Genomic DNA, 58,541 nt, shown 5'->3' with positions numbered 1-58,541 from the left:
TCTTTTTTTTTTTTTTCTTTTTTTTCTTTGGTTTTACGAGACAGGGTTTCTCTGTATTGTTTTGGAGGCTGTTGGTCCAGCGTGGCCTGGAACTCACAGAGATCCGCCTGCCTCTGCCTCCCAAGTGCTGGGATTAAAGGCATGCACCACCACTGCCCGGCTCTGTTCTTTTTGCTTTAGTATTTTTGGCCTGTGTCCTATGCTGGTCCAAACTAAGACTGTGCAATCTTTTACCAGAGTTCTGGTGCTGGCCCACGTACACTCCAACTGAAAGTATAGCTCTTGCTGGTTCCATCCCCTTCTTCCTCTTGAAAAGGGATGATAATTGCCTTTGTGTTTATGGTTTTCTAAGTCCTTTACTGCCTTATCCTTCCAATGAATAGACTTTCCCTGGCAACCAAAGTGAGTTAACTGGCAACTTTACTGAACACAGCAACAAAGTACATGTACATTTGAGGGGTGTGTGTGTGTGTGTGTGTGTGTGTGTACAATGTTTGTGCTACATAAAAAATACTATGTAAAGGAAAGATATGTAGTCATGTCAGTCTCAGGGTGTTAGAAACACAGCTCAGAGTTGATGGGGGATGACCTTTTGTATGCTGTGAATATATGCTTCCCTTATTGGTTGATGAATAATAAATCTGTTTCAGCCAGTAGGCAGGCAGGATTTAGCCAGGCAGGAAATCCAAACAGGGATAGAGGAAGATAGTAGGCAGCGTCAGAGAGATGCCATGTAGCTACTGGGAAGGTAAGATGCCCAGGCATTCTCTGGTAAGCCAGGACCTCATGGACATACATAGATTAATAGAAATGGGTTAATAACTAATAAAGAGCTAGGCAATAAGAAGCCTGAGCCATAGCCCAAACAATTTATAATTAATATTAGTCTCTGTGTGTTTGTTTGAAACTAAACTGCTAAAAGGGACCAGGCAAGACAGAAACTTCCATCTACACAAAGTGGGTTAGGCAAAAAAGGAAAACTAAATTGGCCTTTGTTGCTAAAAGGATAGTGACATCATGGCCTCAGGCTTAGATGGTTCTAGTGACTTAAACTCAGGCTCCTTACCCATCATCTCACATTCTCATGGCCTCTGAGATACGTCTATTTGTATTCTTCTGAGTCCCTCCATGGGTCAGGGTTATGGCTACCATCCTCTGTTTGATGTCAGTTAATCATTTGTCATCACAAACATTTGCCTCGGGCACAGACAGCAGGACTTTCTATTCATCCGTGAAGAACCTTAACTTTGGCACAGCTTCTTCAGGGCTGTGTCAGTGTCTTAAGGTACTCTTCTGTTGCTGTAGGAATACACCTTGGCCCAGCTTCCTCACAACTGTATCAGTGTCGGAGTTACTCCTCTGATTTTGGAGGGATACACCCTGACAAAAGCAACACACGAGAGAAGGGGTTATTCTGGAGTAGGGTTCCAGAGGGTTATCGCTCATCCTGGTAGAGAAGACACGGCAGCAGGCGGGGAAACGCAGCAGGAGGCAGAGTGAACAGGAAGTGGAGGCTGCTGTAAAGTCTCTGGACCCGCCCCCAGACTTCCTCCAGAGAGGCTCCACCTCCTCTGGGTTCCACACCCTTCCCCAACAGCACCACCCTCTGGAGACCAAGCGTTCAAAAGGGATGACTTCAGGCCACAATTGAGATAGTGCGGGAGGGGGCGGGTGTAGCCAGTAAATGGGTTATCCAGGAGTCAAACAGCCCTGCTTGTGAGAACCTTTCCACTGGCCACGGGCTGCTTTAGGAAGTTGTTAAATGTCATCACCACAGATGTGGTTTAGCACTCAACTAGTTTCTGTTCGCTTAGACAAATTGCCATAAACAAAGCTAATCAAAGCTGCTGTTTTTATTACATGTTTTAGAAGTTTGCAGCCAGCAAGTCTGAACCTGTCTGTTAAATACAGATTTGTAGAGTGAACTGGTAGTTCTATTTATGGTGTATGAAAACAGTTACTGACATGATCCAGACGTGTATGGTTCACTTGGATTCCACCTGTCTCGCTGGTATCCCAGCTACATATCTACCCCTGGGTTTCTACAGGATGCTAATTAGCAATGTCCAAAGGACAGAAGTGTTTCGGGACCACTGGCTTCAATGGTTGTGAATCTGACAGAAGCAATACTATGACCCTGTGTGCTGTAAACACTAAGAAAGGCCTAAAAGCCTCCCGGGCCGTGCAACGCATCAGAGGACCTCACAACACCATCCCACGAGACTCGCTTTCAGGTCCTGCCATCCGGTTGGCCTGTTATTTGGAATCTGGTTAATACTGAGAATTTTAAGTACAGGAGCCAGGACTTCAGCCTCGCTGTGTAATGATGAGGCTTTTGAAGATTCCCGTTTCAGGATGAAAATGGCACAGTATCAGTACTGACCACAAAATAGCAAGGTCTGTGACTGCAGGGTAAATTGTATCTGAACTTCGAAAAGGACACATGCAGGCAGCCTGTGAGGACTCTAGCGGGGACTGGCCCTGTGCTCATGAGCGATTCCAGATACAGCCTTCCACTAGGAAGTCCAAAGACCAGAATTCTGGCATTCTCAAAACCTGCCGATTTTACTCATGCAGTACTTACTGAGGCAGGGTGTGCTCCATTCCAAGGTGTACCTGAAAGTAGTTTTACTTGGTGAACAACAAAAATTCTCAGTTCAGTTTCAGCTTTAGTCTGCTTTTCTCCATTGGCAGAGAAAGAACTATTTATTTCACTTCAACTAAATTATCATTGCAGGGGCTGGAGCAATGTCTCAGGAGTTAGGAGCACTGGCTGCTCTTCCAGGGGTCCTAAGTTCAATTCTTAGCACCCACATGGTAGCGCACAACCATCTATAACTATAGTCTGAAGGATCCTATGACCTCTTCTAATGTGCCCATGTACATGCAGACCAAACACCCCCACACACAAAACATATAAATGATTTTAATTAGTTAAATCTTGTTTAAAGGAATTTTTTAAATAATTTCCAGTAGATATCTCATATGTGCTATAGCATTTTTAAGCAATAGCAGCAAAGAAATGCATCACATTAAAAGTGATTAATGAAAGTCAACTCCTAGAAAATTCATTTGATCCATTTATATTAAGAATTTTTCCAAGAACCACCATCAAATACTATATAGCATTTTTCATACATTCTATCAATTAAAAGCCTAATCCCTACAGTTTGTTTTTTTTTTCTGAAAATAAGTTATATTGCTGGTTAATTTCTCTGGACGTAAGAACAAGTGGGAAGTGGGGTGTGATCCTACGTCATTCTGTTGACCGCCATGGTTGATTTGGGTGGTCCATTGTGCACTGGGTAGTCCTGGGATGGTCTTCAGATGTTATGTGAAAAGTATTATGTGGTCAAAGACCTCTGTGGCTTTGCTTAGGCCATTGATGGTACTAATGATTTACACCTAACTTTTAGGAAGGTGTTTAAATCACTGCACCGCCTGCCTCCAAATCAGTGCAGTTCCTACCCTGAACTGAACAGAGTCCCTTAGTATAACAACACTGGGGCACTTGTGTCTTGATCTGAGGAACTCCATACTAAGCTCTCTGAAGCATTTGTAAACTTCAACAAGAGATATCGGAATGCCATTTGAATATATAATCTTTAAAAAGAAAGGGCAAACATCTGACAGAGGGCTGATCTTCAAAATATACTAAGAACTCAAAGTAGACATTAAACTATCAAATAATTCAGTTAAAAATGGGGTACAGATCTAAATAGAATTGTCAACAGAACAATCTCAATGGCAGAAAGATACTTAGGGAAATGCTCAACATCCTTAGTCATCAGGTAAATGCAAAGCAAAACAACTCTAAGATTCCATCTTACACTGATCAGAATGGTTAAGATCAAAAACACCAATGATAGCTTATGCTGGAGAGGATGTGGAGAAAGGGGAACACTCCTCCATTGCTGGTGGGAGTGTAAACTTGTACAGCTGCTGTGGAAATCAACATGGCAACTTATCAGAAAATTAGGGATCAATCTACCTGCAATACCACTTTTGGGCATATACCCAAAGGAGGCACACTGACACCACAAAGACATTTGCTCAACTGTGTTCATAGTAACATTCATAATAGCCAGATCTTGGAAACAACCTAGATGCCCTCAACTAAAGAAAATATAAAGAAAATGTGGTACATTTACACAATGGAGTACTACTCAGTGGTAAGAAACAATGACATCCTAAAATTCTCCGGCAAATAGAACTAGAAAAAAATATCCTGAGTGAGGTAACCCAGATCCAGAAAGACAAATATAGTATGTGCTCATTCAAGTGGATACCAGTCATAAAGCAAAAGATATCTACAACCAACAACCCCAGAGAAGCTAGAACCCTCTTCCAGAAACAGATGGAGTCAGATGCAGTAATCCACGGCTAATCAATGGGCCAAGCTTCTGGAGTATAATCGAAATAAGGGAGGAGCAATAATATGAACAAAGGAGTCAAGACCAGGATGGTCTGACAAATGGGGAACCTGCATAAGACCAAACTAAACTCCCTTAATATAGGTGACAATGGTGTGGCTGGGACAGTATATGAGGTCACTGGCAGTTGGTTCAAGATCTAACACTAATGTACAAACTGACTTAGTGGGGGCACATTCTATATGGAGAGATACCTTGCTCAGCCTAGACATGGGTGGAGGTGGGGAGGTGCCCTGGTCCTGCCTCAATGAGATGATGGGAGAGACTTAGTAGACTTCCTGGGGAGAACTTACCCTCTCTGAGGAGCAGATGGGGGTGGGGTAAGTGGGAGGAGAGGAGGGGGAATGGGGATTGGAATGTAAAAATTAAATTAATAAAGATAAATATTATTTTTTTAAAAGGCAAGCCTTTCATCATAGCACTAGAGGGGCAGAGATGGGCAGATCTCTGAGATCAAGACCAGCCTGGTCTACATATCTAGTTTCAGGTCTACAGAGGGGTCCTGTCTCAAGGGGAAAGAGAAAGGGTATTGGGGAGGGGGAGACAGGGACATGATTTGAGATGTCTAATCAAGGAGGGGAAATTGCCCAAGTTAAAAGGATCTTAGAGTAAGATGTATAGTAAATGAACAGTATAAAATACCTTCTCAGCAAGCATGGCTGTCTGCTATAGTGTTTTAAATTTTAAAGGCATATGTCACTTTAATATATACATGTGAGCATATTGAACCTTGCAATCACTATGTCCACAAAAACCAATGGGAAAAGACTGGAAAGAAACAGAAACCAATAGGATCCAAAGGAGTGTGACAGAGCCAAAAGTAGGAAAAGAGTCCAATGCAAGAACTGGAAGAGCGCCGGGTGGTGGTGGTGGTGGTGGTGGTGCACGCCTTTAATTCCAGCACTCAGGAGGCAGAGGCAGGTGGATCTCTGTGAGTTCGAGGCCAGGCTGGACCGACAGCCTCCAAAACAATACAGAGAAACCCTTTCTCGTAAAACCAAAAAAAAAAAAAAAAAAAAAAAAAAAAAGACCTGGAAGAGCCTGGTGGCCTTTAAGGGCAAAGTCAGCTTGTGGCAGGTTGAGCAGTCCGGATGTATTGAGTGACTGTGTGTTCATTGGCAGGCAATCCTGAAAAGCATAAAAGGGACTTTTTTTTAATCCCCCCCCCACTGCCAAGTGCTCTGAGTTATTGGCGAATAAGGTATTCAGTGCTCCAGTTCATGCAAACGCGCTTCGTGGGGATAAGAACTGCTCGGAACAAACATGTCAGGTTATCTGGCATTCCGACACAGTGTAAGCTTGTGTGACAAAGGACTGGTTCATTGTTTCTTCACTCCAAGCCATCCTTCCCTGTACTCAGGAGCCCCAAGGTCAGTTAGACATTTCTGCAGGGTCAAACTGTATTCTTTCAAAATGGAAGTCCTTCCACTTTGAGTGCCGGTTCTGAGCTCCACTTGCAATATCTTCCACCACAAAGCTTTCAATTTTTATGACTGGAATCTCGAACATCTTGTATTTCACTTGAATTCCCCAGTCGTGGCAGCAGTTCTGGATGGCACAGAATATTTTTGCATCCTTCTTGAAGCCATCATAGACCTTTGGTTTAGGGTGTGGCTTAGACACAAAGCGCTCCTTAAAAGCCTTTCCAACGACGGTGTAGTGGGATTTCTGCGAGGAAGACATTGAACGCAAAACAATGTTAGAAGCAGTCTGGAAAGGGCTTAAAAACTGCTCACCAGCCAGGGAGGATGAGTGAGTGGGATCTCTGTTATTGTACAGATGGAAACAGGAGAGGCTGGACAGTCTCCTGCAGGTCGGAGAAGGGCCCATTTACTGCAGGTCGGAGAAGGGCCCATTTACTGCAGGTCGGAGAAGAGAAGGGCCCATTTACTGCAGGTCGGAGAAGAGAAGGGCCCATTTACTGCAGGTCGGAGAAGAGAAGGGCCCATTTACTGCAGGTCGGAGAAGAGAAGGGCCCATTTACTGCAGGTCGGAGAAGAGAAGGGCCCATTTACTGCAGGTCGGAGAAGAGAAGGGCCCATTTACTGCAGGTCGGAGAAGGGCCCATTTACTGCAGGTCGGAGAAGGGCCCATTTACTGGGCCTCATGGGCTGGAGGAAATACAAGTGCAGTGTGCAGAGCCCCTAAGAAGACGGTACTAGTTCACCAGAGGCCAGAAAGGCACAAGCCAAAGCACAGGGATGAACTCCAAGGGTCAGTGTGTGTGAAGAGGCTCAGGAGCTGGGCTGTAGCTGACTTAACAGTGTACCCTGCAGAAGCCGGGCGGTGGTGGCGCACGCCTTTAATCCCAGCACTCGGGAGGCAGAGGCAGGCGGATCTCTGTGATTTCAAGGCCGGGGTGGACCCATAGCCTCCAAAACAATACAGAGAAACCCTGTCTCGTAAAAAAAAAAAAAAAAAAGGAAAAAAAAAAAAAAAAGAGTGTACCCTGCAGAAACAAGCACAGACCCAGATCCCATCCTCCAGGGAAATGGACTAACGTGGCCACTGTCAACAAGAAGCCTTTGAAATTGGAGCTGAAAGGACCTTTTCCACCTAAAGAATCAGATTCAGAAAACAGAGGTCACTCCTAATAAGTAACATGCTTCTTGACCAAATGGTCCCATCCCCTAGGTAGTCCATCCGTCTACCACCCATCACTGGTAGCAAGAATTACACCAGCATTCATATTTAATTAAAAGTTTTAAGGGGCCAGACGTGGTGGTACACGCCTTTAATCCCAGCACTCAGGAGTCAGCAACAAGTGGGTCTCTGTGAGATCAAGGGCAGCCTGGTCTACAGAGTGAGTTTCAGGACAGCCATGCCTGTGTAGAGACCCTATTTCAAAAAAAAAAAAATTTAAGATTTATTTATTTATTACATATACAGTGTTCTGCCAGAAGAGGACACCAGATTGAATTGTAGACGGTTGTGAGATACCATGTGGTTGCTGGGAATTGAACTCAGGACCCCTGGAAGATCAGTCAGTGCTCTTAAGCTCTGAGCCATCTCTCCAGCCCCCCCAAAAAATTTTTAAGGGGGGAAAAAGTAGAAAGCAACTTGCAAATGCTACCTTTTTTTTTTTTTTCCTTTTCTCTTTTTGGTTTTTTTAAGACAGGGTTTCTCTCTGTGTAACCCAGGATATCCTGGCACTCTGTAGACCAGGGTGGCCTCTAACTCAGAGACCCACCTGCCCCTGCCTCCCAGATGCTGGAATTAAAGGTGTGTGCACCACCACTGCCCTCAGCTGTGTTACACTTTTTAAATAAGGGGTTTTGCTTTCATTACAAATGTGATCTCTGGAGCTAGGCAGAGACAGTTCAAGGCCAGTGAGGTCCACAAAGTGAGACTTCCAAAAGAACCTTTTTTTTTTTTTTTTTTTTGGTTTTTTGAGACAGAGTTTCTCTGTAGCTTTGGAGGCTGTCCTGGAACTCACTTTGTAGACCAGGCTGGCCCCGAACTCACAGAGATCCGCCCGCCTCTGCCTCCCGAGTGCTGGGATTAAAGGCGTGCGCCACCAACGCCCGGCTCAAAAGAACCTTATTTTTTTATCAAATTGGCACACAACTGTCCGTGCATATAATGTTCAGTATGATAATTAACCTAAGCACGGAATGATCCCATCAGAGTAATTAGCATTCCATGTCATCTCTTCATGTTATGAAGCTTTGACTTTCCCTCATCTGCTTTTTTTTTTTTTTTTTTTTTGTAGAAGTTGTAATGAACTGGAAACTGTAAGCGGAACTGGCCTGCTGTGTGGTGGAACCCTGACTCTCAACCACCCTGCCTGACTGGGGCAGCTGTAGTTAGGCCTCCCTCTCCTCCCTGGCCTCTAGCACCCTGCCTGACTGGGGCGGCTGTAGTTAGTCCTCCCTCTTCTCCCTGGCCTCTAGCACCCTGCCTGACTGGGGCAGCTGTAGTTACGCCTCCCTCTCCTCCCTGGCCTCTAGCACCACTACTCTATCGTGTGCTTCCAGAACATCAGCTTTTCAGGCGCCCGCATATAAGCACGATTGTGTTTCTTACTACAAGGACCATGGCCAACAGTCACAACACAAGTAATAGCGTCCTTGCAGCAAACATTTCTCCGGGAGATGACGAGCTTTAGCGGGAACTGCAGACTGCCAGGGCCACTCACCTCAACCACCCGGATGTCAGCTGTGTAGCACGCAAAGGCCTTGCACTTCCCACACAGCAGTTTCTTATTCTCCTTATCAGGGGCAGGTTGTGGTTTGTGCTGGCTGTCTCTGATGAACTTTTCATCCAACTGTATCTGGTGAATCTACATGCCAAAAGAAAACTCTCTTGAATGACCATAACTAGCACACAAAGATAAATAAATGCACATGGTCACAACGTGTACACATGTGTGCACATGCACATACACACACACACTCACACACACACTCAAATATAACATGAGCATACAGTACCTATTTGTATTGCTTTGTTTATAATATAAAGTCAACCTCAATTTCTTTGGTCCTTTTTTGTTTGTTTATTCTTCTTTCTTTTTTATTTATTTTTTATTAATTTATTTTTTACATTCCAATCCCCGCTCCCCCTCCCTCCTTTCCTCCCACTCCCTCCACTCCCCCCTCCTCCCATCTGCTCCTCTCAAAGGGTAAGGCCTCCTATAGGAAGTCTACTAAGTCTGTCCCATCATCTAGTTGAGGCAGGACTCCTTTGGTCCTTTTAACTCTTCAGCAGTCAGTGTTTAAATACATCCTCCATTAATCTTTCAGTAACTTCCATAAACATGCCTGGCAAATCCATGCTTTCTACTTCAGTGGTTTGCAAAACTTTAGGAAACCTTCTCAAATCGACCTAACATTTGGATGCTTCAGGCATGAGTCAAAGGAATGGATCAAGAGGAGAATAGCCCTCTATCTGAAACCTCCCCTCAAGCACAAAATATAGCACTGAATTCCAGCGGTACAGTGTAATGCCTGCATAGTGCAGCTGTATTCTAACTCAGAATGTGGACTCTGGCCGAGAACAGAAAGAACTGGGCTTTATGACAAACCAAATGACAGGTTATGAAGAGTGAGGAAAGGGCAGACCGGCCAGAAACACTGGGGTCCTGGGAACAACGTGATGGTAGGTCCCTCCCTGGATTTTCTGTTCGTCTATATGTGCAGACTTGAAACTGAAGCAGCTGGCATCAGAAGTGCTCAGAGGGAGAAACAAAAAGTCCCAAGGAAAACCTGCTGTCCCCCAGGAAAGAAATGGAAAAGATCAACCTCGAAGACAAAAATCTTTAGAGCCTAAAGTTTAGACAATATAACTGATTTCCTCCCTGGGAGAGGGCACTGTAGCCCAACCCCTCCCTACCTGTGCCAGCACCAAGGGGAAACTAAGATCTCTACTTTACAAAGCTATAATTAGGCCCCAATTATCAGGATGGAGCAGGGTCTTCATCCCCATTGATGGAAAGCATAGACCCCATTCACCCCTCCCTTCTTACACACAGTCCAGTAAGACCCTATGAGGAAACAGAATTCCCCCTCCACCCAGCAGTACCAAGTGTGCCCCTCCCCTTGCTACCATCAGAGGCTGGACATCTGCTCCCACAGAAGGTGATGAAGCAGTGGCCTACCTCCTAACCAGAGCCCAGCCAGAAGCCAGTGAACAAAGGATTGCTACGGTTCAGAGTCTCAGGAACAGCAAATGAAAATGCCTAAGTTTCAAACGCCTCTGTTTGTATCACAAAAAAGGATGAACTATACTGAATGGAAAGGTGACAAGCAATGATCCTGATGCCAAAATGACAAGAATTATGTGGTAAAGAATTTAACAGCCAGGATAAAAATGCTTCCATGAACAGTCACACACATTTGATTATGGGGAAATACACAGGTTCATAACAGCCCAAACTAAAAGCTCAGCAGATGGACTGGACTGGAGGGGACCAAGGAGCAATTGTGAACTAAACACTAGAATAAGTGCTGAGAGATGGCTCAGCAGCCCATAACAAGCACTGGCTGCTCTTCCCGAGGGCCTGGGTCAGTTCCCAGCATCCACAGAGCAGCCGACAACTCTCTGTAGCTCAGTTCCAGGAGAGCTGATGCCCTTCTCTGGCCTCCTTGAGCACCAGGACGAGAACTTGGTACAGACAACACATAAATGCATACTATATTATATATAATATACATTTAAACTAGAACAAATGAAATTACCCCCAATCAACACAAAGAAAATAGACTAAAGAAAAAACAAACAAACCAAAAACACTCTTTGGGACATACACAGCTACTGAAGATTTTTTTTTTTACACATGACATCTATGTCATTAGAGTCCAGAAACAAAGCAAGATTTGGAAAGTCATAGAAATAATGGCCAAACAATTCTGAAATGTGAAGAGCAGCAAGGCCGAAGGAAGTGTCATAGTTATTTTTCAAATACTAAAAGAATTATCACTCTCGCCCATCAAATCCCCATTCCAAAAATGAAGGGGAAAATCAAGGTATTCTCAGAAGAAACAAAACTAAGAATTTACCACTGTCACACCTACAATGTATAATGAGCTATATGTATGATATTCCCAGGCTGCAACCTTCATACTATCACACCAAAGATTTTTCTTTTTCTTATTTTCTCACTGTGTACCCTGGCTGATTTGGAGCTTGCTATGTAGACCAGGCTGGCCTCAAACTCAGAGATCTGCCTGCCTCTGCAGGTCTGGAATTAAAGGCATTTCCTACCAAGCCCATCCTTGTAAGGTGAGGTCTACATACCCATAGCGCTGACCATGCCCGTTTGGGTGTGCTCACATGCACGTACCCTGAAACCAGTTTGGGACTACATCGCTCCATACAACTCCAGGCTAATTAACTGATATGGTGCACCTTCTACACTCTGGTCAAAGCCTTGGACAAGAACTTCAATCAGAATTAGAACTTCAGTCAAGCATCTCCCGCCAACAGGGTACAAATACTGTAGCCAGTCCACTTAAGACTTTCACTACACTAACATCTTCCTACAGGATCCCATGAGGTTATCGTCATCCCATTTCAGCAGGAAGTAATTCAGAGAATACTACGCCCTCTTCCCTTACTGTTGACATTACACCTGTTAGAGTTAGTTTTCAATTGTTTAGGGTTGGGATTGGAAGATGTTCAGACTTGGGCATCTCTTTCAGATATGTTTAGGGTTGAGATGGGATAGATATGCTTAGGATAGGATATACGTAGATTATAATTTGTTTATGAGCTACTATGTATATACGCTTTATATATGTTTGAGACATTGTATATTGACACAATTTAGTTTTGTTTTAAGTCTAAATCTTTTCTTTAGACTAAAAGGGAAATTGTAGGGAGAGGTCTATGTACCCATAGCACTGACCACGACCATTTGGGTGTGTTCACAGGGGGGGATAAAAAGAGCGAGGGGGAGGAGACACTCTCTCTTTGGGTTCCAGTTGTGGCCTAGAGAGCAGCATGTGGACCTTTGATTCTCGACTTTCTTGGCTTTTGGTTCTCACCTTTCTTGGCTTCTCACATAAGTGACTTCTCTCTCAATAAAGTATCATAGGACATCCCTGTTTTGTGTATGTTAACATTTCCACATTACATCCTCTTAGATTTTCTCGGTTTTGTAAATAAAACAGAGAGGAGTGGAACTGGGTGAGGTGGACAAAGCATCTGGATCTGGAAGCAGGAAGATCAAAACTTCAAGGTCATCCTTAGCTGCATAGTGAATTTACAGCCACCTGGGCTAAGTAACGCCTCTATCTTAAAAAAAAAAAAAAAGAAAAGTGGGCTGTCTTAGTTAGGGTTTCTATTGTTGTGAAGAGACACCATGGCAAGTCTTATACATTAAAACATTTAATTGAGTGACTTGCTTATGGTTTCAGAGATTCAGTTTATTGTCATCATGGTGGGAAGCATGTCAGCATGCAGGCAGACATGGTGCTGGAGAAGCAGCTGAGAGAACAACATCTTGCAGACAACAGGAAGTCTCCTGAGACACTGGGCAGTATCTTGAGCCCAGTGACACACTTCCTCCAACAAGGCTATATCTACTTCGACAAAGCCACACCTCCTAATAGCGTCATTTTCTATGAACTTATGGAGGCCAATTACATTCAAATTACTACATAAGGGTTATGTTCCTGTTTTCAAAAAAAAAAACAAGTTTTCACTACTGTGAAACCACTTATGACATGTACTTACTCTTTATAATAATTAGGGTTACATGATTTACACATTCCTTTATGAGTAATTGATCTAATTTGGTTTGGTTTGGTTTGGTTTTTCGAAACAGTTTCTCTATATAACAGCCCTAGCTGTCCTGGAATTAGCTATGTAGACCAGGCTGGCCTTGAACTCAGAGAGATCTGCCTGCCTCCACCTCCCAGCTGCTGAGATTAAAGGTGTGTGCCACCATGCCCAGATTTTAACTTCCTTTTTTAAGATACAGATCAAGGTGAATGGAGAGACAGCTCAGTGGTTAAGAGCATTACATGTTCTTCCCAGATTTGATTCCCAGCACCTACATCGAAGCTCCATTCCCAGTTGATCTGACACACTCTTCTTGCCTGTCAGAGCACGAGTTAAGAACAGGGGTCACGTACATACATGTGGGCAAAACACCCATACATATAAAAAATAAAATAAAAGATTAAGAGCTGCGACAGCTAGCCAGACGGGGTCCCTGTCACGGGTGGATGAAGAATCTTTAACCCTTGCTTTTGCATTTTAATGGGTCTGTCTTCCTGGTGGTCTCTGAGGACTTTGCAACTTGGGCACAACAACCCCAAGAACCACAATAGCTTTTCTGTTTTTCTTTTATGGCATTTTCACACAGATCTGTTATGCCGTTCAGTTATCATTGCCCTCTCCCCTCCCCACACTGAGTCCCCCCCACCTCTAGCTGGTCCCCCCCATATGTCCTCCGTTTCATGTCTCATGAATTCCATCACTCGGTTTTATCTCTCATTCCAACACTTGAGAGGTAGAGACAGGAGGATGTGAGGTTCAAGATCACCCTCAGCTCCATAGCAAGTTTAAGTTCAAAGCTAGCCTGAACTACTTGGGACCCTCTTAAAAAAAAAAAACAACACACACACACAAAAACACACACACACTCATAAACCACACACATATACTCACACACACTCGGCACCAACTATGTTCTTTGTTATTTCTAGTCAGATTCCAACAGAGTAGCACAAAACAAATAAACAGAAAGACTTACCTTTTTTTTCAAATTGCATTTCATCCCATGCCTGAAGTCTTGAAATGGATTCATTCATTATTTTTTCCTTGAACATGTTCGCCTTTTCTTTTTCAATCACGTCAGCACTGCTCGTCAGGAGGAAGCACTTACTATCTCTTGCTCTTCCTCTGCCTGTCAGAAAACATTTTATTTGGACTTTTGTTGTGTGAAAATAGATACAAAAACCGTGAGGTGTATCCCTAGAATTCGACTCTGCTTCACTGCATCCTCTTTCTAGGGAAGCTGAACCGAGAAGGAGACTCAAGAGCAGGTTCCAGGCCGCATGGCAAACATACAGATAAACCGGGGTCCACCTGCAGCTAGTGTTCTTAGGGTCTCCAGGGATGCAATGTGATTCCACAGCCATATCATCAGAGACACTGACTTAAAGACAGGCCGGCAGGAGCCCCCAGTAATGGCTCCATGAGCAACTCCCTCCTGAACCCTCTTGCAATGTGGAGAGAGGTTTATATCCCCTGGAACACAGGTGAGAGATCGCCAGTGCTCTTGCAGAGACAGATATAAAGGGGCATGGGCGTTTGAATGAGAGAGTATTCCGGCTGGGAGAATTGGCCTATGTGTAATGAGGACAGAAAAGGACATAAAATGCAGTAAACAGAGAAGAAGGAGACATAGCTGGGGATGATGAGTGACAGGGAGACATTATTCAGGAAGGGTAAAGTGGGGGCTGTTCTTGGGAAACAGAGAAAGGAGGGAAGACTCTGGCCTGGCTGAGATGGAAGGAGCCTGAAGTGCAGGAGCTACTCACCACATCCATGAAAGGTCTACTCGTTGGCTGGCAAAGCCTCAGGTCTACTGGGTAGTATACTTTCATAAATATGCCAGTGAAATCCTGGCCACTAAGCAGTCTATTGTGAAGAGTCACAACTAAGTATTGTGGGTAAAACCACAACCACCCAATCCTGACCAGGGACATCAGCTTTTAGACTAATAGTACCAGAGTCAAGTATGCCATCAGTACACAATACAGCTCAGTAAAGAAGAAAGGACAAAGGACAAACACCCACAAGCCAGACAAAGCGGGAGCCAGGTACAATGGCGTCAGCTGCTCTCACCTCTGGTTTGGATCATTTTGACGACATTGCCCACATATTCATAAAGAATGACCAGGTTGCACTGAGCAATGTCAATGCCTTCATCAGCGACCGAGGTAGCAATCAGAATGTTGTTATCCCCACTGGTTCTGAATGCTTCTAACACACACTTCTGTGCTGGGAGTGTCATTCCTGTGTTGGATAAAGAGGTCACTGGACAACTCATTCATGAAAGAGAAAACCAGCTGCTAATTAGGAACCATTTAAAAGTTGAAGTTATTTTTATTGTGTAAAACATAAAAGCACACAGTACATCAGATTTCACCTAACTCAGATTTTACTGTTCACATTAACCCTATGAGTTGGGTACAATTATTTTTCCACTTGACAGATGAAGAAAGTAAGGCACAGACATTATAACATGTTTCACAGCCTGTGAAATAAAATGCTACAGATGAGGGCATTTGAAAATGTTCAGATAGCAAAAAACCTGTAGCTTTTTATGAAAGTTCATATTTTTTTTCTTGGTTAGCTATTAAACAAGAAGGAACCATCCAACTGGGCAGTGGTGGCTCACACCTTTAATCCCAGCACTCTGGAGGCCTCATATACTCACGTGCAATCTCCTAGTAGCGTTATCTCTCTAGTTGAATTCTGACTGATATAAGCACAAAATAATGAAACATGGATTACACTTTATATAATACTATCCTAAATCTAATTCACTATACATAAATACCTGTTGTCTGGTTTGTTTTGCCACGTCCAGTCAATATGCCAGGTTTTAGAAAGCCCAGTGCAGGATTTTCTTCAATCCATTTCTTTAAAGCCTAAAAGTGAGAAGCAATGACCATTTGAACACTACTTGTAAACATTAAACCTTGCATTAATTCAATATTGAGTATTAGATACATACATATATACATACATGATACATAGAATATAAAAACAAAAGATATGCCGGGCTGTGGTGGCGCACGCCTTTAATCCCAGCACTCTGGAGGCAGAGGCAGGCAGATCTCTGTGAGTTCGAGACCAGCCTGGTCTACAAGAGCTAGTTCCAGAACAGCCTCCAAAGCCACAGAGAAACCCTGTCTCGAAAAACCAAAAAAGAAAAAAGAAAAAACAAACAAACAACAACAACAACAAAAACAAAACAAAACGAAGATACTGACAAACCCTAAATTCCAAAAAGCAATACATCCTAGTGGTCTAGAACTCTGTGGTTCATTGTGACTTATAATTTGTGAGATGTTTTAAGTGATTAAAAAAAGACAAAGTTCAGAACAATGGGTACACAGAATAAGTAAATTTAGCAAGACTTTGAGATGCAAGATCAATATGTGTAATTACATGGTGACATGTCAGCAACAGACAACTGCAATTTGAAAATCTGTGTGTGATGTGTGCATGTACATGGCTGACCATGTGTTGGGGGGGTGAGCATATGTGTGTACATGCATGTGGAGGCCTGGGGTCAACCTCAGGTGTCATTCCTTAAGAGCCACCCGCCTTAGTTCTTTTTGAGACCGAGCATCTCCTTGGGGATTGCCAAGTAGACTAAACTAGCTGGCCAGAGAGCTCCAGGGCTCTGTTTATCTCTGCCTCTCCAGAGCTGGGATTAGAAGGATGCACTACTGTGCTCAGCTTTTTTGTGTGGTGTTGGGAACTTAAAATCCAGGTTCTGATGCCTGCACTTCAAATATTTACTAACTGAGCCATCTCCCCAGTCCACAATGTGAATTATTTTAAAGTGCAATTTCACAGTGAGACCTCGAACAACAGCACCCAGTTTTTTCCAGATGCTGACTCATGTTGGTAATTTTCTGGCTCTATCTTTGTAGGAAATTGGCTATTAAGCAGAAATAATACAGAAACTCTACATAAATGGAGATACACTATGGCTCCTGGCTTGAAGACTCAATATAGTTAAGATGTCTTTCTTACCATATCTACCCAAAAATTGAATGCTACTTCAAAAAAGATCCTGGGGGATAGTTTTCATAGATGTGTGTTGGGCCCCAGCCCCATGGGGTCTCTGTGAGTTGCTGGTCAGCCTACAAGTGCAACTTGTTTTCCAGTCCAAGTGCTTTCTGTTTTCTAGTCCTGGCTTACTGCCCTGGCTTTGACCCTCTGACATCAACATCTAGCAGGAGGAAAACAACAATCTCTCCTACCTGGGGTTTTTCCACTGTGCTGTAAACATATATATAAAGCTCCTCCCTCTTACAAGAGGGAGACCTCTTAGCACTTGTAATGAAGACACACACACGCATTCTCCTGGCAATAAAGGCAGCCCATGCATTCTCTTAGGACAAACAAATGGACGTCTGTCTCTCTTTTCCTGATACCCTGGCGCTGGTGCAGCATTTGGCGGTCCCACTGAGATCCAGAGAGACTTGGAAAGACTGGGAAAGATCGACCAGAAAGAAGACTCAGGGAAGGAGAGACTTGAGAAAGAAAAGAATTAAACAGGTACCTCAACTTCTAACAGTAAAATTGAATGGTCAAATCTCCAGGCTTTGCTTGAGAGATTGCCCTAGGTTGGAGGGTGGATTGTATTAAATCTCCAGGCCATCGCCTGACAAAGGTCAGAAAAGTAAGGGGACCCTGAGAAATTGCCCTCAGTTGGGGGGTGGATTGGATTAAATCTCCAGGCCTTCGCCTGACACCAAGGTCAGGAAAGAAAGGGGAACCTGAGAGATCGCCTCAGCTGGAGGGTGGATTGGATTAAATCTCCAGGCCTTCGCCTGACACCAAGGTCAGGAAAGAAAGGGGAACCTGAGAGATCACCCTAGGTTGGAGGGTGGATTGGATTAAATCTCCAGGCCTTCACCTGACACCAAGGTCGGGAAAGAAAGGGGAACCTGAGAGATCGCCCTAGGTTGGAGGGTGGATTAAAAGTGGGTGAATTAAAAATTGGTAACAGTTAATAAAGGAGGTATTGGTATTAAGTAAAAGAAAAGGAAAAGATAAAAGTATATAGAATGGAAAATACACAGAGTGTCTGGATACTGTGTACAGTTGTGTTGTCTTTAAATTGTTTAATTGCTAAGAAAGGAACAAAAACTGCTAAAAGACATTTGATTATTAATGTTGCTAAATTAATCCAACTTACATGTTTTGAAAAGGCTTTAACTTCTAAATTTAAATATAAGGACAGGTTACTTGGGAGAAAGGACAGGTTACTTGGGAGAGGAATTTCTGCTTTTGTTTCCACAGAACATAAAAAGCTGTGGGTTCCTTCCAGACTAGTATGGTTTGATAAAGCAAGACCACCTGAAGCAGTGGCCCAGGTGATCCAACACCTAAAACAGCTGAGATGATGCAGCCTTACAGACCACAAAAACAAGAACGTCAACAGGTTTCTGGGGTTTGTTTTTTTGTCATGATCCCCATGGTATTTCAGCGCCCCTTAACAGCAGGAAGTAGTTTGGAAAGAACGATGCCCACATCCCCAAATATTGTTTATAAATGTTTGTTTTTATATACTAAGATTAACATTAACGTCCTAGTCACCTGAGATAGGTGCTAATTTATATATAAAGAAGGGGGGAGATGTTGGGCCCCAACCCCACGGGGTCTCTGTGAGTTGCTGGTCAGCCTACAAGTGCAACTTGTTTTCCAGTCCAAGTGCTTTCTGTTTTCTAGTCCTGGCTTACTGCCCTGGCTTTGACCCTCTGACATCAACATCTAGCAGGAGGAAAACAACAATCTCTCCTACCTGGGGTTTTTCCACTGTGCTGTAAACATATATATAAAGCTCCTCCCTCTTACAAGAGGGAGACCTCTTAGCACTTGTAATGAAGACACACACACGCATTCTCCTGGCAATAAAGGCAGCCCATGCATTCTCTTAGGACAAACAAATGGACGTCTGTCTCTCTTTTCCTGATACCCTGGCGCTGGTGCAGCAGATGTGGACAACCTAATTCCAAAATGTACACAGTAGAAATGGAATGTGGATTTAAAAACTTAGAAGAGTTAAAGCATTCACATTGCCCCTTTACAAAGCTTATTAGAAAGCTACAGTACTCAAGCTACAGGATGGATTCACAAACTGATGTTTATATCATGGCAACGGATGTATAAATCAATAAGAAAGAGAAATCAATCCATCCAAATATAGTCAAGTAAATTTCTTTAAGTTACAAAGTAATTCAATAAAGAATTATCTTGTCAACAGACAACGGGGGGGGAGACACGCATTCAACCATATCTCACACTATATATAAAAATTCAAAAAATTCTAGACCACAACAGAAAAAAATCTTGTGACCTTAATTAAACACCATCTAAAGCCAGGAAAAAAAAACACACTAGAAACATTCTGTGTGCAGAAATATGTTTAGATTACTAAACCAAACTAGCAGGTGGTGGTGCATGCCTTTAATCCCAGCACTTAGAAGGCAGAAGCAGGCAGATCTCTGTGAGTTCAAGGCCAACCTGGGCCAACCTGGTCTATAGAGCAAGTTCTAGAATAGTTAGGGCTACACAGAGAAACCCTATCTTGAAAAACCAAAAAGAAAATAAAAGATAACTAAAAATCAGGCTGCACGGCAGCTCAAAACACTTCATACCCCTGTATCCTACAAAAAGAATCTTAAACTTAACAATAAGATGGTATCCAATTTTTTTTTCCAGAACTGGGGATTAAACGACTCATACATGCTAGGCTAGTGCTCAGCCACTCAGCTGTAGCTCCAGCCCGAAAGCTCAACTTTGAGATAGGTTTTAAAATCTGACTAAACGAACTTTTTTTTAATATCATTTTTATTTTAATTTTAAATAGCTTGTTTTACATGTCAATCCCAGTTCCCTCTCCCTCCCCTCCTCCCGCACTCCCCTTCCCCCCCACCCTCCCACCCTATTGCCAAATCCTTCCACATAGGGGATATCTAGAGTCTGTCATTTTACTCTGGGTAGGGTCTAAACGAACTTTTTAAAGATGATCTCAAGACAAACTTCTAAACATCTAAGATGTCCAAGAATATTAGTTACTAATCACATGTAAATCAACACCTCCGGGATGGCTGGAAGTGAAAATCTTAACAGAAAGTCTTAAAAAGGAGGAGTGTTTACTCCATAGTGCCAAGACTTATAACTGTGGGTAAGTCCAACAATGAGGTATTAATGTAAGGATAAACAGTTAGCACAGACCCATGCATGCATGGATACCTGATTACAGGGCAGTGAAGAAAGGGCAACCTGTTCAATAAGGTAGAGCCAATCAATCTATTGTGCATGCACAGGGGCAAACACACACACACACACACACACATACACTTACATCCACAAGGGCTCTGGTTTTCACGAAGAGAATGGTTTTGGTCTCCGGCTTTAAGTGGTACTCCTCTTGTAAGATCAAGTAGAGGTCTCTGAGTTTAGGGTTCTCATTGCTGGGATCCATGGAAACTTTTTCTAGTTCTTCCAGCTTCTCTGCAAAGGGGGAACATTTTGCAAAAGGTTTACCAGTGTTAAAGCTTTAGGACTGTGGCTTTCTATTTCAAACGGCCAACCTCTCCATTGTTAGCCAGAAATCTGAGAAGTGAACACTAATGTCCAACTGGTGTACCCCTTTAGAGAAGCAGTTTAGCAATCTACTGCTAGGACTCTGACTCACAGTTCTGTTTAGAAAACCGTGGAGAACATTCCTAGGACAGTCATTGAGATGTTGAGACTATGAAACACTGAGTAACTGAGAAACTTCACAGATCTTAGGCTACCCAGATGATGGAAATTCAATGTTGTTGTTAAGAGTTATAACCCTCCTGATACAGAAAGATCAAAAAGATACATATTGTTTATTTGGTTTTTGAGACAGGTGTTTTTTGTTTTTTTGTTTTTTTATGTAGCCCTAGCTGTCATGGGCTCTGTAGACAAGGCTGGCTTAGAACTCACAGAGACACACACACACACACCCCCCCCCCCGCCTCTACCTCCCGAGTGCTGGGATTAAAGGTGTGCTTTCAAAATGACACTTTAAGTCAAAAACTGAATCACAAAACATCTTATCTTTAAAACAATGTGTGGTATGCTAGAACCAGATCAAACCACACTATGATGGTCAGTTGTTAAGTTCTTGAGACTTGTGGGATGAGACCTTATTTTAAATATAACCTTAAAAACTCTATTCTATATCCTTGCAGTTCAATGACTTATACAAAAAGCAAATATAACAAATAGCCATGCTCATTAATTTCCTAATTCATTTTATCACATTTTACTATAAGCTGTGCTTTTGAGTTGTGTATGCATATATGTGCATATCTATAGGTATGTATGTCAGAAACGTCAGTCTGTATTCAATTTTACACAAATTCAATGAAATACTGGTGGTTAGAAATTGATTATAGTAGGGGGTGGAACGATGGCTCAGTGGCTAAGAGCACTGACTGTTCTTCCAGAGGACCTGGGTTCGATTCCCAGCACCCACATGGCAGCTAACAACTGTCTGTTACAAGTCTGATACCCTCAGACATACATGCCTGAAAAAGACCAATGCAAATAAAATAAAAATAAATTATTTAAGAAAAAAAGAAATTGATTATAGTAGAAATACCTATACATGGAAATGAAGATAACACTTGCTTCATCCTTTTTTGGCGGTCCAAACTTTGTAAAATGCTAAGTATATAATGCAGATTAGATTAAGCTGTTATTATGAACCATGTAAAAATGTAGAAATGTCCTCCCTGTGTTTGAAAACTACTACCTAGTTCAGAAAAAAAAAGTGCTTACTTCACTGAAAAATCAGCCAAGTTCCAACGTGTCTCTTTTGTTTCCTTTTGTTCTTACTCCTAGCATTAATAGAATATAGACCCGGCATCCATATCAGAACTGCATTTATTTGGCAATTTCAATCTTTACTTGGTTATGGGTATAAGGGTCCTGCCAAGACCACCAAAAGCATTCTGTGGACCACAAATGGCTAAAAGTAATTATAGTGAAGAATTTCGTGTTTGTTATTTGTGAGTTGGGTGCTACATTATCCCCCATATCAGTAAAACTTAAAATACAAAAATGCAATTTGTATATACACTTCCCCCAGACATCTAACTGTATGTCTATCAACATATATATACATATATATGTTAAATAATTTGGTAAGTAATTTGGTTAAATAATTTATCAACATATATATATGTTCAATAATTTGGTATAGACAAAAAAGTTATTAGTAGTAATTGCTTCTAGGAAAAGTAATTTGAAAGGAGAAAGAAAACATGTTCTTCCATTTACTGCTTCCCAGGTTTGGAATATAATGTAAGGGCAGGAGGGGCATTTTTCTCATTATTAGAATATACAGAAGCCAGACAGTGGTGCACGCCTTTAATCCCAACACTTTGGAGGCAGAGGCAGGGAGATCTCTGTGAGTTTGAGGTCAGAGTGGTCTACAGAATGAGTTCCAGGACAGCCTGGACTACACAGAGAAACTCGGTCTTGAAAAAAGAAACAAAAAAAAGGAGCATTCATAAAGTGTAGTTTTCTTAACATCATTAAACACATGTTGGTGTTATTAGACCTTTTGAATTACTGAGGTAAACAGAATGTTACCACTTTTAACTGAGGAGAGCAACTTTTCAAATCCCAATGTTTTCCCTTCTGAAGCCGAACCCTGAGTTTTTTTGTTTGTTTGTTTGTTTGTTTGTTTGGTTGGTTGGTTGGTTGGTTGGTTGGTTGGTTGGTTGGCTGGCTGGTTAGTTGGCTGGTTGGTTGGTTGACTTTAAGGCTTTTGCTTTGTTTTATCTGTAGTCTCTGTAGTTTCAGCCATGCTAAGGCCACGCTCCATCACAGCCCCTAAACTGTCTCATCATAAACCCAGCACAACAGCATAAGCAAATAAATATATGCTAAATGATGTACACACCACCCATCAAGTCACCAGACTCCAGTGACTTCCGAGTCACCCTCACCTTCAAAGTTCCGCGTAAGATCTTGCTCGGTCTCATCAAATGCTGCTTCTCGGACATCGTGGAAGAAGGCTTTAAGGTAATTAAGAGCATCTTTCATCTGTGCGTCCTCACTGATGATGAGAGCATCGTTGTATTTCTGTTTCAAACGAAAGGTGAGTCTCAATACATTTCCAAGTTCGCACATCCACTACACCCAAGTTCAACCGGCTATACTTAGCACAAAACCAGTTTCAAGAAAAGCTTTCTCAAATTGCACAGCTGAGGTTTTAGAGGCGAATGCCCTTAGCGGATTTATAATTAAAAACCTCTGAACCAAAAGCTTGTTTCCCTTTGTTTCAGTTAGCTAGAAATATTAGTTAAGTAGAGTCACTTCGTATTGTAAAATTCCACCTTGGGAGAGAAGGAAAAACAGTGAATCATAAGAAACAATAGTAAAAGCAAGTCAGCTTTGACATCACACTGCATTGTGGTGCTGACATTCCCCTTAAATTCCAGCGTCATAACTAAAGCGTGTGTGGGCATTTCAGAATGGTGGCCCTTACCACCTATGGTGAAAGTCCATTAAGCAGTAAAATTCCGCAAACACATGCTATGTATGGAACAAGCCTTTAAATATTTCTCACAGCATAGCAACAGAGTGACGGATGTGACTGCTGTCCCATTCTTCTCTGTTAACCAGAGCCCCCAGGGATCTACGTATGTGACTTTTACAAAGTAAAGACCACACAGACTTCAGGATGTGGCAACAGGAACCACGACTTGAAGTCAGAGATGGTGGTTCCCAATCACGTGTTTCATCATCGCCCAATTTTCCCTAACCACGTCAATAAGGCAGAGCTAGAGGCTTGACATAGACCTCTGGGCCTCTGTTCCAGTCTTGTAGACCTGCAGTTAAGTTTCAGAAAGCAAAGAAGGTTGGTGATGGCTTTCTGGAAAGCTCCTAATTAAGCTCTTGGCTAGGATGAGAAGCCAATGTCCTCTCAGCTGCCACAGTGCAGACCCCAGGAGATGCAGTGACCAAAGCATGCCGTGTGGAGCAGCAGCAGTGTACCCGTAAGTGTGACGTGTACAGAAAGAGCGCTCTGCAAATCCTGCTCTCCTCCTCCTTGTCTGGCATCTGGAACACCATGCACGCTTTGTGGACTGCGACAATCCACTGTTCGTATTTCTGGGTGCCGAACTCCCTATTTTGAATTTGAAATAACTTTCCTAGAGGGTAAAACAAATAGATAAATAAATAAACAAACAAACAAACAAATACAATTGGTCTTGACATGCCTCACCCTGTAATTTTCTTTCTTATCATTATAAGTAGGATATTTACCCTGAAGTAGACTGAGTTTTCAGCTGTGTGTGTGTGTGTTGTAAGTAAAATGATTATTTACTAAATGACCTAAAGTCAAAGTGCTTTACATTCATACCTGCATTTAATTTTTTCTAATTTCCTGAGGTTAATATTTTCAAAAGAGGAAACAGGTTCAGAAGGACTGAGTAAGGGGTTGGGGAGATGGCTCAGCAGTTAGGCTCTTGCAGAGGACCCAAGTTCAGTTCCCAGCACTCAGGTTGGGTAACTTCCAACCACCTGTATATCCAGTTCCAGGGGATTCAACGCCCTCTTCTGGCCCCTGGAAGCAACAGCACTCATCCCACATGGTCATGTGTACATTCACATAATTTTTTAAATAAATCTTTTATCAGAGGAAAACTAAGTAATTTACCCAAAGTTACACAGCTCCCATTGTGTGGGTATAGCAAGAATTCAAACCCAGCTATGTAGTGTCAGCTTAAGCGGCTGACAGTCAAAGTAATTCAGAAATTAAAAAAAAAAAAAAAGAACACAACTTTGCCTTTAAAAACAAAGACACCATTGCCTCAAGAGCTTCATCGGAGACAGGTATATAAAAATGGGAGCAGCAGTACCCGACACAGCCTTTCTGTTTTCCCGTGAGGTCAGCACCAACCACTCAGCAGAGCACACAGATGTTTGTTCTAGATGCACCTGTGTGCACAGCTGGAGCTAACTCTGGCTGCTTGGTTCAAATATGCAGGGTGCACAGTGGCCCAGACTCGGAGGAGACGCCAGCGTGGGCAGAAGGTGATGGAAACGGCCACAGTGGCTTGGTCTACAGTTTAGTCTCCTGGACTTCTTGAGACAAGCGCAGTACAGCAAAATTCAGAGACCAGAAATGCATTTATGCGTTACACGCCTCCCCTCACCCACTCACTTTCATAATATAGAACAAAGGACCGGCACCCAACGGGTAATGGTGGCGAGCTTTTCCCCTGCCTCCACCCCACAGACAGGGTCTCAGCATGTAGTCCCGTTCCGGAACAAATGAGGTGGTTATCAACAGTTACTCAATGTGAGAAGCTGGGAAAGTATTCTGTGCTATAGGAAATGGGTTACTGACAGGACTTGGACGGGAGGAAGTGTGGATGTTAGTTACAGTGAGGAATAATAAAGTAAAAGTGGCACAATCCCATCCCCGTCCGTCATTCATCACTTTAGTCAGACCATGTCACCCTGCTCCTAGGTGACCCACGCACCTCCTAACTACCACCTGCCTTTTCTCTCCAGTCCATTCCCTGCCAAGCAGCTACAGAGAAGTTTCCAAAACTGTACAGGAGAGAGCATGCTACCCACAACTTCAGGGCCCCTAATAGATTCATTGCCACAACTCGTCTCCCAGTGCTGTCCTTTGTTTAAGTGTCTTCCGGATGCTCATGTGGTGAAGGGCTAGTCCCCAGAGTCGTGAGGTTCAGAGATGGTGACACTGTCCAGAGCTGAGGTCAGTGAGAGGATGTTAGGTAACTGGGGACATTGCTCTTGGATGGGATCAATGCAGATCTAATGGAGTCCCAGTGGTGATGAGCATCTTGGGTGGGGGGTGGGGGTGGGGGCTGGGGTTCCCGCTCAAGGTTAGCCTGCACTGTATATAGAGATTCTGTCTCAAAAGAAAAAAGAAGAAAGAAAGTAAATTTAGAAGATGATTTAAAGAGACCATTTTTCAGGTATGTATGTCCAGGTGAACCTGCTTTGGGTTTAAAAAGAAAATAAAGCAAAAGAGAATGAAAAAATTCCTTACAAGGTGCCTAAATAATCAGGAATTAAGAAAGTTTACATACAAGCCAGATATGGTGGTTCATGCTAGCAATGCCAGGACTCAGAAGGCTGAAGCAAGAGGACTCTGCAGGTTCAAAGCCAGCCTAGTCACATAGCAAGTTTCAGGCCAACCAGGGATACAGAAAGAGACCTTGTCTCAGGAACTGGGAGCCAGAGAGACAGCTTAATGGCTAAGAGCATCCACTATTCTTCCAGAGAATGTGGGTTCAATTCCCAGCAGATGTGTAACTCACAACTGTCTGTAACTCTAGTTCCCACGTAACTTACACTCCCTTCACATATGTGGTGCACTTACATACATGCAGACAAAAACACCTACACACAGAAAATAAAAATAAATCTTGTTAAGACGGACTAGAGAAAATACAGAAGGTGGAAAGGGGGATGAAGAGATAAAGAAGATATAGAGAGAGGGGAGAAATATGTGTGAATAAATGAGAATAAATCAGTCCACGTCTGGATATAATCTCACCATTGAACTGAAAAGACGCTAACGAGCAATATATGACTGTCCCCAAGTGGAAGGGACACAAAACGATGAGATTTATCTCACCATGATTTAGCACAGACTTACCAAGTTCCTCCGAGACATTCTTTGCCAGTTTCTCTGTCTCCCTCATCAGCTGAGATATGATGGACTTAAATGTGTTTGCAGTCCGCGATTCCACTTTCCTAAAGACTGGGGTCGAAGGAACGTAAGTAGTTTGAAGGACGCACAGGTCAAACGCTGCCATTTCCAAACCCTTCTCTGCCCTCTGAAAAGCCACAGGCTCCAAATCACAGCAAATGCTTAAAAGCCTCGAATCGGCTTCCTGCCTGCGTCTAATGTCCCTCCTGGCCTAGGCGTAGTCCAGCCGTCAGTCTAGCTTTCCTGGTGCCTCTACTCTGACAGGTCTGGCAGCCCCCTGGTTTCTGCAAACGCCACATTCCAGCTCCGTCTCCCTCTTTCCTTTCCTCCTTCTCCACACCTTGTAGCCCCAAGAGTGTTCCTATTGGCCTTACTATCACATTTGTGTACTTTGGGCAGAAAAAGAACCGCCTGCCACGTGCCATGCTCTGGCAATAGAGAGCTGACAAGAACTTCCCGATGCTGCACGGAAGACTGATTCTTGGATGAAAGAAAGGTGTGCTCCTAAACTCACCACCACCACCCCCAGGCTCCTGCAATGCAGGTGCGGGCAAGGCCTTATGTTGCAAGGGGAGGGAAAGCGGTCTCTCCGGGGAGGCTGCTGGAAGATAGGCACGGGAAGGAGAAAGGCGGGAACAAGGAGCAGCCTTACACGAAGTACGGCTGGGACACGGGACACATGGAGGGTCTGCAGAATCCGGGAAAGCAGCGTAGGCTTTACAAGACTTGGAAGTAGGAGAAACTCAAAGGGCTTAAATTATAGAGAAATCCACGAGCACTGAAAAGGGTGGGGGGAGACTTCTTCACACTGTCCACGGGGGACTCTCCGGAGTGAACAGGGCTGGGCCCCCCATTCCACTGCACCCCCACTGGGTCACTGACTCAGGGCTCAGGCCAGGATGAGGCCTCCTGTAACTACTGTACCCCCCTGCTTCCAAGGCTAGTTAGTCAATAATAATCTGCTAGGGAATCTCATTTTGTAAACCTGTTCTGGTCTTTTGGTGATAGCTATTATGATTCAGATCACTGCAAATGCAATTCTCAGATACACACAGGACCAAGATGATCCCATAGTACCTGTCTAGGGCATGGAGCACAGAGGCCTGACCCAGGCCGCTGGCTATCAACGTGCTTAAATTTTCTCTTTAACTCCTTTGCTCTCTTGCTGGTGCTTGTTGAAAGGGTTTTAGAGACAAAGAGCAGGAAAGTTTGTCCCTTTAAGGCTCATGCATCACTCAAGAGAAGAAGTCAATGAGGGAGAAAGAGCAAATGTGACTATTGGTGAAGTGTGGAGTGAAAATACCTTTGCCAAACAAATGCAACATCAGAGTTCACCGCTGTCTCTGACGTGGGAGGAGCAGGGAGTTACAAACCCCCGAGGGGCGCGCTGCTGAGTCCCACTTACCCTTCTGGGGCTTATAAACAACCTGCTCCAGTTCTTCCGCGTTGTCCCTGACCGTGGCTATCACGGACACATCCAGGGCGGCGCAGAGTCTGCAGATGTGGAACATGGCTTCATCTACGGTTTTGGCGTCTCCAACACCAACGGAGGCAGTCAGCCCAATGACCTGTAAGGAGCATCCCCCAAACTGACTCTCAGACGTTCTCCAGGATGTCGTGAGCAGAAAGAGCCCCCCATCCCCAAAGTGAAGCACTAAATAAATCTTCTCACCCAGACACTGGCCTGAGTAGGGACGGAGAGGAAATCTTTTCCAGACAGACCTAAGAGCTATCCTTTCCTTTATCCCCGTGTCTCCTACTAAGGAGGAAAACATCATAACGGTAACAAAAAGGAATGGCATGTCCATTCCAGTCCCATCCATGTCCCATCATCTTGTGAGATCTGACAAGTACCTTCAACAATCAGTGAAGGGGAAACGGCTACTTAAAATGAGAGCCGTGCAGATTCAGTGAGGTAACTTCCTCCAGTAATAACTCGACAATTATAAATGACTAACTCACCAGTAAGAAATCTGTCTGCCACCAACACTACTTGAAAAGAACCAGCTGTGGGTACTACACCAGCTGTCCTTTAACCTGTACTTCGGAAATGGGCAACTCTTAGAGCTAAAGAATTGTGTTCAATTGATGGTTTACAGCCCTATTTGGGCCCCTCATATAACAGCATCAATCTTTATAGTATCCATCTCAGTTCTCATCCACTGTTTCAAATCTTCATGCTCTCCAACTCTCGCTCCCATTTCTACATTGATAATTTTCAGCAAAGCAACTGCCTCTCCTACAATCGAGAGAAAGGAGAATTGTACACAAGATTCCCTTCCTTCTTGCCCATCTAGGAAGGACCGTCTGAAGTGATTCTTCTCATGTGGCACTGAACAGAGTGCTACTCATTTCCTGTGCTAAGCCACGCCCTTTCATCCCTCGCTGCCTCCGGACACACAGCACCCTCTTACTGACAGTCATGAAGCCCTCTACCCAGAAAAGGTCTGTTGGTTCCTCTCTTCTCTGTAGGTCTTGCCTATCTTATGTTCCCTTTGCCCATCTCTGCAGCAAACCTCATGATAAGCTGTGACATAACTATTACGTCCCCAGCTCCCTGTGAAAACTTAACCTTATAAATACTAAACATGTATAAATTTTCCCACCTTCATGCCCTAACCAATACAGTATAAGAACTTTTATGTAAAATTTACATTATCCTGTATAATTTTTGTAATCCAGAGATGATTTAAGTATGTAGGAGAAAAGTGTATCGATTATATATAAATGCAATGTCATCTCATACAAGAGACTTAAGCAACCTAGATTTTGGTTTCTGTGAAGGGTACCCACCCTGGATACCAAGGACAACTGTTTCTCAAATGAAATGAATAAAAACTAAACAATGAGTTGTAGCTGAAGAACCTAGAATCTGAGATGGGATTCGAATGATTATGGCTCCTCTGAGACATCAGCTGGCCGGAAATACCTGAGGCAGTGGGTCTGGCGACTGTCCAAGCTTTTGATCTAGGTACCGGAACATGATCTGATTGTACGGGTGGTGTTTACTGGTGTTGTGGCATTCATCAAATATCATCAAGGTGAAGACGGACAGCGAGGGGATGGTTCCATTGTTGAGACTGTTCACAAGAATCTGGGGTGTCAGGATGATGATGTCATTGTTTTCAATAATGTGCTGCACTGAGACATTTTCAGTGGTTGCCCCAGAAACGCCTGCTACACTGTACCTGGGAAATGACATAAATCCCTTATTACCAACTGCAGTGTGAACAAGGAAACAAAGATGACACACTAGATCAGAGCTACAAATAATGAAGGTTCCCCCTAGGCCCAAAAGAGTACAGCTGGGGAGTAGCTTGAGCTTTCACCCAAACCTGACACAAAGCCAGTGATCAGGAAGTGTAAGCTAGCTATAACTGGTCATGATATAGGTATTCTTCAAGTCATTAGGAGATGAATAATTCTTAAAAGAGTAATGTCAGATGAAGTACAAAATCATTAATAATGACCAGTGTATCATCTAAATATTGACTTCAGCCATCAAGTCATTCACTCTGTCCAGAAATTCATGGGGGCTTGGCACATCTGGAGGAGTTAAATGAAAAGAGTTATTCCACAAAACATTTACCTCTAACAGCTAAGTCGTTCGTAATTTCTTTGAATCATAACTTTTTTTTTTTTTTTTGGTTTTTTCGAAACAGGGTTTCTCTGTATTGTTTTGGAGCCTGTCCTGGAACTCGCTCGGTAGACCAGGCTTGGTCTTGAACTCACAGAGATCCACCCCGAGAATCCCAGCCCTGCCTTCTGCCTCTCGCACACAGATACACATGCAGGCAAAACATCAATGCACATAAAATAGAAGTGATCCCAGCACTTAGGATATAAAAACAAGAAGATCATATCTTTTAAGCCAACCTCAGCTACACAGTGAGTTGGAGGACGGCTCTGACTATATGAAATCCTGTCTCAGAAAAGAAAAAAATAGCAAAGAAAAACCAAAAACCAAAAAAGCTAGAATTACAAAAAGAAAAAAGCAGTTAGACTGATTGTAATACATACCCAAGTCTTTCAAAATGGCGAGAGAACACAGTTGCCTGCTGTTCGTAGACAGGAATTTGGTTAGCAAAAAAGACCACTTTCCCTTTTTGTCCATGTGGGAACTTTTTAAGATGATGCTCACATATGAGAAGTGACACAAAGGTTTTCCCACAACCTTGTAATGTGGAAGGAAAAAGAACAGATAACCAATGTTAGATGTTTCTCTAGAATGTACTTGTTTTTGACTTCTCTATCACCACTGGGATACAAATGCAGATGTCAGTCATCTGGATTGCCAGCTAAGGCTTAAACATTGGCTAAAAAACTACCCGCTACTTCCTAGGTAGCATGCACTCAAGTAGCAAGAACTGAAGGCAAACTCAGAGGGCATTTCTCTTTTCTTGTTCATGTCCCTTAAAACGATACATTATATTGACAGGACAGCTTAAAGAGAGAATTTTGTAAGTTACAGTAACCGACTCACCAGTAGGAGCACATATTAGTGTATTTTTCCCTTTCTGTGCAGGCAGAGCAAGCTCCAGTTGATAATTCCTTGGTTTCAAGGAGCTGTGCAAATTATTACACGATTCTTCTACAATACAGAAGGAACAAAGTTACCAAATGGCTAGTGTGCTAACTACCGTTGGGTGAACATGAGTTCTGACTCTAGCAACAAGGGCCCCATTTAGGAGATTTGGAATCCTGCCTCTTATTATTTGTCCCACTTTCCCCCTTGATCTGAAGCACACACTTATCTCTCAATGATAAAGTATCTATAACAAGGATACAGGAAAGACCAACGTGAATTCTTTCTTAATCATGGAAACTTGATTAAGAAAAAAGGAAAGCAAGAATGGTTTACTTCAAAGCAAAGTTACCCAGAACAAAGTAAGACTAGACCCCCAAAGACAACTGGACAGGACCATGCTGCTGGCATCAGGTTCTCCGATCAACTTTAGCAAGGAGGAGTCATGCTGTATGTTCCTCGGGGTCCCAGAGTGCTCAGCACAACCTGTCTCATGTCAGTAACAGGTCAGCATACAAAATGCCAAGAGACAGAGCAGACTGCAATCACCTCGTGTGCCTAACCTTTCCACTGTAAAGGAGACCTTCCAGAAGGGTGAGACAAACAGCTTTCCTTAAGATGTGTATGGATCATTGTGTGTCTGAAATGTTTACAGCAACCCATACTGTGTCACTCTGGAATGACAGGAACTTTGTGACAATCAGTTGCTGATTTCATTTATTTGTAAGGCATCTTTTTTTTTATGTTGTTCTAAAAAATTACATTGTTCTTTTAACACTAGTCATTATTCATCTTATTTTATTCTTGATACATTTTGTTATAAGTAATATCTTACAACCTTCTGGTCTCTTTATGATGAAGATGTATTTCAAGGAGCATTAGAGAGAGGCCTTGTCCAGTCATAGGTAACTTTCAAAGAACCATGCATATGAGAATAAGTTGATTTGAGCCCTCCACACAGAGGCTGGCAGACAGAGGGCACATAGTCAGTTCACCCACTTGTGTGACAGCCCTGGGATCCTGGAAGGAGTCCGAGCAAGTGGCTTGTGTAGAGAGCTGCGAAGTGCTGCACCCTTAAGATGGTACTGGCTTCCGCCTCTGCTAGCCCGATAGCAAGTGCTCTCTGTGATAAACAACTCCTTATTTGGTCAAGGCTGGATATCAGGCTTGCTTCCTCGTATGTGGACCTATCTGCTGTCGCCACATGGCTTACCGGGGTTGGCCGCCCAAGGGCCTTTTTAAGCTGTGGGCGGGCACTCCCTGGGGTCAGAAGATTTTGTTCAAGGTCCTGAATAAACTGCTTGTGAGAAGGATTCCTGAGTCGCGTCTTCCTTGCTGGTCGAGGTGGTCGTGACAATTGGTGGCCCGTACGGGGACGCTCGTACGAAGAAAGGAATTCAGAACTCACAGCGGTCAGGGGGTGCACCGGTAAGTCCCCAGGTAAGGCGGGGATCCGCGAAAAGAGCGGGATTATTGTTCTCACCCGTAGAGAAGGGGAGAACGGTCAGCAGAGCCGCGTCAAAGCGGACGGGAAAGCAAAGTAGTAGAGCAGCGTCAAAGCGGACGGAACAAAAAGAAAAGCAGCAGAGCCGCATCAAAGCGGATGGGACAAAAGGGAAAGTAGTAGAGCCGCGTCAAAGCGGACGGGATAAAAATGAAACAAAGGGTATTATTATTTTTTCTTGGCCCTTTGGGTGGTATTTAATTTTATTTTTTGGGTTTTCTTTTCACTGTTTGTTATTAAAACATGGGTAATTCCACATCCTGCCCAATTTTTCTGGCACTCAACGAGTTGCTGCGATCAAAGAATCTTAGACTAAAAAAGGGACCACGACAAGAGCGGGGCAAAAAAAGGACTGGGACAAGGCAGTTGGTTTACTCCTCTCTGTAGGTAAAGAGAGAGCAGGACAAATGGTTCGTGGAGCAGCGAACCAAAAGTTAAAAACATTGTTAGCTTGGCTAGCAGGGAACCCAAAGTAAAAGCTAAAAAGAAACATTAGAAGCTTAAAAGAAACATTGTTAGTTTGGCTAGCAGCAACCGGAAAGTAAAAACATTGTTAGTTTGGCTATGGGCGCTTCTCAGTTGCACCCAAATTTTTTGGCTCTGAATGAGCTGCTTCTTTCTAAGAATCTAAGATTTTTGAAAGTTAGGGAGACATGGGACTGAGGAACAATATGGAAAATACACAAAAATTCTGGATATTGCTCAGGAAGGAACAACTGCTAAAATACACTTGATGATAAATGCTGAATTATTTCAAACGCTCAGAGGTGGTGTTCGGCCTGTCTGGAGACTAGTAAAAAGTTCCCTTAAGGATCAGAAATGTAGCGAAGCAGTTAAAAAGGGGAGAAATGCTTTAGAACAATTACAAGAGGAGAGATCAGAGCAGACAAACAGTAAAAAGGGAGGAAAACAGAAAAAAAAGATGTACTCAGCTCTAGAAGACTCAGAGTCTACGGACTCCGAGGAGAATGAGGAGGAACTCCAAACTATTGTCATGATCCCCATGGTATGAACAGTGCCCCTTTCCAGCAATGAAAAGGTAGATTTGCAAACATGCAGACAGGATATCCAGGACAGGTGTTTGAACAGGTGAATCAGATAGCCATTAAGGCTTGGAAAATCACTGCCAAATTAAGGAGAAGTGAGTGGCAATCTTGGCACCTGGAGGCTGTGAGTGGAAAATGCAAGGATTATATGTGTTCCTGTTCAGTATGCCAATTTTACAAAAGCTACAAATTTGTCCAAGTATTTGTCCAGTTTTCTTTTACAGAATTGGTCACTTAAATTTGAAGATACTTTGAAGGAGTTGAGGCTGGCAGTGGTCCATGTGAATTCCACCAGAGTGGACCTTTCTTTTGCATCGGGATTATCGTTCTGGCTGACTACTGCAATGGACCATCTTAAGGAGTGGGCGGGTATAGGAGCATTAACAGGTCTCTTGGTGTTGGTTTCCCTGTTTTGCTTGTGGTTTCTATGTAAGATTAGAGTCACACAAAGAGGCAATGCAGCCATGGTCATTCAGGCCTTTACCGATATTGAAGCAGGACAGTCCCCCACAGGCATGGTTAGCCACCTTAAGAACTAATTAAATACGCTCAGGATGCGAGGCAGAGCACTGCACTCTGAGTCAGCTAATAGTGACCCAGAGAAGAGCATGTCTGTTTGCATGCGGGTTGGTACCCAAGAGTCCCGCCTCTGGAAAAAAGGGTATCGGACGGGTCTGATGTTTGTTAAGTGGATGACACCAAACAAAAATCAGTACAATGTCCCTGTCATTGTCAGAGATCAGACCTCTACTCTTGCCTGTTGCATTTTAAACAAAAAAGGGGGAACTGTAGAGAGCTGCGAAGTGCTGCACCCTTAAGATGGTACTGGCTTCCGCCTCTGCTAGCCCGATAGCAAGTGCTCTCTGTGATAAACAACTCCTTATTTGGTCAAGGCTGGATATCAGGCTTGCTTCCTCGTATGTGGACCTATCTGCTGTCGCCACATGGCTTACCGGGGTTGGCCGCCCAAGGGCCTTTTTAAGCTGTGGGCGGGCACTCCCTGGGGTCAGAAGATTTTGTTCAAGGTCCTGAATAAACTGCTTGTGAGAAGGATTCCTGAGTCGCGTCTTCCTTGCTGGTCGAGGTGGTCGTGACAGGCTTGTAAACAGAGTGTTTTTTTAGAGAACAAGGCTGCTTGGGATGTTACAGATAGTGGAGCTCTGGGAAGACTACATCAGAGCAAGACTTGGACACACATGTGCACTAGTAGAAGGCAGATAAAAGCAGCAGAGGCCACCAAAGACAGGAAGGAACAGTGATTCTAATTATGAAGTCTCTATTGTTTCCTAATCATCCTTTAAAAAGGCTTTTCAAAAGGCATCACAGTGCGAGAGAAAGACCATTATGGAAAAGAACGAAGATGCCCAGTACCTGAATGTGGGCAGGGATTCTGAGAACAAATGATGCCTGGGTACCTGAGTGTGGGCAGGGATTCTGAGAACAAATGATGCCCAGGTACCTGATGGTAGGCAGGGATTTTGACTGAGATCCTGGCATTCTGGCTCTTCCTGTATAAAAATCTGTATGCTGGACATCTCCATTCCATCATCATCTTCAACAGCTTTACTTTCAAGCCTTTTGGAACCTTTGTGAGATTTAAAAAAAAAAAGCTTAGAATCTTAATGTAATCTGACTGTGGATTTAGTTGTGAAAGCCCCCCAAAAGTCCTAACACGAAAACTCTAAATTTCCACTGAGTGCTTACAACCACACCCTTTCACTTTCTTAACATTTTGTAGTTTTTAAATTCTTTTATTTATTAGTTAATTTATTGTGTGCGTCACTCGTGACACAAGGAGTGTATGGAGGGCAGAAGACAACTTTTGGGAATTGGTTCTCTGTGTCTGTCATGCAGGTCCTAGAGGTTGAACTCAGGTCTTCAGGTTTGGTGATGGGGAGGAACCTTCATCTGCTCTTAAAGCAACGGGAAGAAGCATTTTTAGTTTGAGGTTCAGCTTGGTGTTTGAATGCCAGTGTCACTAGGAACCGTGCATCTCCAAGTGTGGAATGTGACACTTATGAGCAGTATGCACCATGAGCACCTCTCCTCTTGGTAGCTCATGTCAATAACCCTCCTAGGCACACGAAAGAGACACTCACAGCTTTCGTCTCTGGCTAACCCCTCACCAAAGACATAGACAGTTCCAACAGTAATTTACATTCTAAAGAAACCTGGGTGAGAACTAAAGATAGAAACTCAGGTATTTGTCAGACTCAGATTTAAAGCAGAGTGAGTTTCCAGAAGTCACTAAGATTGGCTTAACCACAGCAAATTCTTCATTCACTCCTGCTCTGTTGGTTCCAGATGGCTTCCAGGCAAGAGAACCAATCAGCATCTATCATTCTCTGGTAGGAAGATACATCTTTTTGGGGGGGGGGTTCAAGACAAGGTTTCTCTGCGGCTTTGGAGGCTGTCCTGGAACTCGATCTGTAGACCAGGCTGGCCTCCAGCTCGCAGAGATCCACCTGCCTCTGCCTCCCGTGTGCTGGGATTAAAGGCGTGCACCACCACCATGAGATAAGTCTTGCAATTTGAGCCTTTGGGTCTGGAATTCTCAAGCTATTTCTGTGATAACTTAAATTTGAGCTGGAAGCTCTTTTTTCTTCCCCAGAATCTCTGGGCTGTGTAGGTTAATCCCCTCCCAGAATTCAGCTTCCTGGTGCTTGTTCCCTCGGGACTCAGCCTTGGTTATCTGAAGGGAATAGAGTCTTTCATGAAAAGCATGTTCTGGGTGAATGTGGCAAGCCCCGTAGTGAATGGTGAGGGGCCCAGGGCTCTTTCTTGAACCAGCCCACCTTCGTCAACAATCCACAGGTCACCAAACTTGTTGTCTTCTTTCTCCAAAGCAAATTTCAAAACCTTGGGCCAGTTCTCCTTATCGGATCTGAGAAGACATTCAACCATCTTCTCCGCGCCTGCCATCATGCCTTTCGTGAAGCAGATCTGAGCGAGACAGATGCAGTGATCAGTTAGCTCTGCTTTCACTGAAGAAGTGTCTACATTTGATCAGCATCACCGTGAAGCACAACTCAGTCTTTGTTAGCATCACGTTTACCCTGCCTGGCACTAGCATTTAGGATACTCTTTCCTTCACCTTTGTCCTTTGTATGTAATATCAATATGTCAGGCCAAACGTTCTCATCTGAATCCTTGTATCCCCTACCATCAGCAATCCCAGGGCAAAAGCTAGCCCATATGATAACCATTCACAATAAAGATATATTAGCATACAGAGCGATTTGAAAGACTCTAACAACAGCACAACAGTGGTTTTTTTCCAGAGTAGGTATTCTACGACTTTTATTTCTAGTGATAACTAAAATGTACTGTGTCTGTATTACCATGAATCAAGCTGACATAAGCACTGTGTGTGTGTTACCTCATTTAAGTCTACCAGCATGTTAATAAGGTACATTTTTCTTACTTTAGACATGAAAACCCAGGTGCTTAGAATAGCTAAATGAATTGCCCAGGATCACATCACTAGTTCAGTGATTGAGAGACTATAATAAATGTATCTATGTCCAAGAGCCTAGCAATTTTCTTTTCATTTATTGTAGAGTTTGATGCCATTTGCATGTGTGCAAAACACTATTGGGAGAAAAAGTAACAGGGCAACTGAAAATAGGTTATACTTCAAAAGTCTAGCATAAAAATGACCCCATTCGGAGGCCTTACTCTCTCTGTGGATCAGATGGGAGGAGGAGAGAATTGGGGGCAGTGGGAGGAGAGGAGGGAGGGGAACTGGGATTGGAATGTAAAAAATGAATTAATAAAAAATGGCCCTATTCGCCGGGCGGTGGTGGCGCACGTCTTTAATCCCAGCACTCGGGAGGCAGAGGCAGGTGGCTCTCTGTGAGTTCGAGACCAAGCCTGGTCTACAGAGTGAGTTCCAGGACAGGCTCCAAAACAATACAGAGAAACCCTGCCTCAGAAAAAAAAAAAGACCCTATTCACATGAAAAATTCTTTCCTAGTCATTATGTCTTCTAAATGAGGGCTTTTATGGGTTCCAATTACCATTTGAGAGCCTAAAAACAACACAGAAAACAGAGGCCATTTCCAAGAGTCTCAGCATTTTTCTCTAAATTTCATTCTTTGCGTTAATTTACCTGTCTGATTTCTTCACATTCTTGATTAATTAAGCATTCAGACATTTCAGAAAGAATATCTGTTGGGTTGATTCTGGCCTTAAATTCTGGCTGTAAACGTCGTAAAAGTAATCTGTGTTCCTCTAACTTTTCAATTTTTTGGAAATCCCAACTTTCGATGGCTTCATAAAGTCCACAGTAACCTGAAAAGAGAGAAAAATGGGGGTGTCTTAAATGAGCCCAACATATAACACTTTGACATCAAAACCACAGGAATTCTGTTTGAATCTACGGTAAGAGTCCTCAAGACCTCCTGCATATGGCCTCAGCTCCTGTAGTCTGCAGAGCAGCCCAGGGGGCTGGAAGGTTGAAGGCTGAGTCCCCAGCGGGTGGTGTCTTTCAAGGTGGCTGCACCATGCCAGCACTGGATTCCTCACTGTTATTAGCACATTGAGTTCACACAGAAGGAGCGAGTGAAAACTGTGACCTCCCAGGTAAGTTACTCACCAGAGATGCACTCTGAGGATGCATTTTGTCCCTGGCTCCTTCCGGTTGCCCCCATGTACTTTAACAATAACCCTCAATTTACTTTTTTTTTTAAGATTCATTTATTTATTATGAATACAACATCTTGCCTCCATGTATGTCTTCAGGCCAGAAGAGGGCACCAGATCTCATTACGGATGGTTGTGAGCCGCCATGTGGTTGCTGGGAATTCAACTCAGAACCTCTGGAAGAGCAGTCAGTGCTCTTAACCTCTGAGCCATCTTTCCAGCTCTCAATTTACTTTTTAAAAATATTTATTTTTTATTTCATGTGTGTCTATGTGTACCATGAGTGTATGTGATGCCTGTGAAGACCAGAAGAGGGTGCCAGATCCCTGGAACCAGAGTTACAAATGTTTGCGAGTCATCAAACATCTGCTAGGAACCAAATCTGGGCCCTCTGAAAGAGTAGCACGTGCTCTTAGTCACAGAGTCTTATTTTCTACCTCCCAATTTACTTTTAAATTAGTCAAATTAATCAGATTTATCTCCTCAGTAGGAAGCAGTAAGGAAGACAAGAGGAAATAACGAATCTTACTTCCTGCCCTTGAAGAGCTTTCCTTCTACACCATTACAAGGAAAAAAAAAAAAAGATTACACCAACGGGCAAATCTAGGGGGGAAATGATTTGCAACTACAGTGACCCAAGAATATCTTACTCTAAGGTTCTTGGACAGAATCCCCAGACTTGCCTTCCTTTAAGACCCACATTTACTCCATTCAGTAGCCTGGGAAGACAATGAGTGGGTTTTACTCCTATATACCCAAGAAATTAACACAAAGCTCCAGAACCAGGGAAATGGCTCAGAAGGTAAAGAGATCACCACAGAAGCATGAGGACCTGAGTTCAATCCCCAGCTGTCATGTGAAAGCCAGGTACAGAAGTGTGGCCCTAAAATCCCAGCCAATCCAGCAAAAATGGTAAACCCTGGGTTCAATGAGAGACCCAGTCTTAAAACATAGGTGAAAAGCTCCTGAGGAAGACACTTAATGCCAGCCTCTGGCCAATACAAAAGTGTCCTCACACATGTGTACACCAAATGTATGTGCATGTCCATCCCCCAGCCCCAACACACACACACACACAACACACACACACTGAAGCTTCTCCATGATGAAAAGGAACCCCCGATCCTGTTAGGACAATCTCAATATGATATCTACCCTGAAGTGTCTTTTCATACAGTTATGAAGCACTAACAGAGAAGAAAAAGAAACGTGCATAAGCTATAGCCAGCAAATGCCAGCACTGGGGACATGTCTGATGAGGCACAGCCACTAAATGTCACTCATCTTTAGAAAGCCATAAGTATTCAGGAGAGTGCACACATCACTTACACAACATTTTCCATAACTTCTAAAGTTATTCTATATATGTTCAAAAGGTGCTTATTTACACATATTATTTAGAAAAAATAATGGCTAATAAATATAAGCTATATAATCTCATTCATGTTTTTATTGTAGCTCAAAAATAACAAAATTTACCACCTTAACCACCTTTAAATGCATAGTTGAGCACAAGAATGTTTTCCTCTTGCAAAATTGTAAGTCTATGCCCATGAGCAATTAATTTCCTTTGTCCCTCCCTCCACCTTCTGTAAACTCCATTTTGTTTCTATGGCTCTAAGTCCAGAGTCTGTTGGTGTAGGTTGAACTGTGAAAGTTTTACTGTGTTGTGACTTGCTTATCTAGTGTAACTGTCCCAAGGTTCATCCATGTGGTAGCATAAGCGAGCTTCCCTTCTTTGTAAGACTAAAAAGGATTCTGCTGTATGTGTGTTTTTCTCCTTAAATTTTACTTATTTTTTAACTGTCTATTTATTTATTCTGTGGTGCTGAGATGTGTTTGAGTCTAAGGCCTCATCACAGACTCGGGGGGTGCTACCACCCTGACCAATACTACATTTGGGATGAAGAGTATTTGCACGGCTTATGTCTTAGCTGTGGTAGGAAACGCTGCTATGAGCAGGAGTCTAGATTCTCTCTTCAAAGTTCTGCCTTAATTCTTTGGGTATGGATCTTCTGGATAATGCAATGATAATTTTGGAGGAAACTCTAAACTACTTTCCATAACAGTAATACATTTTTACAGCCTACAGACAATTTTCCCCATCCTCGTTAATACTTTGAATTTTTTTGACAGAAATAATTGGTGTGCAGCCATAACTCACTGGAGATGTCACTTCCATTGCATTGAGAATGGGTGACTTTGAGCATCTTTTCACATGTTTCATGGCCAGTTGTATATCTGAAAATGCCAAATCCTTTATTTTTTTTAATATTACACGGGGTGGGGGGTGAGATACAGGAGTGCTATGGCACATGTATGGAGGTCAGAAAACAATTTTCAGGAGTTAGTTCCCTCTTTCTACCTTGTTTTGAGGCAGGGTCTCTCTTAGTTTCTGCCATACTCAAGGCTAGCTGGTCATGAGCTTCTAGACGACTCTTCTGTCTCTAGCCTCATCTCACCATAAGAATGTTCAAAATGCAGACATACACTGCTGAATCCAGCTTCTTCACGTGGGTTCTAGGAACCAAATTCAGGTCATCAGGCTGTGCAGCAAGCCCTCTCAGGAGCTCAGCCCTCTTCCCATCCCACCAATCCACTTTGTCCATTTTTTAACTAGGTTTCCTCTGTTGAGTTATAAAAGTTCCTTATATTATATGTTATAGCACATATCCTACATACAATGGATACTAATCCCTCATCAAATGTAGGGTTCATAACCATTGTCTCCCATGCTCCACAGGGTGATCTCCCACTCTGGTGCTTGTGACCTTTGATGACAAAGATTTAGATTTCGCACAGTCCCATCTGTTTATTTTTGTACTTCTTGGCTCTGTGCTTGGCATCATATCTGCAAACAGAGATGCTTCACCTCTTACGTTCCAATACAGATGTTTTAAAACTCCCTTTGTTGTCTAAATGCAAGACTTTTTCTAATAAATCTCATGTAACTTTCATGGTAAAAGTTAGATGTGCTATTTTTGCTTAAGAGACAAAGACTTACGTACTCAGGTTGCTTAGAGCCCCAAAGGAAAACAACAGATTCTCTGAGGAGGACTACATAAGGGATGAACAAAATAAACAAAAGATGAGTTTACTAGTCTGTTTATCCCGTTCTGTGCCATTTAAATTGTTAGGTAAGGGCTGGGGAGATGACTCAGCAATTAATTTTCTTGCAGAGGACCTGGGATCGGGTCCCAGCACCCATGTCAGAGCGTCACAACTGCCAGTACCACCATCTCCAAGGGAACGTCTGGCTTCTGCAGGCAGTGCACTCACAAGCACACACCTACTCACAGTACACACACACACACACACAATATTTAAAAACAAGCAGGTAAGATAAGCCTATATCACTGGCGTGCACAATAGATAATATGTTACAGTGGTGATCTGTAAGACAGAAAAAAGAAGCAATAAAGAAGCAATGATCAACTATTAATGCTACAAATAGCAGAAAACCAGGCTTTCTTTTATAATAGATAGCATTTAAACCCTTTTATCTAATTAAAAAAAAAACATTACTTTCATAGAACTGTTGTCATCATCCCACTAACAATGCAAGGCTTCCTGAGGACACAGGCACCTGAGAAAGGCAGTGTTTGCCTTAACAGTATCATGTTAGTTCAATATAGCTGCGTTACAACATGATAGTTATATTTCTTGCAGTGGTAAGACCAGCTCAGACTGGCCTCGAATTCACCTGCCTCTGCCTCCCCAGTACTGGGATTAAAGGTGTGGGTCACCACAGCCAGCTGAAAAATTTTCCTTGTCTGTGAAATCATTGCCCTACAATGAAAACAACGGTTTTCTTTTCTTTTCTTTTTTTGTTCTTTTGTTTTTCAAGACACATACACTGTGCCTGATTTGTCACATGTGCTTTCTTGTTTGCTGCTTTCAACACTGAAGAAAATTACCTTTTGCATTCTTTCACCAGGGAGTAAGCTGGGTAACAGAGAGGCACGGAGCTGACTAAATCCCCTACGTACCACTGGATGCTGAAGTGGAATGCTTGACTTCCCCCTTCAATATCAATGCAGCCTCTCAAACAGAATCCGTGCCAGTAGGTCCAGGTCCCAGCTCCCGCTCTTCTGCTAATTAGCTGTGTGGCCCTTGGCAAAGCATCTCCCCAGGCCTTGGCTTGCTCATGTACAGAAAAGAGGAAGTTGGACATCTCTACGATGTCATTCATCTCTAGATAAGACTGACTCCTTACGCTACCAACATCAGAGACCAAAGAACACATAACATAATTGTAGTCCAATGTGAGCCAATTATTCCATTTAAGAATTAGAATATTACTGCCTGTGTGTGTGGTGATGCACCCCTTTAATCCCAGCAGAAGCAGAAACAGGCAGATCTCTATGAGTTAGAGGGCAGCCTAGTTTACACGCTGAGTTCCAGGATAGTCAGAGCTACACAGAGAGACACTCTCATAAAAACAAAAAACAGACAAACAAAAAAAACCCAAAGAATTAATCCTCTAGTACTAGGTACACCTTCTGTTTCTCACTCCTCTGCCTCTTCACCAGAAATAACAATATACTATGTTTAACTTATCAACTCCTTTGGCTTTTGTCTGAATAGTCACAAGGCATTTGCTTGCTTCCCTAACAATATGTTTAGTTTGACTCAGGTGAGACTTCATAGCTATTGCTACCTAAAATTTAATACTGCATGCCGACAGTTCAGCTGGGTTGTCATTTACATTCACAGAGCTTCTCTGAGTGTAATGGAGCACTGTGTAAACACTACAAAACTTATTTACTCATTCTCCTCTTGAAAGCAATATTGTTGCCTCTCCCACCGTTACAATTCTATAGATTCTTTTGGATATCTCTGGTAGACCACTCTATCATCTGCTTGAAAATAGTATTTATATTTCCTTGAACAGTGAAGCACAAGCTACATACAGATGCCTCCAAATTAATCCCTTGTCCCTTTTTCCTTTCAGCATTCTAGTTCAGCAGTTAAGTACTCTGATTTGTGAAGGAACCAATCTGCGTGGTACAGGGCATCCAAAAAGGCCTGGAACCAGCCATCTGTCTGTAGCTGCAGCAGGTACCGGAGGAACAGTGAGGCAGCCTCCATGGGACCCTTGTTGTTTTTCTCAGCCTGGATGTACTGGACCTCATCTGCAAATAGAAACAAAGACTCGTGAGCTGCCTGCAGAACCACTCGTCACTGGGAGGTGAAACAGAGCAGACCTTCCCACGTGGGCTGGAAGTCCTAACAAGTCACAAGAGAAGCAGCCTCAGGAAGCAGCAGACTGTGGTCATTCATGAACACACATTTCCCGTCCTCTACACAAACGGATGCAGAGTCTGCAGCAGACTGTGCTCATTCATTTCCCGTCCTCTACACAAACGGGTGCAGAGTCTCAGGGTGCGCTCTGAAAGGAGTGTCTTCCAGACCTCTGAAAAACAGATCAGTTCCCCACAGTAAGCAGAAGTCACAGTGGAGGGTGTTACATGAAGGAGAAAGGCTTCCTCATTCAAAACTCTGAAGCAATGGCTGAACTAAGGGAGTGGGGGTGGGAACAAACACCCCAAGGCATCAGAAAAGTGCACAGCAGACCAGCAGACACAGTGAGCACTGTCATCTTTTGTTCTGCATTTTTGCTAAGGGAGGAAAGAATACAGCAGAAGAGTGGAAGGAGAGGGAGCTAAAGAAACCAGTGAGAGCTGCTGGCAGGAAACACTAGCAACTGCCAGTTTCAAAACAGAATCCATTTTGAATATACATGCTAACTGCACCTAGGAAATAACCAAACCGCAACACTACTGTGGCCTCACATATCCAAGTTTTTCCATAGCAGATGGAGTACGAATTCCAAAGGAGGGAGTCACTTGCCAGAGTGGTTTTCAGTGCATTCTTAGAGACTAGGAGACCCGGCCTGTAACACTCAGCAAAGGTATCTGCAAAGAGCAAGGAGCAGAAGTCTTCTACTTTACCTCCCATTTAAGGATCTCTATCAACAGTACAGTTACTGTTAACTGATGGGGGATATCCTTCTGTATGCTGTTAATATATGTTTCTCAGACTGGTCGACGAACAAAGCTGTTTTGGCCAATGCACAGGCAGAATTTAACTATATGGGAATTCCAAACAAAGAGTCAGGGAAAAGAAGAGAAAGGACAGAAGCCATGTAGCTGCCAAGGAGGCAGAATCCCGGGCATCAAGGGTAAGTGAAGGCTACGTGGAGTTAAATAGATTAATAGAAATGCGTTAGTAATTAAGAGAGAGCTAACCAGTAAGAGGCCTAAGCCAACGGTCAAACAATTACAAATATATAGTTTCTGAATGGTTATTTCTTAAGTGGTTGTGGGACCCGGTAGGTGGAGGAAAACCAGTCCAGTGGAACCAAGATAGATGGAGAAAATCTTCTACCTTCAACTGTTACATTTTCTCTATTCAAGTGAAAAATGTGATGGATTTTAGAGTTTGGACTCTAGCCCAACTATTTTTTTTATTTTTGGTTTTTCGAGACAGTGTTTCTCTGTATTGTTTTGGAGGCTGTCCTGGAACTCTAGGCCACCTGCCTCTGCCTCCCGAGTGCTGGGATTAAAGGCGTGCGCCACCAACGCCCAGCCTAGCCCAACTATTGAATTACAATGAAAAAGAAACTCTTTCCCCATTTAGCAATCACTCTATTCCCTCTCCCTTCACACTAGACAGTCACTAACCAACTTCATAGATTTTCTATTCAGGATTTCTCGGGCCTTGTGAGGCAAGTGTTCTACCACTGAGCTACAGCCCCAGCTCCCATCTAGACATATCATCTTGTATATGCAATCAGTCTTTCCTTTAATAAAAATCTATACTATAAAATTGCAACAAGCCAAATAAAATCCCATTACATGGAAGTTTCACGTTGCACTTGCCCATTCAACTGTCAACAGGGACCGTGTCTACATTTTGTCTATTATGAATGGAAGTGCAATGAGTGCTTCTCTTAGTCACTAGTTTTTGCTGTGAAGACACATCATGGCCATGGCAACTCTTATAAAAGAAAGCTTTTAATTGGGGGTTTGCATCAGGGGTAAGTCCATTATCATCATGGCAGGGAGCATGACAGTGTGCAGGCCGGTGCTGGAGCAGTAACTGAGAGCTACATTCTGATCTGCAAGCAGAGAGAGAGAGAGACAGAGAGAGAGGGAGGGAGGGAGGGAGGGAGACAGACTGGGATTAGTGTGGGCTTTTGAAACCTCAATGTCTACATCCCCTCACCCAGTAACACACTTCCTCCAACAAGATCACACTTCCTAATCCTTCTAATCCTTTCAAACAGTTCTTCCAGTCTGGTGACTTAAGCACTCAAATATATGAACCTATGGGGGCCAGTTTCATTTAAACACCACAGTGCTTGTGCAAATGCACATCTCTTAGGGACACATATAAATGTGAGACTGCTGGGCCATGCAGCAACTTTGTTTTTAACACTGTACAAAACTGACATTCCCAAAGAAGCTGCACAATTTCGCAATCCCACCCACTAACGATCTGATATTTACTTTCTACACATCCTAAGCAGTGCCTGTGGCTGTCCTTTTCCTTAAGTCATCTGTATGAGCTTCCTGTGGCTGCACTGATACTTGACACAAACCACACAACTTGAGGCAATAGAAACACATTTTTCACAGCTCTAAGCCTGTACATGTTAGGGGCCATGAGAGATACAGCAGGTGGTAACTCGTGTTCAACAGGCCGACTTAGCAGATCTGAAATTAAGGGGTTGGTGAGACCATGCTCCCATCAAGGACCAGAGGAAAACGCTTTCCTTGTCTCTTCCAGCCTGGGCAGCCATCAAGACTCTTCACGTATGACCTCTTGCACTCCAGGCTCCGCCCATCTTCACACTGTGGTTCCTCATCTGGCTTGTAGCTCTGTCACTACACACCTGCCTCTATCTCTACAAGGCATTTTCTTGATCTTTATGCCTCTGCATGGCTGTCAGTATACCACCTTACTCCAACATGACCCCATTTTAGCCAGTTACCTGTGTAAAGACCCCATCTCCAAATAAGATCATGTTCTGAGAGTCACTGGGAATCAGCACCCCAACATAATAATTCAGCTCATTAACAGCACCCCATCTGGTCACTTCATCCAGCTTCCCTGGGTCTACAACCTTATCTCTCTGAGTCCATCTGTCCTCTTACTAACAGCTACTAGATGTCCTATTACTGCCATCTGTCCTATTGCTTACAGCTGTGTGCTTGCTTCCTGTAACACGATCTCCCCTTATACCAGCCATCACTGATACACCACGACGACCAGATGTGTCCCCGTCACAGCGGGGGCCTCCCAGGTTAAACTGCCTTGTCATACCCTGGGCAGGTCATACTTTGTATGTTCATCCTCCTGCTCACCATGTCCAATACAGCTGTTTACAAGTAATCATTTCACCCACACCACCAGGGTGTCAAAGCAGAAGAAACTCCATTAAAATCAGTGGTTACCGCTGTTTGCTGTTCTGCCCCGCCCCCCATCCCATGATGTCTTCAGCTTCCCAGGGTAGGGGATTTTAAAATTGTTCTCCACACTTCCCTATTCTCTTTGAAACCTCTGAGTAAGACACTTTACATGGTATACAGTAATTGTGTACTTACCTTCTCCCCCCTAAAACCGTGGCACGGACATGTTTCACTCATTTTTACATTCTACTAAATACAGTGCCTGGTTCATCCATGTGTCCAGGAGGTGTTACTAAGAAATGGATACTGAGAATGCTATCCATCCATTGCTCCTCCAGGGTAAGGGTGAGCATGTGACTCCAAAGGAGGGATACGGAGAAAACCCTATTCCCACACCCAGGCCTACTCTGAAACAGCCTGGGAACCCTGGGAATCAGCAAAGCCCTCCACTACACAGGGAAGCACCTACATTTTCCAGAAGAAATATCTTTTCAATAGTTCTCTCACAAGATGTAGCCAGTGCTCACAATCATAAATGTGATTTGCAAAGAAGGTTACAATGAAAGGGAAAGGCAAGGGGAGTGTATGAGTAAATTCCTACTGTCTTCTAATAAAGCAAAAAAATGTAAGTCAGAAATCTTACACTCAGTCATAGTACTTATTAGCGCATCCTTACTGATAGAATATATTTGTTGCAAAATCAGGGTCAGCCAATAGAAGCCAGAGCTCCTAAAGGAGCCAGTGCAAGGAAGAGAGTGCAAGGGAAAGAAGAGAGAGTGTTACTAATCAAACAGAATATTGAAAAAGAGGAGAAAGCAGAGTATTTGTGGACAAATACGGTACAACCAACTTCTTAAAAAAAAAATCATCTAGATAAAGCTTTACCACCAAGCTACACTCCCAGGCTCAGATAACCAGCTTTATTACTGGAGGGGGTAAGGTGTAAGGAAAAGTAGAGGCCCAGGATCAACAAGACCAAGTTCTCAGCACAAAGGAGGTTTATTTGCCTCAGAGAAACAGAGGGCAGGGACAAGAGTCAGAGGACCAGAGATAAGGATAAGGGATGTGAAAGGGTGTGGCCACAGAGGATGAAGGACGGCCTCTGGGTAGGAGGAAACAGATGTGGCCCATAGGAAAATGGTTTATAAAGGTAAAAGGGAAACACCAATGCTAAGATGAGGTGTTTAATTTTAATTGGGCATGCTAATTAGGTAAGCCGAAAGGGGCTTCTGATAGCTGAACTTCAGTACTTTGATAACTGGACCTTGGTGGTCAGCCTCAGAAGGAGGAAGTGACCAAATAAGGAAATAGACCTTGGTGACTAGCTTCAGGAATGTAATCTAAAGGTTTTTTTGTTTTTGTTTTTGTTTTGTTTTGTTTTTAAGAAGGCAGAGGGAATGGGGGGGGAGGGCAATGCCTGCCAGAGTCATGTCATGTCATTACACACGGGCTGACCAGAATCCCTTCAATACATAGAGATGAAAAAACCTCCAATGTATCTCTAACAACCAGAGTTTTAAAAAATTATGCAGTCGGCCGGACGTTGGTGACACACACCTTTAATCCCAGCACTCAGGAGGCAGAGGCAGGCAGATCTCGGTGGGTTCCAGGCCAGCCTGGTCTATAGAGCGAGTTCCAGGACAGCCTCCAGAACAATACAGAGAAACCCTGTCTCGAAAAAAAAAATTATACAGTCTTCCACATATCTTTTTAACTTACCACAAGATTTTTGTTTGTTTGTTTGCTTTTTGGCATGCATTTGTTTGTTTTATCGAGACAGGGTTTTTCTGTCAGCCCTGGCTGACCTAGAACTCACTCTGTAGACCAGGCTGTCCTAGAACTCAGAGATCTGCCTGCCTCTGCCTCCTGTGTGCCACCACCACTTGGCCAATGTCAAGTCCTTTTATCATGACTGTAGTATAATTATGAACTAACTTGGGAGATCTAACACATGTTCAGAATTGCATCCTAATCTGGCCTTTATCACAATGCATAAATGAATATTCCCCATTATAACCCAAAGTTTGCTGGACCCTAATAATCTTTGCAAAGCAGAGACAAAAGCGATCCAAATTCAGTTGTTTTTAATAATTTGTTTCCTCTTTTTTTTTAATCACTTTTTTGTTTGTGTGCTTGTTTTTGTCCTGGCTGTCCTGGAACTCACTCCTCCTGCCTCTGCCTCCCAAGTGCAGGGACTACAGGCGAGCACCACCACTGCCCAGCTTATGGTATTCTTAAAGCTTGTGTTTAACAATTACGTGTATATTTAGTGTGGGGGGGGTATGTGCAAATGAGGATAGTGTTGGATCCTCTGGAACTGGAGTTATAGGCAGCCTGATTTGAGTTCTAGGAAATGCAGTCAGGTCCCCGCAAGAGCAGTACATTCTCCCTACTGCCGGGTCATCTCTCCAGCCCCTTTTTAAGCTAAATCCCCTCTGCACATCCCACACTCTCTTCTGTGAAACGGTTGTTGACTCATTTTTTTTAAACTCAATTTCTAAGACTCCTTTGCATCTTAGGAAAAGGTTTCATTTCTAACTGCTTATTCTGGAATATGAAAACATGCATCTTTTTGCAGTAAAACTGGAGGAACTCTATTAGTTCCAGTTCTTACCAGACTTTTTTTTTTTCATTTTAGCTGATTTGCTTTTTTTTTTTTTTTATGGTTTTTCAAGACAGGGTTTCTCTGTATTGTTTTGGAGGCTTTCCTGGAACTCTCACTGTAGACCAGGCTGGCCTCTTGAACTCACAGAGATCCACCTGCCTCTGCCTCCCAAGTGCTGGGATTAAAGGTGATTTGCTTTCTTTGGGACTTTCTGGCTATTACTGTTTCTCATTGCTATTGTGTTTTGTTTGCATTGCTTTCTAATAGTCAATTTCACTAATTCCTTAATTTCATTGTTTTGAATTGCCAATTAATACACTTAAGCTGCAATTTTCCCTGCTTGGAAGCTTAGGTGATATTTTAAACATGTAGTGTGTGAGTTGATTGGTAGCTTTACTTTAAAAGTGGCTAGCAACATTTTGATTTTCTTTTGGTTAAGAGTTATGTAAATGTACTGTTCTGTTATTACTCTTTATTTCTTTATTTGCTTCTTTGAGTGTGTGTGTGTGTCAGTGTGTGTGTGTGTATGTGAGTGTGTGTGTGTTGCATGCGTATGGCATGGCAGATGTGCAGAGAGGCCAACTTGCAACAGTTGGTTCTCTCCTTCTACCATGTGGGTGTCTTTGGGATCAAACTCAGGTGGTCAGGCTTGGCAAGAAGTGCCTTTGCCTAGGAGGTCATCTTGTGGTCCCAAAGTATGATGCTTTGAAATTATATAATTTTGCGGGGTGGTAGTGGCACACGCCTTTAATCCCAGCACTCCAGAGGCAGAGGCAGGTAGATCTCTGTGAGCTCAAGACCAGCCTGGTCTACAAGAGCGAGTTCCAGGACAGCCTCCAAAGCCACAGAGAAACCCTGTCTGAAAAACAAAAACAAAACAAAAGATAAGAAAAGATATCCTGTTACATTTACTATCCAACAAAGCTTCATTGTGAGCCAGGTGCTGGTGGCATACACCTTTGTTACCAGAACTCAGGAGAGAGAGGCAGGTGGATCTCTGAGTTAGAAGCCAGCCTAGTCTGACTCAGGTCTACAGAGTACATTTCAGGACAACCAGGACTACACCAAGAAACCATGTCTTGAAAGATACCCCAAACCAAAAGCAAAAAAAAAAAAAAAAAAAAAAAAAAAAGCTGTATTGTGAATTAACTATTCTTTGAAATCTTTTTTTTTTTTCTCTCTTTTTAAAATTAGGAGCAATCTTGTTTTACATATCAATCCCAGTTCCCTCTCCCTCCTATCCTCTCATGCCCCCTACAAACTCCCCATCCCATTCCCTTTCTGCTCCCCAGGGAAGGTGAGGCCTTCCATGGGGGATCATCAAAGTCTAATTTGAAGCAGGGCCTAGAACCTCCCACATGTATCTAGGCTGAGAGAGTATCCCGCTATGTGGAGTGGGCTCCCAAAGCTCATTCGTATACTAGGGATAAATACTGATCCATTATCAGAGGCCCCATAGACTGACAGGCCTCCTAACTGACACCACATTCAGTGGGCCTCCGTTGGTCCTATGCTGGTTTCCCAGATATCAGTCTGAGGTCCATGAGTTCCCACTTGCTCAGGTCAGCTGTTTCTGTGGGTTTCCTCAGTCTGGTCTTGACCCCTTTGCTCATCACTCCTCCCTCTCTACAATTGGATTCCAGGAATTTGGCTCAGTGCTTAGCTGTGGGTCTCTGCTTCTGCTTCTATTAGCTACTGGATGAAGGCTCTAAGATGGCATTTAAGGTAGTCATCAATCTTATTATAGGGGAAGGGCATTTAAGGTAGCCTCTCCACTATTGCTTAGATTCTTAGTTGGGGTCATCCTTGTAGATCTCTGGACATTTCCCTAGTGCCAGATTTCTCTTTAAACCTATAATGGCTCCCTCTATTATGGTATCTCTTTTCTTGTTCTCCTCTATTCTTCCCCCAGCTCAACCTTCCTGCTCCCTCATGTCTCCTCCCCCCTCCTCTTCTCCCCTTCTCTTTCTCCTAACTCCGGCTCCTGTCCCCCATGCTCCCAATTCTCTCAGGAGACCTTGTCCCTTTTCCCTTCTCCGGGGAACCACGTATGTCTGTCTTAGGGTCCTCCTTGTTTCCTAGCTTCTCTGGCAGTGTGGATTGTAGGCTGGTAATCCTTTGCTCTATGTCTAAAATCTATATATGAGTGAGTACATATCATGTTTGTCTTTTTGTGACTGGGTTACCTCACTCAGGATGGTTTCTTCTACTGCCATCCATTAGCCTGCAAATTTCAAGATTCCATTGTTTTTTCCTGTTAAATATTACTCCATTGTGTAAATGTACCACATTTTCTATATCCATTCTTCAGTTGAGGAGTATTTAGGTTGCTTCCAGGTTCTGACTATTACAAATAATGCTGCTATGAACCTAGTGGAACAGACGTCCTTGTACATATGAGCATCTTTTGGGTATATGCCTAAGAGTGGAATTGCTGGGTCTTGAGGTAGACTGATTCCCTTTCCTGAGGAATCTCCATACTGATTTCCAAAGTGGCTATACAAGTTTGCATGCATTCCCACCAGTAGTGTAGGAATGTTCCCCTTTCTCCATTTCTCCATATCCTCTCCAGCATAAACTGTCATTGGTGCTTTTGATTTTAGTCAGCCAGACAGGAGCAAGATGGTATCTCAGAGTTGTTTTGATTTGCATTTGCCTGATGGCTAAGGATGTTGAGCACTTTTTTTAAAGTGTTTTTCAGTCGTTTTTTATTCCTCTACTAAGAATTCTCTATTGAGTTCTGTACCACACTTTTTAACCGGATTATTTGATGTTTTGGTGACTAGCTTCTTGAGTTCTTTGTATATTTTGGAAATCAGCCCTCTGTCAGAAGTAGGGTTAGTATAGATCTTTTCCCATTCTGTGGGCTGTCCTTTAAATCTTAAGCTTTGTGTTTCTGCAATATGTTTTAGTATTAAAATTTGGTCACTAGCTTCCTCACCTACATTTACTTGATATGTCTCCATCTCATTTTTATTTTTGATTTTTTTTAACTTAGATGGTTGTGTTAGTCACTGTTCTATTGCTATGAAGAGACACTATGACCAAGGCAGCTCTTACGAAAGAAAGCCTTTTACTGGGGACTTGCTTACAGTTTCAGAGGTTCCATCTATCATCATGGTGGAGCGAAGGTGGCACAAATGATATTGGAGCAGTGGCTGCACCCTGGCCTACAGGCTAAGAAAATGAGTGACTGAGAGAGATGGGGGGAGCTTGGGCTTTTAAACCTCAAGTCCATCCCCAGTGACACACTTCCACCAACCAGACCCACCTCTTAACACTTCTAATCCTTTCAAATAGTGTCACTCCCTGATGGCGAATCGGTTTTTTGGTCCTCTCTCCCCCCATAAGGTTTCTCTGTAGCTTTGGAGCCTGTCCTGGCACTGGCTCTTGTAGACCAGGCTGGCCTGGTACAGAGATCCGCCTGCCTCTGCCTATGAGTGCTGGGATTAAAGGCACGGGCCACCACAGCCTGGCTTGCACTAACCATACTTAAGGGGCCATCCTTATTCAAACCACCACAGCAGGCCTCAGGAAGACCCTAATTCTGCCTATGGACACCTTTTAGCTTCTCTAAAGACATGCTTGACTGTAACCCACACGTAACACAAGCCTTCCTTGCGTCATCTTGTTTTATACTTTTATCTTCTGTTCCCTGGTTACTTTAAGTTATTAAATGTGTTTTTCTCCCTTCCTAGAGAATGGGACCAGTATAATCATCTTTATATTTGTGGATCTTTACCCTTAACCTCTGCACAGCATTTTAAAACTATCAACATAAAGTGGTATGTCTTCCTCCTCCTCACTTCTGAGGCAAGGAATTCCACATGCATTTATTATTATTTCCCACAACTCTTTGCTGATTTACCTTTTAATCCAAATTATTACTTTAAAACTTCTAGCTAAACTAACAAAAAAAAAAAAGACCCACATTAAAAAAGATAGAAAAACAGGGGAGGAGTTACCACAGAGTCCAATCAAATGCACATAATCATTAGGAGGTACTTGAAAATTTGTACTTAAACTAAAAGAAATTGACTAAACTAGGAAACAAGGAGGACCCTAAGAGAGACATACAAGGTCCCCTGGAGAAGGAGAAAAGGGCAAGATCTTTTGAGCAAATCTGGAGCATGGGGGAGGGGGAGTTAGGAGAAAGAGAAGGGGAGAAGAGGAGGGGGGAGGAGGACATGAGGGAGCAGGAAGGTTGAGAGACTCAGTTAGGGGAAGAATAGAGGAGAACAAGAACAGAGATACCTTAATAGAGGGAGCCATTATAGGTTTAAGGAGAAATCTGGCACTAGGGAAATGTCCAGAGATCTACAAGGATGACCCCAACTAAGAATCTAAGCAATAGTGGAGAGGCCACCTTAAATGCCCTTCCCCTATAATGAGAATATGACTACCTTAAATGTCATCCTAGAGCCTTCATGCATTAGCTGATGGAAGCAGAGACCCACAGCTAAGCACTGAGCCAAACTCCTGGAATCCAGTTGTAGACAGGGAGGAGTGATTAGCAAAGGGGTCAAGACCAGACTGAGGAAACCCACGGAAACAGCTGACCTGAACAAGGGGTAAGCTCATAGATCCCAGACTGACAGCTGGGGAACCAGCATAGTATTGAACCAGGCCCCCTGGAAGTGGTTGTCAGTGAGGAGGCCTCAGCAATCTATGGGCCTCTGGTAGATCAGAAACCCTAGTATACAAAAGTATACAAATGGACTTTGGGAGCCCATTCCCCATAGAGGGTTACTCTCTCAGCCTAGACACACAGGGGAGAGCCTAGGCCCTGCCCCAAATGATGTGACAGACTTTGATCATCCCCCATGGAAGACCTCACCTTCTCTGGGGAGCAGAAGGGAGATGGCATGGGGGGGTTGGTGGGGAGCATTGAGGATGGGAGGGAGAGGGAACTGGTATTGACATGTAAAACAAGCTTGTTCCTAATTTAAAATTTAAAAAATCTAGGAATTGACAAATTCCTAGACACAGCTTATCAAAATTTAATGAAGAGGATATAAGCAGATCCATGACAAGTAACAAAGAAAAGCCTAGAATTAGATTGATTCGCTGCTGAATTCCACCAAACCTTTAAAGAAAAGCTAACATCAAGATTCTTCAGCATGTTCCATAGAATAGAGGGAAGTAACATCAGCAACACTGTCTACAAAGCTAGCATCACTCTGATAGTAAAATAAGATTAGTAAATGGAAGAAGGAAAGGAGGGATGGAGGAAGGGAGGAAAGAAGGGAAATTTTCTGATGAACATACAAACAAGTAGTTTTCTGACATGCCTTTCACAAACTTGACATAAAAAATGAAATCAGAAAAGGGGGTTACTATTCACAGTAGCCTCAAACAAGCAACAAACCCTAACCAGAGTTGAAAAACTACTTCAATGCAAATTTCAAGACAGAAGAAGCAAAAGAACAAAACAAAACAATTGCTTTCATCTTAAAGAGAATGAGACAGTTTATTCTGGTGCTATTCTGAGTGGCGCAGGAATACAGATTTAAGTTACTCCAAACTCTTTAATGAAGTTTCATCCATCCATCCATTCATCCATCCATCCATTGATTTTAGTCTGTTGTTTCCCAGTCATTGTGAGTTATCAGGTGTCTCCCCCGAGGTTGCCCCCTCATTCACCCCCCCATTCTCTTCTCTTACTTCTCCCTGCTATTTTCTCTTCTCCAAAACAGTACTCATGGCCTGACCAGCCTGTGTCTTTTCTGCCTGCTGTGCACTCTTCCAGATAACTCTGCTTGCTCTCTCATCTGCATAATAAAAAAACCTTTCCCCCAACCCCAGAGCTTATTCTAAAGAAACACTGAATAAGCCTCTCTGTGGATTTTGAACTCTTTGAGAAAATGTCCAAGAGCAGTGCACAGCTGTGCCATACAGTAGTTCTATTTCCAGGTTGGTTTGTTTGCTTGTTTCTTTGTGATTTCTGTAGCAGCTACACAAGTTTATATACTCAACAGCAGTGAAAAGGGATCCTTTTCCTCCACATCCTTGTCCGCATCTGTTGCTCCTTGTTTCCTTGATAGACAGTCAACCTGACTGGGGTGCATCTTCCATCCGTCCGTCAATGATGGCCTTGGCTGTTTGGGGTCTTTTGTGCTTCCTTATGACTTTTTTGTTTTCTTCATTGATAACAGCAAACCTACTGACAACGTTATTCTAAATAGGGGAAACTGAGAGCATTTCCTCTAAAATCTGGAATGAGACAAGGGTGCCTGGTCCTTCTATTATTCAATACAGCACTTAGAGGAAAAACAGTAATACAAGAGACATAAATAAAACTGACACAATTAGGAAAGGAAGAAGTCAAATTATCTATCTCTATTTTCAGACAATATGCTCTTATAAAGACCCCCACAGACTCCACCAGAAAACCCTGAGCCCTCATAAAAACCTTCAGCAGAGTAGCAATGACAAGATAAACGATGAGCAGGGAGAAACCAGCAGCTTTCATACATACCAATAACAACCTTGCCAAGAAGGAAATGGGGAAAGGAGGGAGTCCTATTCACACAGCTTCAAACAAACAACAAACTCTAACCAAAGAGGTGAAAGACCACTACAAGGCAAACTTTCAAGACACCCAAGAAAGAACTTCATGAAGACTGTAGGAGATGGGACAATCTCCCAAGACAGGTAGAATTAATACTATGCAAATGGCTATAGTAGTAAGAGCAACCTACAACTTCAACATAATCCACACTTTAAAACAATCTCAGCTGGGCGGTGGTGGCGCACGCCTTCAATCCCAGCACTCGGGAGGCAGAGGCAGGCGGATCTCTGAGAGTTCGAGACCAGCCTGGTCTACAGAGCGAGTTCCAGGACAGCCTCCAAAACAATGCAGAGAAACCCTGTCTCGAAAAACCAAAAAAACCAACCAAACAAACAAAATACTCAATCTACACATCGTCTTCACAGAACTAGAAAATAAATCCTAAAATTCATGAAACTGAAACAGGCATGCTGAGGAGAGGAAGATATCTTAGATGGGGGAAGGGAGAGTGATGGAATGCATGTCCTAAAGCAGAAGGGGGGGGGCCAATCTGGGAGGGAGGGAAGGAAACCATTCAGATGGAGGAACAGGTAAAAAAGGAATGCAAAAGCAAGAAAAGAGGGGAATAAATGAGAACAAAGAGTAATGACAGGAATTATGAAAATGCCATAACGAACCTCATTGCTTTGTATGTGAATGTAAATCACTAATGAAAGATTAAAGGAATAGAAATCGCACCACCTTGTATGCTAAGAGACGTCTTGGGTGGGTTTCCTGTCTTCAACTACCCCAGTCATTAGAGTGTCTTTTTCTACTCTCTAGCAGGACCCTAGGTGGTCTTTTCCACCTGGTTGCACAGCAAAGAAGCCCAGGAATTAATCTGCAGTTCCCATCACGGATCCAACACCAGGGAAGACAACAAGGCACTTGTTTTTTTTTGTTTTTTGTTTTTTGGTTTTTTTTTTTTTGGTTTTTCGAGACAGGGTTTCTCTGTGGCTTTGGAGGCTGTCCTGGAACTCACTTTGTAGACCAGGCTGGCCTAGAACTCACAGAGATCCGCCTGCCTCTGCCTCCCGAGTGCTGGGATTAAAGGCGTGCGCCACCAATGCCCGGCCTGACAACAAGGCACTTGTAAAATGAAAAGTAACTGTCAGATGTTCTTTGTCATGCGGACCTTCAAGCACCACCTCCCATCACCGCTCAGACGAAGTCTCTGTGTACTCATCTGGAGTGGAATCACCCAGTATGTCTACAAAGCGTCTCAATCTAGTCTCAAAAGCTAGATGAGAACAACTGTACAAAACCCTAAACACGTGGAGTCTGGGGAACGTTAACCTCCACGGGTCAACAACATCCTTTGTGCCTGTCACCTCCACTTAGCTCTGTGCAGCAATCTACGGGGGGGGGGGGCGTTATTCTCAATCTCTCATGCCCTGATAACGGGAATCACACAGCAGTCTGTGAGGCTATAAATAAAAGGAACAGACGATTTCCCTTGAAAGTTAAAAAAAAAAAGTGACATCCTTACACAAGTTACTATACACTTTGCGGGAACTCTGTCCCTGCCCTCAAACCCAGAGGCTGTCCAGCCTAATATGCCGTGGGGATCTGGCACAAACCCGGTGTTTCTAGGTTAGTTACCCAAATTTGGCCTAAAGAAAGCAGAAAAAAAAAAAGGGACCCCATTTGGTTTTGGCCAGAGAGGTTCTTTTTCTTCTACACCAACATGGAAAGCCTGAGAGCCAGCGGCATCTGGGACCACTCACCATCCTGGAGCCAGGGACTCATGTAGCTGAGGATGTAGGTGGGGTCCAGAGTCTTCTTGACATAGTCTCCGAATGCTTGCAGATTCTGCCGCTGTTCAGCTGTCATTCTGTGGCTCCCCACGATCGATGAGCGCCCTGGCCCCCCAGGAGCCCCCAGAGAAGAGCGCAGCGGGGACTTTCCAAGAAGACACCCAGAGCAACAAGCCACCAGGGCTAGAGAGAGGAAATCGAAACTGCCCTCCCGGCGCTGGGGGCGGGGATTCAGTTTCGTTTCTGCACCAGGGAGCCTCCGGCCAGGAGGGACCCAACCGCATCTGCCTTGAAGTTTGCCGGCTGCTTTTGGAGTGGTGCGGTTATATTATAAAGTACGCACAGCTGAAGTGTACAGTTCAATGAATTTCGAAAAATGGAGACACGGTTACCTGTTCCGACAGAGCATCCGGGTCCTGCAGAAATCTCTGCTTTAACTTTATTAGGAAACTATCACCTCTTTTCCAAAGTGACCATACCAGTTTGCACCCCCACTCATAGAATTAATTCAAGAAGTAAAGCTGACATGCACCTGCTGCGTACAGATGGCTTTCTTTCTTTCTTTGTAGCAAACTGATTGTAGTGTTATTTTTCCACATAATTAATGATTCTGGACACATACCTGCATTTGTTTAGCTATTATACCATCTTTTACATGTGTGTATTGAACACAAAAATTATATATATCCAAATATCATATTCCTGTTTGCAACTTACCACTTTAATTTTCTTAAAGGAGTTTTTTCATGAGTATCACATTTATATTAATAAAATATAATTATCAGAGTCTTCTTTCTTCCATGGCTTTATGACTATTTATTTATCTATCTATTTATTTATTTAACTTTTCCAAAACAGGGTTTCTTGTAACTCTGGCTGTCCTGGAACTTGCTCTGTAGATCAGGCTGGCCTCCAACTCAGAGACTCATCTGCCTCTGTCTCCCAAGTGTTAAGATTAAGGGCCTGTGCCACCCGGTGACATTATGACTTTTATCAATTTCCATTCCTTATAGTTTTCCCAGTCTTCATGCTTTTTATTTCCTTAAACCGCCCTGAGGACTCTAATAGAAAAACTGATGAGAATAGACAAAGTTTATCACTAATCACAGTTGGA

At 43.2% G+C, this 58,541-nt stretch overlaps 1 protein-coding gene across 4 annotated transcripts; it reads right to left on the bottom strand.

The window, feature by feature from the left end:
• Positions 1-5,107: 5,107 nt before the first annotated feature.
• Ddx58 (DExD/H-box helicase 58) lies at positions 5,108-57,532 on the bottom strand. 4 transcript variants are annotated; one of them, XM_040737580.1, is made up of 18 exons: positions 57,398-57,532; positions 43,077-43,233; positions 37,566-37,747; positions 36,250-36,397; positions 34,914-35,039; positions 30,863-30,970; positions 30,400-30,553; positions 29,309-29,567; positions 27,785-27,947; positions 26,326-26,430; positions 23,679-23,836; positions 22,628-22,763; positions 20,002-20,150; positions 15,451-15,541; positions 14,733-14,903; positions 13,639-13,788; positions 8,572-8,717; positions 5,108-6,101 (listed from the first exon to the last, which is right to left on the bottom strand). In XM_040737580.1, the coding sequence occupies exons 1-18, from the start codon at positions 57,398-57,400 to the stop codon at positions 5,805-5,807; spliced, it is 2,703 nt and encodes a 900-aa protein (XP_040593514.1). In that variant the 5' UTR covers positions 57,401-57,532; the 3' UTR covers positions 5,108-5,804.
• Positions 57,533-58,541: the final 1,009 nt, after the last annotated feature.

The sequence above is a fragment of the Mesocricetus auratus genome, unplaced genomic scaffold, assembly GCF_017639785.1.
Source record: "Mesocricetus auratus isolate SY011 unplaced genomic scaffold, BCM_Maur_2.0 Super-Scaffold_6730, whole genome shotgun sequence".
In the NCBI taxonomy this organism is placed as follows: Eukaryota; Metazoa; Chordata; class Mammalia; order Rodentia; family Cricetidae; genus Mesocricetus; species Mesocricetus auratus.
The sequence above is the reverse complement of the archived record's forward strand: the minus strand, read 5'-3'. Positions and strand labels throughout refer to the sequence as shown.

Excerpts from the sequence above, each read along its gene's own strand:
- Ddx58 (XM_040737580.1), bottom strand. Across the intron at positions 30,554-30,862 it reads ACTAATATGTGCTCCTACTG|GTTGTGGGAAAACCTTTGTG; the intron begins GTGAGTCGGTTA and ends CCACATTACAAG. Across the intron at positions 27,948-29,308 it reads CGCCAGACCCACTGCCTCAG|GTCATTGGGCTGACTGCCTC; the intron begins GTATTTCCGGCC and ends TGCTCCTTACAG.